Here is a 72,089-nt window from a genome sequence, read left to right on the forward strand (position 1 = left end):
CAGTCTAATGAAATGTCCTGCAAGTTCAACTGAGCCATCAAACCCAAAAATTACAGCATCTTATTTCAGCCAAAAAAAAATAAATTCTTGAAGCTTATCAAATTCATTTGAAAGAGCGAAAAATAACGACTGAGCTACATAATGTTTGGCTTCTAACGCTAAAAGTTATCATTACATGAAAAGGGTGCGTTGGTGCTGAAAATGGATTTTCGTTTTGTTTGCTTGTCTTCTGTTTTCCACAGTGCATTCCTGAGTGGTGAGGATCCCTGGCATCCAGTCCCTTCACCAAGTCATCTGGGATCAAGTATTCATGGCACGCAGGTCACCAATCCAACGTACACCATAACACAAGTGTCAACTAACCGGTCAGGTGATGGTCACATGGCTCAAAGTTAAAATGGCACCAAGGATGCAGAAAGTACAGAAAGAGTACACACAATACACACAAATATCACAGAGAATGCAGATTTAATGAGTTTATTGACACTTTTTCTGTTGTATTCAAATAAGAAAAGCTGCAGATCAAATCACTGAGTGATTTAATTGAATCTAAAAGATAAAAGGCTGTTGTGTTCACCTTTTCACACACTTCACTTTTTAATATTCATCACAGATTCGATATAACTAGCTCGACTTTAGCAGCACACATGCAAGATCAGCACACTAAACCTCATTTGCAGCAGTACCACATTGCATGCTACATTATGCTGAATGCAATTTGAGAGTGAATTTTGAATCTGTGTGTGTAGGTGGTTGCATGCCTGGTAATGTCCCTCTGCACGGCATTTGTCTCCTGTCGTTTGTATACCATCTCTCAGCGTGTGCGTTTTAGTGTGCTTGCAGTCAGTACATGTCTGCAGTTAAGTCACAAACCTCCTGTACATTTGCTGTACATTGCAAATGAAGTTATTCTGTTTGTGGGACTTTATGCAAAACATTCCTTTACTAATCTTCATTTGACGATATTTCCTAATTAAAAGGTCGGTCTGCCATGGTAGTCTACGCAAAGAGACACACTTTCCATTTTCTCAAAATATGTGGAGGAAAGTCCATGCAACAAGATGTAGCATATATCAAATCTTACATCAAATGATGCTCTTTCTATATAATATCAAAGTATGGTTATCATGGACAAAACTTGAATTGTCACGAAGACCGATTCTGTGGGAGGACACATAGGCCTATTGACCACAAAGTGGGGCCTGTATGTTGTATGTGCACTGATAATTTTCAAAATCCCAATTATCAATGACAGGAAAATTCCAATATCTAAATTTGCATGTCCTCTGATGGAATATCAGTACTTTGCATGATGGAAATCCCCATCATCGCTCTCGGATGACGGACATCATTTGAATAGCTGATAACAAGGAGCATTAACTTGGAAGGACGCAGCCAGTAAGGCTGCATGACGACTCCCTGACAGTGGCGGTAAAGCACCAGACATTGTTCTTGCATAGGTTTCATATCACAACAGCCCCATCTGGGCAGGACCACCGCATCTCTGGCATACGCCACTCTCCAGGACAAAACTCCCTACCGCCTCATACAGTCAAAACACTCTCTCCAGACATTCGTAAGTGAAAGATAGAAGAAAATAAATAGACAGACGTGCATTTCCTGCCAGGGAGCCACTCTTGAGCACTGACTGTTTGTTTTGACATTCATTAACTTATCATTTCCAGGCGGTGCACCAGCTAGGAACCACCCTGCCCGAGGTTTACTGCGTCTGGTGGGGCAGTGTTTGTGGACGGACGCCTCAGCTCTCTGAATTCAAATACACAGACAAGTCCATTACAGTCACTGTCTGTAAATAAAGAAAACAACGGTGTAATTCTAAACACCAATGTTTGTACTTCACTCATGACCACAGTCATCTTTAATGCACGATTTGCCAGCAAGAGAAAAATATATCACCAGACCCCGAAAATTTTCAATTTGACTTTTAAACTTTTCTTTTATCCAACATAACAAACACCATGGCGATGGAACGAGCAGGTTATGTTTTCCAAGGGACAAAAAATATAACTTATTTTGTTGTTTTCACACAAGAGAGCCAACAACCAAAAACGAGTAATTAGAATGAAAATCCCATTTTCTTATTGCCTGCCATCATTTTCACATCTGAGGTGTGTTGCTTATTGAAGGCTTTGCTCCACATGAGACAGTGATACCTGAGCACAGTGATCGTACTAAAAAAACATCTGCCGACAGATATTTGGGCAAGGCATCCTACTGCTCTCAATTAACCATGAGAAGAGAGAGCCCGAGGTTAGAACCATCAGAATTTTTAAGAAAAATAAAAAACTCCGAAGGCTTCAGCATGGAAGATAAAATGGTAGCATAAATTTGACAGTAGAAACTCTTTTTGACAGGAGGGAAAAAAAATGGTCACACCACGTTGAAATGTAGGGGAATTTTCTCTTACAAAAGCATGTGTCAGGACAAAGTGTGTTAGCAACAAGACATACTGGCAGGACTGAGTCTGCTGTTATCATGACTAATGTGAGATCTCGGAGGAGACAGTGGGATGGGTTTTGAAAATGACACATGCGTTTTTTGTTTTTTTTGTTTTTTTACAGTGCACATACAGAAGAGTGGTCATAAGAGCAGTCTGGTAAAAACCTGACATTGTTAGGCTGCGCTGGCTGTTTGGGTGGGAACACAGATATCTTGGTTGTGGTGAAGGAAGAGGTTTTACTTTGAAACATTGTCCCTCTTCTTCCCCCCTCCCCAGCCACCACTCATCTGGACTGGGTTGTCCCGAAAGGAGATGCGCTCTTTCTTGGCTGGAGCAGACGCTGCCCTCTGAGGAGCTGGCACCTCCTCCACTGCAAAGAGAGCACAAAAGAAGAAAGGGTTATACAATCCATAGCTTGGATCCCCAGGGCTGATTAGGAAAGACACGTCTGAAACTGTTGCAAAGATGCCCAACAAACACACCAGCACTCCAAAAAACAAAAACAAAAGTTTGGATTTACTTAAAAATGTTATGTCAAGTGGTTCAACGTAACCATGTTGAGTAAAGTCCAATCCCTCGATTACGTATTGATAAACTGAGTAGCTTAGAAGTTACTTACAACAGTTGTGTTGATGTTGATCCCTTAATTGTTTATTTGAATTTTGATTTGCTGACCAAAAATACCCACTTATACCAGTATTTATTGTGTCAGCTAAGCAGCCAGTATGGCTACATACTTCTCAAAAAATGTATTACCGAGTACAAAAAAATAAAATTCCAATCATAAACAGTCTTTAAACAAGAAATTAAATTTTAACATTGCAAAAACAAATAACTATCACTGCGCCGTGCAAAACATCTTTTTGGTCTTCCACAGTTGATGTAAAGCTCCTGTGCCTTTAGTGGAACAGCCAATCTGAGAAGGACCTGCCAGTGTGGAATAATGAGCCTCCATAATACTGGCCATGCTAAGACATGAAGTGTCACATCTTTTCCAAACTTCTGACTGTGTCCAACGCTCTTGACAGTGGTGAATCGTTTTCTTTTTTTGTTGGTATTTTCTGCTTTTGACATTTTCTGCTATGACAGTAGGGAGCGACAGAAAAGATGGTCAGAAGATGGGAGGGGATGCAACATGGTTCCTTGGCCGGAATGAAACCCAGAATGTTGCAATCAGGTCCTAGATCATATGTTATGCCTGCTTCTCGGGTGGAGCCGAGGTTTCTGATACTTAATACAAACAAAGGGCTGTAAAAATATACGCAGACTGTAAAAATATGAGCAAATATATGTAAAGAGTTCCTGGACACTGTTGACCTATACGAGACTTACAGTAACACAAACTTGACAAAGACCTTTGTTAATAGCCCAGAATAAACAGCATACTCGCGTGGAAGTGAGGAGTGTGTGATCTCCTTCTGACAGGAGTGTACTATATCAAAAGCACACTATATAGAAAACCGAAGTGCAAAAGAGGGAAAGAGTGTTAGCATGCTGCGTCCCCCAGGAGTGCCGTCTGCTGCAGGGGAGGCCCTTCCATTTCACCTGGGGATCAGTACAGAGCTCTCCAAACACAGAGAACAAAGGCAGCGCCTCTACCAGGGAATGATGCGTTCCACGTGTAAAGAGGCAGGCTGGCGGTCTCCGCAGCCGCCCCACACAGGGAACTGAACAGCGGGGGAGGACGCTCTGGAAGAGGTGGGTTGGGGTGGGCCCTGAGGACACATCTCAGGTACTGACCCGGCTCCAAATACCTGCACAGCTGGTATTCTGTATGGTGTGTCCACCAGCCCAAATTGGAATGTGAGTCCTAATCACGCACAACCAGTTGTGGCTTTCACTCATGTTTGTGGTAAAACATTGAGCATCTGTAGCGTTGCTCGTTTCACTCCTCATGGTTAGATTTGTGTAATGCACTGTAATGGCAGTCCAGATACACCCCCAAAAGCTTCTGTGTTTACTTTGAGAAGCTATCGGCAGGCTTGGGTGGTTGAATTTAGTTTAAAGGACTTTTGCTCAATTATCTGTTCCAAATCAAAACCAGAGGTCAAGGAACAAACAGATTTACAGACGCACATGTTGCTGATTTCAATGCAAGTTGTGCGGTCATATTATTAAAAGGTACGGAAATAAATACATGGCCACACATTTCACCTAACCGCTGTGACCAAACAAATTGTTTTCAGTCATTTTACTCCTATTAAGGTTGAACAGCGGACAAAATCGAGGGAACGGATCTGCAACTTAAGAGGTTTTCCCTGCACAAGTAATGAAAATATTTTGTGGGCCTGAAAACGCATTTTATGGCATCACCGCTGCAACGTTGCAATCGGTTATAGACTATTTACATAGTCTTTACTGCTATGGCAAGCTAAGTGAACCCTCAAACTTTAAAACGTTACTTCGATATGCACACCTTGTCTAAGGGGCATGGCAAATACAGCTTTTTGATTGGTACATTTTTGCTTCTTTTAAATGAAAAAACCCTAACTGACTAATGTGGGCTACTGACAAAAAAAAGAAAAGAAAGATTTGTGCCTGTGGACTTGCATTCTTTCTCTCCCGGTGAGTGCACTAATCTAGCGCCTTTTCTCAATGACACACAATTCAATGATGTAAAAAAATGACATCGTCACATCTTTCAAAGTTATGAAATATGTAATTTGCTGTATGAGAGAAGTGCCAGCCTTACACATACATTCATATTTCAATTTTCTCTGGACAATTAGATAAGAAGTATTCTTTATCAATGCAGAAAGGGAGGCAGTCTTTCACCCTGCCTTACTCCATGGTTCAGCATGGACCTGCCTGCTCAGCACGCACAGGCTCTCTGCTGCTGCACCTCGTGGAAATCATTTTGAAATCATCATCGGAATCCAATTTGGCTTCGTTAGCGAGGACAGGGATCTCCTTCACTCGAATGCCGAGGCTTGTTTAATGCGGGCATCTGCTGTCAGTCTGTCAGTAGCATCTTTGTCATTCAAACCCCTGATCCTCAGTCCTCCTGACAGAAGGGCCAGTCATTCTTCTCTGAAAGAGCCATGTTTTTTTTTCCTGCCTGTTTCCTGTTAGACAAGAAATTCATGGTGTTCTGTGCTGTCCCCTGTCCAACCTTGTGATTACCCTCCCTCCTACATCTGACCGACTAAAACACACTCAAGGCCAAATAGGCAACACCCAAACACAAGTGTAGATGGAAGTGTGCATACCTATTAACACACGCATGTCTGCATGCTCATGTAAAACTGTGTGTAGATACACAGATGCAAACATCTTTGCATAAACATACAAGCATTAATGTCACTACATATCTAGTCACACAATCATCATTAGGTCACACCATCTCACTGTCACTTCAATAGCAATAAAACACTGTGATATAGCTATTGGGGATGACATATTTGGGGGGGAGGGGCATATAGTATGTGACATGTTCCAGTGGTACATGGGGTCAGTGCTACATTCTATAGTTTAAAACCTAAAATTTTCTCAGTAAACCTTCTGCATAAAGAAGAGACTGTGCATGCAAAGTGGTCCCTGAAACATCTGTCTTACTGCTGCTCTTGCTTGTTATTTTGCATTGCCATTATTTTGCACATAATGAAGTTAAGCATGGGGAAGCTGTGACACAAATGAAAAAAGTTCCTTTGAAAATTCTCCCCTCAGTTCCATACCAATACCAAGCACAAAGTAAATAGCATTCTTAACCAGCAAAAACAGAATATTGTGTTCTCTTTGAAAAATCATTATTATTAATTTACTCAAAGGACTCACCTATGTGCCCCCACGACTTTCTGTAAGGGTGAGTAGGCTTCTTGCAAAGCCGGGAGACTCCACTGCTGTTGGCCCACGATTCAATGGCCTGACCTGGGCCTACTCTATGTCTTGGGTGAACCTGTGTGCCCCCCCCCCACGCACACACCACACACAGACATACACACACACATAGATGAGGCCCAGTATTTTTCACACAAGCGACTACGTTTTGAACATTGAACAACTATCAGCATCAAAGCACTAAAGAAATGTTGAACGATCTCCTCTACCTTGAGCAAGCCTATATGCATGCACACACACACACGCACACACACACGCACGCACGCACGCACGCACGCCCACGCACGCCCACTCAGATGAGGCCACATATGTCTCTGGCAAGTGACCCAGCATTTTGAAAAACAATGGATCCACCGTCAACCTGTGAGAGGGCTGGTTGTATCTCAGTAAAAGGGGGAAGGGGAGGGGCTCCTCTTGCCAGTAATCATACTTCAAACTGTGCAGTAACGGCACAGGGAGGCCTGCGGTCTCCAACTTCAAAGACTTCGTAAGCATCAATATCGTTCTCTGGCCCTGACAAACTGTACCGGGGTGACATTTGGTATTTTAACAAGTGAAATAAAGAAATTGCAGCCAGTTGATCCAATTCAAAGTGTCACTATGCTGGAACTGAGAGTCAGCCCCCCGACTCCACCGCCCTGCCAACCCCTTAACCCTGACCCCATCAAAATGGAGACTGATGAGACGGACTCCAAGAGAGGGAAAATACACCGCAGGACTTGATGGCGACTATGGTAAACGTAAACAAGGCATACTTTCACTGGCCCCTTCCTACTGACAAGAGTGGGATGGAAGTGAATGAGTCAAACAGGAAAAGTGGAGCTAGTAAAGGTAAATTGGTGCACTCACCACGAGCTGCACTCTGCCTCCGTTCAGAATGTCTGGGTCCATCTTGGGCAGGAAACGATCGCTGAGGACAACGGACAGAGAGAGACAGCAAGAGAGAGAGAGGGAAAAAAAAGGTCCAATGTTTGGGGTATTAGTGTCCAGCATGCTTCCATTCAATTCAGCGGTTTCCCTCTCTTCAGTTCGGTGCAGTTACCCCCTACGTGTCGTATCATAAACACGGACGCTGCGTATCTTACAGTAATCCTTATGTCAGTTTGTTATGTGGGCTCAGGGGGGAAAGGGTAGCCTGGGCCTCCATGTCTTCTGCTTGTGTTACAGAGCCCGCCATGGTGTCGGTGTCCATATGAGTATGGGATCACACTGACGGATTAGGTCTACTCTGTCATTCCCTCCGTATCGTTTAAATCAAAACTAGCTCACAATTTCAGCCGAACATTTTACGAAAATTTATATTTTCAAATAGATACTCCAAGATTTTTCATAGTTATCTAAATTAAATCAGGAATATAGTTAGGCCTTAAAAATGGTTAACCACACTTAGTCAGCAAATAAGTATTCACAATTTGACAGCAGATAACTTTTCAACTATGTTGCACATAAATCAGTTCTCTTGATGCTGTATCATTCTCTCCCCAGCACCATGCAAAAACTCAACATGTAATCCAAGAATGGCCTGATTGTACCGTTTAATATGTATAATATATGAAAATAAAATTATATAATAATTAAGACAATATCTTTTAATGTTAGAAAATGAATACTAGGGTAAGCTTTACTTGGGATGATATGGGAGGATGGGTAAATGTGTGGGATGGATGTCTGAATTTATGGGAGCTATTAAAGAATGGAGTATAGTGGGAGGAGTACTGGGGGAGTACTAGGAAGTCAGATTGTAGCCATCAGAATGTATAGTTAGTTCATTTATTTTCTTTCTTGAACTTATATTGTTTATGGATGATGGCATGAGGGACAGGGAAAGAACCTAACTAATGCTGTATGATAATTGAAATGACAATGTATATGACAATGTTTGTTTATCCAGTTAAATAATACAACAAAGAAACTGGCCAAGAAAGATGAATATTTGACATATACGTTGCAGTCCACAGTATATTAAATGTCTCACCATGCCGGGTGTCTGTCAGAGAAGGCAGCCTGGGTGCTGAGCTGCTGGTACATACGGTCCTGCCTCAGCTGCATCTGCTCTGCTCTCCCTGCCGGCTGCAGGCCCGGCTCGGCCTCGCCAACTGCACTTGACAGAAAACATCAAATAAAACGTCACACACGATTATTTTTTCTTCTCCGTTTCCTTGCTTGGTGGTTAAACACATCCTCCCTGATGACAATGGTAGTCCAGAGTGAGCCAGCTACCCAGTCAATGACTGTTGAGGTAAGGGTGATATGCCTCCAAATGACAGGCAGTGTAATCAATACTCCGGAGAGCCAGCTTGTCTTAAAAGATGTTCACCGCTTTACAAATTCAATGAATAAGTAGCTCGTGGCTCTGATCTGTGGCAATATTTGACGTTATATTGCAGCTAGATCTGGCTAAGTGTTCCTTACACTGAGAGACATCAGCAGCATTTACGTCCGGGCATTAAGTAATGTGCGTGTGTTGAGAGCTCACAGAGGATTCATGTTGAGGGATAGCAGAAAAGTTTCAGATTGCTGCAACAAGAAAGACCTGTTGTTTTTTTCTTTTGATGGTGGCAGTCTGTAATTCTTTGAAAGGCTGCTGATTTACAGCAACACTGAAATCCCATAATAAAGCCCGTAATTCAAAGTAAACATTTGCATTGTGTCGACAGTAATACAGCTGGAGATGGGTGTGAGTTGATAATGACTTTTGACAACCTGGCGCTGGAACTAATGGCAAAATTTTCCCAAGTCATTTTCGTGCTTTTGCTGAGCAGTAAAAGGAGGGGAAAGCTTTACAGTTTTCATGGGTTAATTGAGATGCCCTGCTAAAAAAATTTTTAAAAAAAAGTTAGGTGATGGATGCTTCCCCTGGGGCAGCAAAGGCAAGTAAATGGCTACTCACACTTCCTAAAACTAAAAATATAAACTCATGCACAGTCCAGCAATAAAAGAATGGAAAAAAAAACCTCTTTCATATTCAACAGCTTGCACTCCCACTGCACTTATTATGAACACCGACCCCAATAACCCCGAGACAGCCTATACCACGCAGCATCATATCATATTATCTGGTCTGTATGAATTTAACACCTCACTCACTTCTACAAACTAGTGCAGCAGAAATGCAAAAGAGTGAACAGCTGAAGATGTTAAAAATCACCAGAGGAGGAGATTAATCATTAATCTCTCGTAGGGTAGCAGCGACATGTTCAGGGTGGTGTTGTGAGATCTAAGTTTGAGTAAGGTTCACGTTCATTTTACCCTTCAGTAGCATTGAGAGAACCTCCTCCACCCTTTACCCCCTAAACCCTGTGCTAACCCCTGTGACACCCCCTACCCGCCTCCAGCACGACCACTTCCGCCTCCAGAGACCTCCTCCAGGACACTGGGAGGGGGGCAAATAGGAGTCACGCTTGTTAGGACGGACTCTTAAATGCATTAAGCAATCTCCACGTCTCTATGGGAAGGCGGGGGTTTCTCTCAAGGGATATGAGGGAATCTGTGCTCTCCGATATTGGGGGGTTTGGGGCCAACAGCCACCAAATGCTAGTACAGAGATAAAACACTGGCAATTTAGAGCCTCTTAGAGTCTTCCACCTCATTGCTGAAACAAACAGCCCAAGGCCAGATGCCGGGTGGTGACCACTGCAGATCCAAATTCAGCCAAAAAAAAAAGAAGAGCAAAAATTATGTTGTGAATTATCTGTCCGGTGTTGACATGCCCTAGTATCCTGGATAGTGCTAGTGAGTATTTTCAGTAAAGCCTTTGATCAAATTGTTGTGAATAATAGGAGAAACAGAGAAGACAAATAGCAGAGAGCTGGACTCGAGGAATGCCGTTTAATCCAGCAGAACCGAGAGACTGAAGAAATTGTCCACACTGGAGGGTAACACAATCTTCAAGGCCTTGAGAATCAATCCAGAGTCGAATACGGAGTGAGGCAAATCTCTCCCTCCATCTCTGTCTGCCATGGCCTCCTGCCCTGCCCCGAGGGGGAGAGATGGTTTGGCATTGGGACCATGATCACAAAACTTGAAAGGGAGGGGAAAGGAAAGGATGGGGTCAGCTTTTATTGCAGGACCCTGTCTCTTTTTCTTTTTTTTTTCTCTGACTCTCGCCTACAACCAGGGTCAAGTCTTCACATCCCAAGAGTGAGCCGGTCGCAGTCATCCAGCAGTCAGTGCACACAGAGTCACACTAGAAAAACAGCTTGTCAATGCACGGTGACCTGCCTGCTCTCTCCTGGCTCCTCTTCTCCTGCAAGCCCATTGCTGTTATGAGTGTGATAAATAAAAAAATCCTGTGTTATCATTAATACAATTTGCAAAATATTTATATACCTGGATACACGATAGATCTTAGATGTAGCAGGAACGTATTAGAAAGTATATCTTGAACATCACATTGAAACAAAGACATGATCATCTCGTTGTAATCTCCACATATATTCATTGTTATCAGTTCTCTAGTAAACAATCAAACATGCCTAAAAATGCTGGAAACTAACATTATTACATACACTCTGGAATGACAGATATACTGCAAAACTCACCTGCTACTTTCACTTGCCTGCAAGCCAGCAAGATTTGTGGCATGCAATAGCAGCTGAAAATGGTTGGTTATCTGCAGGAGTAGTTGATGGAGTTGACAAATGTATGAGACAACAAAAATGCACTAACTTTTGTCCAATGGGTGGTGGTATTGTAGAATCCACCCTACATACCTCATTCTGAAGGTACATGGGAAAGTTTGTCGCAATCTGAAAGCCCAAAGATTTAACCACACAGCTGAGCTTAAGTGTGACAGCGTTATGATGTTATCATATGTTTATTTTGAACTGCAGGTGAAATGCATCAGGCTTCCAGCACTGTGATAACTGATGACGGAAGAGCCATGGATAAGCCCTCAGCCAACTGGCAGCCAAAAGACGACCCTGATTCCATCCAAATCAGCCTATTGCATTACAAAGATGCTTTCAGTGTCTTTTATCTTTTTCTCCTGTCTAGATAATTCTTCAGAAAGGGACGGCGTTTAGAGGGGTGAGGAGAAGCAGCTCTATCAGCTGATAAAATAATGTGTGTGTGTGTGTGTGTGTGTGTGCATACGCGTGCGGGGGGGGGGGGGCGGGTATGGTCAGGAGTTCCTCCCCTCTCTGTTTCTCTACCCAATGTCCTCAAGACCAGAGGAACCCAGTGGAAAACACAGAACCCAAACCAACATGGAGCAGTTGTAGAGGAAGCATACCCGCCACCAGTTTAGTAGGGTGATGGACTATTTCAGGCACAAGCCTCTGAGAAGTCAGGTCTATGTGAAGCGAGCTCAGGCAGGCCTTCCCTCTTGCTCCACTAGTCCTGGACACACACACACCCCCTTCCAACCCCCACTCCAACCCACACCGCCTCCTCGGATCCATCCCCAGCGCCCGGGGCCTAGTCAGCCCCAGCCCAGCCTAGCGCAGCCAGTGCTCCCCGGCAGGGGCTAACGTTTCAGGCTTGGAGTCGAGTCCCTTCTGGAGGTGATTAGCCCCAAACCCATGACAGATTCTTTCCGAGATATCCGACGCGGCGTGTTTATTTTATCCGGGCTCTTTGTGTGGATGTGCTGGACATGAGTAACCCACTTGAAATGGGTATCAGTTTACATACCCGGAGAGAGGGAGAAAGAGAGAGTGAGAGAGAGGGGCAGATAGAAAGAAAGAGAGAAACAGAGAGCAAGAGAGAGAGAAACAGAGAGTGAGGGAGCGAGAGAGAGAGAAGGGGGGGCTGTGGCACAAAGTGTTTTCTCTTTCTTTTAAATCCCAAAAAATACAAAATTAAAATCCCCCTTTTTAGAGATGAGCTGCATCTCTAAGTGTGTGGTATGTGTTTGAGCAGATGTTGAAGAGAGGATAGAGGTGTGCTTAATACCAATATATCCCACTTTCTCCTACTTTCTACAACCCCCCCCCACACACACACACATACACACACCCCTCTCTCCCCAAACTTCCATTCTTCCATCTCTTCCATCTAAACCGAGATCCAACTTCACCAAACAACCCTTCTTATGTTGGGGGGACAAGAGGGTGTTTCTTTTTTTTCCGCAGTCTGGAACCCCTCCGTGTCCTACCTCCCTGGCACTTAACTCGATTTCACACTTGAGGTCATCTACAAAGCCAGGCTGAAACACAATCATCTTGTTTATCATCCATCGTCCAAAACAACTTAATGTCAGACTATTTACCACCATTCATGTGCGTTTAATTTCACTGCCGTTATCTCAGCTCCTCTACTTACATCAGGCAGCAGTGTTTCGCTCTGCTGTGTATAGTTGGTGTGTTTGAGAGGCACTGGCGTACTTAAGAAAACATGTAAAGCCGCAGTTTTGTGGGCTGTAGTCAAAATTGCTCAGGGAGGATGTACATCCAATTCATCTTGCCCTCTTCACAATCAAGACTTAGGATCGTCAAAATTTCATCCAATTCATCCGTCATCCTGCCAATGCCGCGCCACATCAAAACATGATTCTCTACAGCTTATCCTGATGCTGTGGCACGTTTTCCCACAAAAAGGTAAAGAAAAATAAAACAAATAATATACAAGTACAAGGTAAATAACATACATAGATGATGAAAACAATAGAGGACATTATTCATGCCATGCCAGGAAAGGTACTTGCGTGAATTATGGCAAGTATTTACAATATGTCTGCTGTATGCCCAGATGTTCCAGTGGTGTGTACTTGAGTTATACCTTTTAAGTATTCTCTCCTGTCTGGCACAGGTCTTTTGTATGCCTCCAAATGGTGAGGTGGGGTGGTGCAGTTGCTGAACAGGGCCAGACGAACAGAGGGATCTACAAAAGAGGACAAGGGAGAGGGTCAATGAAGGACAGGCTGAGAGATCTAAAACAGAAGCCAGAAAACCAGATCCCCAACATTCGGAAGATATTACGACAGTATTCTGGTTTCACTGAGGCGGATGCCATTGAGAGTTAAAGCCGACAAAGGCCTGCGTGTCGGCAGTGCAAGATGACGGGAGCGCCGCAATTGGAATCATGTATTTGCAATTCTGATCAAAGAGCAACCTCTTGTCCACATGGCCAGTGCATGATGAGCACTGCAGGACTACCGTCTCCTGGACCAGAACGGAGGTGAGGTCACCTACCGCTGTAGCCGCGGTGAGACGCAACAATGACATGAAAATGAAAGCCGTCTCATGATGACTTGTCGAGGGGTTACTCAGCAGTGGTTATTTCCTTTAAGGGATCTCAGACTGGGTCCAATAGGAGGTGACAGGCAACTGCTTCTGCGATCTGTTATGGCTCATTAACATACACATGCTGGAAAGGTTCACTGCTGTTGTGGCATGATGGTGACAGAGACAAGGACAGGAATGGAAAGAGGCATGGATATTTTCCCCCTTCATCAAAGATTGATTAATGTTCTTAAAAGCCATTTTCCCCTCATTGTGAAGGATATTTTTCAGTTAAAATTATGATGGTGCCTATGCGTTTGGAGAGATTGAGAAGTTAGCTCAAATACAGGATAGATCATCAGATCAAGGTTACTGGCATGATTTAAGAATGAAACTTTGGAAGTCTGCAATCAAACATGTCTTCATTTTACATCAAATTAAGGACTGAACCAATTATGGTAGGGATTAGAGTATGAAATAATTACATTAATGTTGCAGACAAATTAAATACCACATATGTACATGTATGCATGCACGCACACCATTTCAACTATTGGCAGTCTGTCATTTTAGGCTGTCTGTGTGTAAGTGACCAGTGATGTAAAAGGACCTCTGACTAAAACACACATACAACTAAAACATACATACATATGCACACATACTCAATGGATTAGAGATACGCTTCTATCCGTGAACCAACACTGAGGAAAGCCTTGTGTGGTGGATGTATGATTTATTTGTGTTACGCTCACACCCACCCAGCTTCTTCTGTTGTAGTTTCCTGGATTTCATCTTCTGAGCCCTCTTGAGCATCAGCAGAGCTGTGTGACTGTCAGTGAAGCCCCTGGAGATGACAGTATGACATGGTCAATCTTACATCATCCACCAACAGATACACACAGTGAAAATATTCAAACATGAGGACACAGTATACCATATAGAGGATATTTACCAGTTCTCTAGAATCTTCTCTGATCTTTCGGAGAGACTGCTGAGCACCGATGTAGAGGCAGGAGACTTAGATCTGAAACTGGAGTTCAATTTGAGGAGGAAACTTCAATGTATTCAATGAGGCAGCATGAGATCTTGAAGTTTTAAATCCAAAAAAATGATCTTTATCTTCTGTTGCTGGTATATCTAACCCATGAGTGTCAAAATCATGAAAGCTTTTTCAGTTGCTCCTTTGAATTATTTAATTTTAATTGTGATTTCCTCAAGAAAATATATATGGTGTTTTACATCTTCAGGGTGGATATGGTAGAGGTCAAGTGCAGAAGAAGAAGGTAATATTGGCAAGTTTGAAGAGGAAACAAAGTTGTTGTGGTTCGTGAGTAGATATGGTAGAATAAGCCCCTATTACAAACCCCAACTCCAATGAAGTTGGGACGTTGTGTAAAACGTAAATAAAAACAGGATACAATGATTTGCAAATCCTTTTCGATCTATATTCAATTGAATACACTACAAAGACAAGATATTTAATGTTCAAACTGATAAACTTTATTGTTTTTTTGCAAATATTCATTCATTTTGAATTTGATGCCTGCAACACGTTCCAAAAAAGCTGGGACAGGGGCATGTTCACCACTGTGTTACATCACCTTTCCTTTTAACAAAACTCAATAAGCGTTTGGGAACTGAGGACACGAATTGTTGAAGCTTTGTAGGTGGGATTCTTTCCCATTCTTGCTTGATGTACGACTTCGGTTGCTCAACAGTCCGGGGTCGCCGTTGTCATATTTCGTGCTTCATAATGCGCCACACATTTTCAATGGCAGACAGGTCTGGACTGCAGGCAGGCCAGTCTAGTACCCGCACTCTTTTACTACGAAGCCACGCTGTTGTAACACGTGCAGAATGTGGCTTGGCATTGTCTTGCTGAAATAAGCAGGGACGTCCCTGAAAAAGACGTCGCTTGGATGGCAGCACATGTGGCTCCAAAACCTGTATGTACCTTTCAGCATTACTGGTGCCTTCACAGATGTGCAAGTTACCCATGCCCTGGGCATTAACACACCCCCATACCATCACAGATGCTGGCTTTTGAACTTTGCGCTGATAACAATCTGGATGGTCCTTTTCCTCTTTAGCCCAGAGGACATGACGTCCATGATCTCCAAAAACAATTTGAAATGTGGACTCGTCAGACCACAGCACACTTTTCCACTTTGCACCAGTCCATCTAAGATGAGCTCGGGCCCAGAGAAGCCTGCGGCGTTTCTGAGTGTTGTTCATATATGGCTTTCGCTTTGCATGGTAGAGTTTTAACTTGCACTTGTAGATGTAGCGACGAACTGTATTAACTGACAATGGTTTACCCAAGTGTTATATCCTTCCAAGTAATATCCTTTACAGAATGTTGTCGGTTTTTAATGCAGTGCCGCCTGAGGGATCGAAGGTCACGGGCATTCAATGTTGGTTTTCGGCCTTGCCGCTTACGTGCAAAGATTTCTCCGGATTCTCAATCTTTTGATGATATTATGGACTGTAGATGATGAAATCCCTAACTTCCTTGCAATTGTATGTTGAGAAACGTTCTTAAACTGTTGGACTATTTGCTCACGCAGTTGTTCACAAAGCAGTGAACCTCACCCCATCCTTGCTTGTGTACGACTGAGCTTTTCGGGGATGCTCCTTTTATACCCAATCATGACACTCACCTGTTTCCAATTAACCTGTTCACCTGTGGAATGTTCCAAACAAGTGTTTTTTGAGCATTCCTCAACTTTCCCAGTCTTTTGTTGCCCCTGTCCCAGCTTCTTTGGAACGTGTTGCAGGCATCAGATTCAAAATGAGGGAATATTTGCAAAAAAGAATAAAGTTTATCAGTTTGAACATTATATATCTTGTCTTTGTAGTGTATTCAATTGAATATATGTCGAAAATGACTTGCAAATCATTGTATTCTGTTTTTATTCACGTTTTACACAACGTCCCAACTTCATTGGAATTGGGGTTTGTAGATTAATACCAACAGATACTGCAACATGAGTAGTTAAAAGCCTGGTTGAAGTGTTTATTTTGCTTAGCAATATAGGTGCTAACACAACAGTATTAGTGACTTTATTTCATTTGAAGGGATATCAGGGATTTGGAGTGGTCAAACATCGATGTTATAACCAGTATTATAGGTGTCATTATTATACAGGTGTTATCAGTTTTCAAGATTTTTTTTTTTGGCATTTTCCCCATTTATTATTTAGTCATAGTTGAGAGAGACAGGAAAGGCAGGGGAGAGAGAGGGGATGACATGCAGCAAGGCCCCGAGCCGGATTCGAACCCAGGCCGCTGCAGTAAGGACTCAGCCTTATGTGGTATGCGCTCTACCAGGTGTCATTAGTTTAAACAAAAATTATGTTCTTTAGGAGTGTAATTCTAAGGACAGACCCACTTAAAAAAACATAACAGCAGCCTTGACATTAGAAACGTTGTCAATTACTTCAACTAAGTCTCAGGATAAAATGTAGATCAAATGTAGGTCAAAACCATTTCAAAACAACAGAATTTCTTCACTTGTAGCTAGCGCTTCTATATGGAAGAATTTGCGCTGACAGTGACATTGATTCTACGACAACTCACAAGATGGAATAAGTTAATTTTTTTTTAATCTTTATTCACCCAAGTAGGACTGCTGACTACTTGCATTGTTGCATTGTATAGCTGTGCTCTTTTTTTAACACCACCCTGCTTCATAAGCACACAATCACACCTGGGAAATGCCCAGCACAACCCCAGTCGTCATCTGTTAGCCAATGGGAAGCACCACTGCTCAACGGCAGTTGTTGAGTTAGAAGAGAGTAGGAAGAAGACACCACATCACACATTTAATGTGGCTTTCTTGGCTTACAGTCGTAAACAAGCACACTTGTTCTAACTACAGTCATAGAGGCACACATACTTACCAGCATTCTCAGATCTATCCAAATTCCAGTTACACAAATCAAACATTTTTGATGGCAGGCAATTTGAATCTTAAACCCTTGCATTCTACAAGATAATATTTGCTGACTGTCTGTGCTGCCCTATTTTTATCACACTGGTGCAGACACTCCAACATCTTGAAAATTAGTCATCATGGCCAAATTGGGGTTGTAATCAGCCTTTAAATCTTCTAGTGTGTTCCCGGCATTACTCACAGGCCTCAGTGTACAGGGCCAGTGCAAAAGACATTCAGTAAACAGACATCCAATGCTTTGTAAAAATAAGTTCTATAAAGTAATTCTACTTTTGTTTTAGTGCTGTGGGGATCATTTGTCTTACCTGTTGGTGCTCTCAAGGGAAACTCTTTGTCTTGTATCTTCCAATTGTTCCCCAGTCACCCAGGCTTGCTTTGGTTTCAGTGAGACCGGAGGTGGAAGTGTGTATACGGAGGGCTCCGGAAAGACCCCGGGATGCTGAAACACATACACTAGCATCAGATGTGATACTTGACAACAACCATTTGCTTTTGTATTTCAGCAGAAGGCAAAGATACTTTTGTAAACACTTTAAACAGTTATTATAGTTGAGTAGTCCCGTTGAGTATCGGGAACAATTTCTAGAGGAGCACATTATGTATAAGACTGAGCAAGTATGAGTAAGAAGTTAGCACAATGAGATCTCACATATGGTGAACCTGCAGAATCTGAATTTAACCTTCATGTAAAAGAACTTAGTTCTTTAGTCCTTTTTTTTAGTAACTAGGCATGTTTGGGCTTTTGCAAAGTCCAGATTCTACCTAAGAAAATATTGAAAATATGATCTATAAAATAATATCCAGCCACATTAACTCAAATGAATGTTTTCATTTTGAGAATTTGGCTGACACTCTTATCCAAAGCCACTACTCGTGTCCAAGGGATGCCCATAAGTCAAACCAACAGCTTAATGACTGTCCAGATTCCTTTTTCTTTGTGGAGAAGTGCTAAATTCATCCTTGGCTTTTGATGTGTACGTTAGCATCGTGGTTGGCTGGCCAACGACAGCAGCTGCATCACCTCACCTAGCTTCAGCTGACTACAATGATGTACAGCATGGAGCATGCTCCAAAGAAAAGAGACAGGGAGAGGTAAATGAAACAATATAAATAAAAATAGAAAAAACAAGACCAGTTCACCAGCATGAAAAATGACATCTGCTGGTGCAAAAGAAGGTTCAGACCTCTGGGAAATGATTGTGTTTTTCAAAGAGAATAAATTTGAACATTAAACAGGGAGAGCAAGTTGGGTCCTTAGAGGGACTGACAACCAAGACCCATGAGCCAGCGCAGGAACCTCATATCCAGGTTGACAGCCAACAGGGGCTGGAAAATCCTAATATTCGCTGGTCATGCTTGCTATTTTACCATTTGACTCCATTTTGAGAGCAGAGCAGAATTGATGAACGCTGATCACCAGTCATAGTGACTGACAGATTAAACAAACTCATCAGTGACAACCAAGAATTTGTCATGTAAATATTGTGATCTATATATAAAATTGTGTTTTTGCTTTACTTTTTGCTTTTTTTAAATTTTTACTTTTTGCTATTTAGATGTTTTTAAAATCTCATATATATATATATATATATATATATATATATCATCTCATCTCGTCTCATCTCATCTCATCATCAACCGCTTCTCTGGGGTCAGGTCACAGTGGCAGCAAGCTAAGTAGGGCACTCCAGATGTCCCTCTCTCCAGCAACGCCTTTCAGCTCCTCCTGGGGGATCCCAAGGTGTTCCCAGGCCAGACTGGACATGTAGTCCCTCCAGCGAGTTCTGGGTCTCCTCCCAGTTTGACATGCCCGGAAAACCTCTAAAGGAAGGTGCCTAGGAAGCATCCTAATCAAATACATGAACCACCTCAACTGGCTCCTTTCGACGCGAAGGAGAAGCGGCTCTACGCCAAGCTCCCCCCAGATGTCCAAGCTCCTCACCTTATCTTTAAGGCTGAGCTCAGACACCCCTCCAAGAATTGTCACCTTAACGTGGAGGAGGGGTTTGGGTGTCCCGTTGATCCTGGGAGCTGTGTTGTCAGGGGCAATAGCTCCTGGTAGGGTCTCCCAAGGCAAATTGGTCCCAGGGGAGGGGCCAGACTAAGAGCAATTCCCAAGAAACCCGATGAATTTACAACAGCAGAGCCACAGCACCTCGCCTGTAAAAGGAAACCCGGGGCCCCCTCCTGGAGCCAGACCTGGGAAGGTAGTTTGCCAGCGAGCGTCTGGTGGCCGGGCCTTGGCCTATGGGGCCTGGTCAGGCCCGGCCTGAAAAAACAACATGGAGCAACCACCCTGTCGACCCACCACCCGGGGGAATGAGCATTGGGGTAGGGTGCAATTCAGTCTGGGCGACAGGCAAAGGCAGGGACCGGGGCATGCCGACTCCCAGCATCGCAGACTGGCCCTCGGGATGTGGAATGTCACCTCTCTGGCACTGAAGGAGCCTGAGCTGGTACGGGAGGTTGGAGTAGTACCAACTAGACATAGTTGAGCTCACCTTCATACATAGCATGGGCTCCAGTACCAAATTCCTGGAGAGGGGCTAGACTCTTTACTTTTCCGGAGTTGGCCAAGGTGACAGGTGCTAGGCGGGTATGGGGACACTCACAAGTCCTCGGTCAAGCGCTGCCGTGTTGGAGTATATATATATATATATATATATATATATATATATATATATATATATACATACATACATATATAACTTTGTTAAAAGAAACGCTCAGCGGTAGGGTAAGTGCTCAACAAATAAGGAGCAAAATAATCCAGTGAGTCAAGTAAATTCTTTATGAGACAGTACCTGCCTAATATGCTGTTGGTCCCGTGGTATCTGGCACCAAAACATTACCAGCAGATCCTTAAGTCCTGTAAGTTGCAAAGTGGAACTGCCATGGATTGGACCTGTCAGTGGAGCACATCCCACAGATGCTCAATCGCATTGAGAGCTGGAGAATTTGGATGCCAGGGCATCACCTTGAACACTTCATCATGTTCCTCAAACCATTCCCTAAAAGTGTGTGCAGTGTGGCAGGGTGCATTATCCTGCTGAAAGAGGCCACTGCCATCAGGTAATACCATTGCCATGAAGGGGGGTACCTAGTCTGCAACAATTTTAAAGTAGATGGCACATGCCAAAATATATCCACATGTATGGCCAGACCCAGGGTTTCCCAGCAGAACATTGCCCAGAGCATCATACTCCCTCCACCGTGTCATCTTCTCACAGTGCATCCTGGTGTCATCACTTCCTCAGGCAAATGGCACACACGTACATAGCTAGCCACGTGATCTAAAAGAAAACAGGACTCATTGGACCAAGTGATCTTCCTCCACTGCTCCAAGGTCCAATTCTGATAATCGCGTCCCCATTGTAGGTGCTTTCGATGATGGAAAAGGATCATCATGGGCACTCCGATCAGTCTGCAGCTACTCAGCCCCATACGCAGGGTGCAATGCATTGTGTTGTGACACATTCCTTCCGTCGTTAAAATTTTCTGTGACTTGTGCCACAGTAGACCTTGTCAGTTCAGATGAGCCTTGGGCGCCCAACACCTCGTTGCCCGTGTGTGGATTGTCCCTCCTCAGATCAGGTCCGATCAGATCAGGCCATAACAATTTGGCCCTTTTCAAAGTCACTCAGGTCTTTACTCCTACCCATTTCTCTTGCATCCAACACGATGACTATGAGAACTGATTTTTCGCTTACTATCTAATCTACCCAGACCTTGACACGTGCCCTTGTTTGGAGAGGATCATTGTTATTTGGTTCACCTGTGAGTGGTCATAATGTTTTGGCCCATCAGTGTATGTATGTATTGTACACACACACACACACACACACACACACACACATATATATATACACTCACCGGCCACTTTATTAGGCACACCTGTCCAACTGCTCGTTAACGCAAATTTCTAATCAGCCAATCACATGGCAGCAACTCAATGCATTTAGGCACGTAGACATGGTCAAGACGATCTGCTGCAGTTCAAACCGAGCATCAGAATGGGGAAGAAAGGTGATTTAAGTGACTTTGAACGTGGCATGGTTGTTGGTGCCAGACGGGCTGGTCTGAGTATTTCAGAAACTGCTGATCTACTGGGATTTTCACGCACAACCATCTCTAGGGTTTAGAGAGAATGGTCCGAAAAAGAGAAAATATCCAGTGAGCGGCAGTTCTGTGGGCGAAAATGCCTTGTTGATGCCAGAGGTCAGAGGAGAATGGCCAGACTGGTTCGAGCTGATAGAAAGGCAACAGTAACTCAAATAACCACTCATTACAACCGAGGTATGCAGAAGAGCATCTCTGAACGCACAACACGTCGAACCTTGAGGCAGACTGGCTACAGCAGCAGAAGACCACACCAGGTGCCACTCCTGTCAGCTAAGAACAGGAAACTGAAGCTACAATTCGCACAGGCTCACCAAAATTGGACAATAGAAGATTGGAAAAATGTTGCCTGGTCTGATGAGTCTCGATTTCTGCTGCGACATTCGGATGGTAGGGTCAGAATTTGGCGTCAACAACATGAAAGCATGGATCCATCCTGCCTTGTATCAACGGTTCAGGCTGGTGGTGGTGGTGTAATGGTCGGGGATATTTTCTTGGCACACTTTGGGCCCCTTAGTACCAATTGAGCATCGTGTCAACGCCACAGCCTACCTGAGTATTGTTGCTGACCATGTCCATCCCTTTATGACCACAGTGTTCCCATCTTCTGATGGCTACTTCCAGCAGGATAACGCGCCATGTCATAAAGCTCGAATCATCTCAGACTGGTTTCTTGAACATGACAATGAGTTCACTGTACTCAAATGGCCTCCACAGTCACCAGATCTCAATCCAATAGAGCACCTTTGGGATGTGGTGGACCGGGAGATTCGCATCATGGATGTGCAGCCGACAAATCTGCAGCAACTGCGTGATGCTATCATGTCAATATGGACCAAATTCTCTGAGGAATGTTTCCAGTACCTTGTTGAATCTATGCCACGAAGGATTAAGGCAGTTCTGAAGGCAAAAGGGGGTCCAACCCGGTACTAGCAAGGTGTACCTAATAAAGTGGCCAGTGAGTGTATATATATATATATATAAGTATTCATTTATATAACCCGTGAATCAAGTAAATTCTTTATGAGAGAGTACATGCCTGTTTCATGCCGATTATTTTGCTCCTTATTTGTTGAGCACTTTCCCTACTGTTAAGTGTTTCTTTTAACAAAGTATATATATATATATATGGTAACACTTTAGTATGGGGAACGTAGTCACCATTAATTAGGTGCTTATTAGCATGCAAATTAGCAACATATTGGCTTTTAATTGGTCATTATTACGTACTCATTAATGCCTTATTCTGCATGGCCTTATTATACAACCAGTAAGCCATTAACTATGAGTTTTCCCTCTATAACCTCAGAATTATTGCTTATTAGTAGTACCATCTCAATATGCTTTGCTTAGTATGGACTTAATAAGGTGGAAGTACCACAAGAAGGGTTATTCTCCCTTACTAACACTTAATGAATATGGTCTGTTCTTACATAACAAAACACAAAACTACAAGTGTTAATAGTGTGAAATTACTGTAAATTAAGTTTTTGTTACTTAGAATATGTTCCCCATACTAAAGTGACATCCTGATCATTACTAATTCACTAGTATTTAAGTTTTTTTTATGTTCCCCATACTAAAGTGTTACCATATATATATATATATATATATATATATATATATATATATATATATATATATATACACTACCGTTCAAAAGTTTGGGATCACCCAAACAATTTTGTGTTTTCCATGAAAAGTCACACTTATTCACCACCATATGTTGTGAAATGAATAGAAAATAGAGTCAAGACATTGACAAGGTTAGAAATAATGATTTGTATTTGAAATAAGATTTTTTTTACATCAAACTTTGCTTTCGTCAAAGAATCCTCCATTTGCAGCAATTACAGCATTGCAGACCTTTGGCATTCTAGCTGTTAATTTGTTGAGGTAATCTGGAGAAATTGCACCCCACGCTTCCAGAAGCAGCTCCCACAAGTTGGATTGGTTGGATGGGCACTTCTTTGAGCAGATTGAGTTTCTGGAGCATCACATTTGTGGGGTCAATTAAACGCTCAAAATGGCCAGAAAAAGAGAACTTTCATCTGAAACTCGACAGTCTATTCTTGTTCTTAGAAATGAAGGCTATTCCATGCGAGAAGTTGCTAAGAAATTGAAGATTTCCTACACCGGTGTGTACTACTCCCTTCAGAGGACAGCACAAACAGGCTCTAACCAGAGTAGAAAAAGAAGTGGGAGGCCGCGTTGCACAACTGAGCAAGAAGATAAGTACATTAGAGTCTCTAGTTTGAGAAACAGACGCCTCACAGGTCCCCAACTGGCATCTTCATTAAATAGTACCTGTTAGAGCCTGTTTGTGCTGTCCTCTGAAGGGAGTAGTACACACCGGTGTAGGAAATCTTCAATTTCTTAGCAATTTCTCGCATGGAATAGCCTTCATTTCTAAGAACAAGAATAGACTGTCGAGTTTCAGATGAAAGTTCTCTTTTTCTGGCCATTTTGAGCGTTTAATTGACCCCACAAATGTGATGCTCCAGAAACTCAATCTGCTCAAAGAAGTGCCCATCCAACCAATCCAACTTATGGGAGCTGCTTCTGGAAGCGTGGGGTGCAATTTCTCCAGATTACCTCAACAAATTAACAGCTAGAATGCCAAAGGTCTGCAATGCTGTAATTGCTGCAAATGGAGGATTCTTTGACGAAAGCAAAGTTTGATGTAAAAAAAATCTTATTTCAAATACAAATCATTATTTCTAACCTTGTCAATGTCTTGACTCTATTTTCTATTCATTTCACAACATATGGTGGTGAATAAGTGTGACTTTTCATGGAAAACACGAAATTGTTTGGGTGATCCCAAACTTTTGAACGGTAGTGTATATATATATATATATGTATGTATCACATACTTGTTTTATTTCATCTTATTTAGACTATTTTTCTTGCATTCTTAATTGTACCAACAAGGCAAGTAAAATTCCTAGTGCATGTAATACACATGGCAATAAAATTCTTTCTGATTCTGATTCTGATTAGTATTTGGCTGGTGGCTGGTGGACATTTTTTCACTGTGATTAGTGGCTACTGCGTCTTTTTTTCCTCTTGTCAGATGCCTAGGGCAGATACCTTCAAATATAACAGCTGGTCTGAGATGAGGCTGGTTCTTGGAGGGGAGTCTGACAGAAGCCATGTCCAATCTTCCTCCAGTGTGCTCTGTTAGAATGAAATGAGAGGTGTCATGAGATCTTGACAACAGAAGCAAGGAGAAAAATCCTCAAAGCAAAGTGTCTCTTGATTTCCCCATATAAATTTAAAGATGATGGAATTTCTTTAATGTTTACAGCAGGTCATAATGATAGCTACTGTGGTTTCATGGGATTACGTGTGTGTGTGTGTGTGTGTGTGTGTGTGTGTGTGTGTGTGTTAGGAGATGACGGAGTCCCACAAGTCTGGAACGTGCCCACGTGCACAAACCTCATCGAAGACAAATTCATCCAAGTCTACTTCCTCAAAGCAATCCTCCTCTTCCTCCTCAACGTCGGGGTGCAAAGCAGCACCTGAAGCCAGAGCAGAAGCCAGCCTCTTCCTCAGAATGTAGCCCCTCCAGTGCGCCTGGAGGTACCCAAGGAAGGGAAAAGGTAGAGTGGTCCTCATGAATCACAGGACAAATGTAAATATTGTGTGTTATCCCGTTAGGGAAATAAAGCATGTTAACCTTTCTTTTAATTGCTAAGCTTTCTGATGTCTGAACTCTGCATGACTCCGGGGCTGCTCAGAGACAAATAGAACTGCAGCATGCCTCTAAATTCACCAATTCCCAACGGGGGTTGGGATGGGGAGGGGGGGCACTGCTTCATGTCCAGCCGGACAGGAATCCTTGAGCTCCCACCACCTCTTTGGAATCTGATTAATCATTCTGTGCCCCACAAACCCCTCCAACCACACACACACACACACGCACGCACACACGCACGTGCGCGCACACGCTGCAGCTAGCTCCACATCCCCACCACAAACCACTCCTCAGTACCTTGGAGGGGCCCTACAGGACTCATCAAACACTTTGAAGGGGGAAAGGGGGAGGGGGTTTTCGGGGTGATGACTAGCATGCTTTTCGCTGCGCTAGGTTCTGATTCCCTGCAACCAGATTAACTAAGTAAGGCAAAGTAGCGCATAAGAAGCCTGAGGATGGACAGTCAAGCATATAAAATGACTGTTTTCACATGTTCATGCTAGTAACAATGCTGAGGAATTTTGTTTGTAGTTGGGGGATCTATCAGACAATTTGGCAAGTAACAGTCAGTCTTTTTTCTACTCTAAAAACACAACCAGGCTGGTGAAATAATGATTTTGAAACACTGGAGTTTGTTCCCCACATTGCAAACATCTTTTAACAGAGGAATTTCACTGTTGGGACTTGTGCACATAATTCTAATGGGTGTACTGGAAAAAGTTAAAGCATAAATCATTTTAAGTAATTAAAAAAGTAGGTTGACTGTTTGAATTCATGTCAAAGGTCACAAATGAATAACTGTTCCAGATTTCAGCCAAGTTACAAGTCTTATACCTGGATGACAGTCGCAGCAAAGTGTTGTCCAAGGATGCGCCGTTCGGTGTAGGAGGGTCCTGAAGTCACTCTGCTTCCCTTAGCTGATCGTCCTCCTTCACTTTCTGCTGTGGGGGGGCTGCAGATGCCCCTGCATTGCTGTCTGTATCCCCTCCAGTGCTGCTGAATCACTGCCGCTGCTGTACTGCTTGCACACACACACGCACACACACACACACACACACACACACGTGCATGCACACACACAAACAAATGAGGGGTACACATGACGTCATAGCCACTCTCTCTTTCAGAACATGGATTTATTTCTGAACAAACATCTGGAGAGCAGGACTCTGGAGGGTTTGGGCCAATCCAGGGCCATTCATATTGGGAGATGTATTGTCCTCCCAGAGATAGCACCGTGTTAATGATGAAGCTTCGTGTTAAAGTGAATAAGATGTTCAACATCATGTGTTATAAATCAAATGTAAGGGAGGTGGGTGTGTGGGTGTATGGGGGGGGGGCAATGATTACAAATGCTCTGCAGCAGCAGAAACTAATAAAAAGCAAAGATGGAATAAAAAATCGTCTTGAGGTTATAATTACTTTTGGAGCTCCTGCTTTTGACAGAGAGTTAGGGGTGCCTTTTCAAGATGGGAGGGGGTTGGATTCTCCTGTGAGCTGGAGCTATTGGCGTTGGTGCTGCTAAGAGTTAACGCCATCTTCGTGACGCTCTTTGACTCATCGGGCAGCTGCTCCAGTGTTAAATTCTCCTGAAAAGACCAGCCTCGGCCGTCATCCCCAGTCAGACGAAGCGGCACAATCTTGTGCGACTCACTGCTCCTGAGGGATGCTATCTCAGGGCATTCCCCAAGCCTCTCAGCGTCACTGTCGTCCCAGTCATGTGTTAGGTCAGCTGCAGTGTGGACTGTGTCCTCGTGTTTCTCTGATACAGCTGAGTCGCCATATTCATGGGCGTACCTCTGCTCCTCAGCCAGCTGCAGAGCCTCCTTGCAGTGTCGGCACAAGATTTTTGGGCCTTCAAGGGCCGACGGGGCAACCCTGTGAACAGACACACAGACAGACATGCCGGTTTAAGTCTTGCTGGCCTTTTTTTAAGGTGTTAATGCGTGCAGAGGTAAGTGACCCTGATTGATTTGTGACATACAAAGACGCACACACACAGTAAAAACTCCAGCCTAGAGGGCGCATCTGGGTAGCGTAGCGGTCTATTCCGTTGCCTACAAACATGGGGATCTCCGGTTTGAATCCCCGTGTTACCTCCAGCTTCGTCGAGGGTCCCTACAGACCCAAGTGGCCGTGTCTGCGAGTGGGAAGCTGGATGTGGGTATGTGTCCTGGTCGTTGGACTAGTGCCTCCTCTGGTCAGTTGGAGAGCCTGTTCAGGGGGGAGGGGGAACTGGGGGGAATAGCTTGATCCTCCCACGCGCTACGCCCTCCTGGCGAAACTCCTCACGGTCAGGTGAAAAGAAGCGGCTGGCGACTCCACATGTATCAGAGGAGGCATGTGGTAGTCTGCAGCCCTCCCCAGATCAGCAGAGGGGGTGGAGCAGAGATCAGGATGGCTCAGAAGAGTGGGGTAATTGGCCGGATACAATTGGGAAGAAAGGGGGGGGGGATCCGAAAGAAAGAAAAAAATTCCAGCCTAGATAAGATGGAGATGGTGCAATACAGAATCAAACACCCTACATGTTTGATGGGTTCAATTTTGTTCCAAAATTACATAACCGCTACTAAAATTACTAGACTCATCACTTTTAAACCATGTTTGCTGACATTTAAGAAAAACATATTTTGGAAGTAACAGCTAATTTCTAGGTTTCTGACCATCAGAAATGGAAAAAAAATTCATCACAGAATAACATAAATTTGAGTTATAAGGGATGACTCTCAGGTAACACTCATCCCTAAAAATGAACAAAAAAAGTAAAACTGATCGTAGAATTAATAAAATGCTGTAATGTATGTTCAGTATTTTGGTTTTAGCTAAACTAAATTCACCATAGTGGATCCGTTCCATTTATTCCGTTTAATCATAAAAATAAAGTTTTACGTAAAATCTCAAATAATGAACAGATTTAGCTCATGCTGACCTTTGACTGTCAAAAGTGAGGTTTTACTCAAAAGAATGCACATTGTGTGCATCTGTCTGCCTGTTTCTGTGCATGCTCATGCTCTAATACCATATAATGTCTCTTTCATAAAGGGGGATTAAGCCGCTACAAAGCCATCTCAATAGAAAGTTAATTAATCTATTAACAATGCTTGGCTCTGCTTCCCCCGCCACCTCCCAACCATCAACCCTGAGGGCCCAGAGACACTTCAGTACCCACCCAGTCTGGGAGGCTGGTAGCCTTAGGTAGTGCAGCCCTCTCTTCATAATGAACCAGCTATCTATTCTCAGTGTGACAGGGGGCAAGAGAGGAGAGGAGAGGTCCAAAGGGACCCTGACCTCTCTGAACACCCCTCCCCGTACCTGCTGGTTCACTCCAGGGTCACCCAGAAAGTGTTGTCAGAAAAAGACAGGGGTTAGGAAAGTAAAAGATTTAAAATATTCAAAGATGGCACATCAAGCATGGCTACTGAAACAATTTAAAATTGTTGAACATGGAAAAACCCCACATTTCGCAGTAGAACAACGAATTGTATGAACATCAGGGAAGTATAGGGGATTGTGTGCAGTAAAATGACAATTTTAAATAAAATCAATCAGTGTCTGTACCTGAAGATGTGAATTTTGTGAGTTTAAGACTAAGCTGCTCCCTTTTTAATGATTTTTCTATCTTCTAACTTTTTCCTTTGGCTGCTAGACCATAGCAACTAGCAGTTGTCAAAGCTCTATATTTTCCTACCTTGCGCCATATTAAAAATATTTATTGTACAGTTAGGTAGCAGGGGAGGATTATTGAGAAAATAGGGTAGCCTGAGGTACTAGAAAACCATAAAAAGGGCTACCTTTCTTGAAATTTACAGTAACTTGTAAAGATAAAATCACAGACAATACAAGGGGCCAAAGGTAGCAATATTTTTTCCTCAGCTGTTACCTGGCACTTCTTTATCTTAGACAATCACGGATACAGCAGTATTGTGTCATCAGCCATCTGTGGATCAAACAGTCCTTCTTACTATCGATTGCATGTAGTGTTTATATTGGGGAATCTTGCCTTATTCTACTCCACTTACCATTTCGTTTCACTCTGGATAAAACTGGCAGGTTAATGGCTAAAAACTAAAATGTATTGCGAGGTGGAGGCTTTTTGGATTGAAACAGAGTCTACAGTCCATCATCCTACACCCTGATCAAAAATGTTGTGAAACCTTACCACTAATAGTTCTTTCTACCTTACAGAAACAAGGAGATGAACTGCAACTTTCCTCACTTCCCCTAAACCTTTCTCTGACTCCAGGTCAGGCCAGGGGTTAAATGACTGCACTGGTCCCTGCTAAGCCCTCAGAATGGTCCATTGTCCGTCAGCCAAGGGGAGCAGAGGGCACACGGTAAGGGGTGAAGCAAAGGGGAGCATCCCCCTGAGCCCCAAGCCATAGGAGTCCTTGGGCTGACCCGTGCGGGCAGCCGTCTCCATGTTTCATCTTTTGTGCTGTGCAATTCAGAGGGGTCATGATGATAAGCAGTGAGCAGACCACCGTTTCAAGTGTTGGTGGTCTATGCTCTGTCGATATGTGTGTGTGTGTGTGTGCGTGCGTGTCTGTGCGCCTATACGTGTGTATTTGAAGGCCAGTGACATCGAAGAACTTGTGAAAATAGTTGGACGTTGTTTTAAGGCTCATTGCACCCTGTGTATCAGACATAACATGAGGATATCTGAAATTCCTGAGTGGTTCATCTCTGCATGTCTGAGTCAATAATTGCGAGGGCAAAAAGGGAAAGGTGATCTCGCTAAAGTGAGCTTTGTTGTTTAGTTTCTGCTATTGACAGAAATTCATTTCTGTCCTAGTTTGTTTATTTTTCAGTGTTTTTGTTCTTTCAAGAAGTGTGTCCTAGTTTCTTTGTCTCACCTGCATCATTTTTTTTTTGCTCTCTCGTCTTTCTTTTTTAGTGTTTATGTGAATAAACAAGCTAATTGAACTGCCCTGAAAGAGTTCTATTCAAGTGATTTAATTTTGGATGATTTAAAGAAATGCTTTTTTCCCCTCATTCCTATGCTTCCCTTACAACATATTATGGTATTTCCCTTGAATAAATACCTGGCTTGGATGTAAGGGGACTGGAGTAGTGGGTGAGAGTAGGCATGTTATTTGGTGTGTCGAGTGGTCACCTCCCATTGCAGGTATTTTATTGCGTTAGGGGCCTCCGCAGCTAATGCTGATTTCCCAGAACCAATGACAAAACCTACACTCACCTACAATAGACATCCATATGCTGCACTGACAGAGCATCACCTCAATAGACAAGTGTTTTCCACTCACCTGAGTTCTGTGCTGTGCTGTTGCTGTAAAGCACAAGTCTGCTGAAGCTGTGCCTGACAGAAGGCAAGGAAGCTGCCTGAGAGCAGCATGCCATCATGGACAGCAGGGGGCAATGGAACAGGATTTGCCACCTGTGCATCAATGGTCTTCAAGAAAGGCAGTGCCCTCTGCAGAGTCGACCTGTGAAGTAGAACAAGTTGTGTAAAATGCCAGTTGTTAACAAGTAAAGTTAATTTATCCAAATGCAAGTTTTATTTAATTGATTGATCACTAAATCCCAGAGATCGATTCAAAATGAAACAGTCTTTAGTGTTGTTGTGTCAGCACTTTCCTCACTGCAGAGTTTGAAAAAAAACCCATGTTTGAACCTGAATTTTAATTATCGATGTTGTATCTGCTGTTTAAGGTCTTCTACAAGCTTGTTCTGCAATAGTTAATTGTTAGCCCCACAGGAACTTTGCTTCTAATTCAAACCCATCACTATCTGCTTCATTCCTTTGCATTCAGCTGCTATGGAGAAGAAGTAAATTACTATGCACCATTTTTTCCCCCACGAAAGTCCAAGCAAACAGTAACTATTAAAATGAGCAACCACAAAAGTGTTCAACATATGGATATTCCTGGATGAGCTAGCCCCGGTCTTAAGTCTTGAAAAACGCCAGTGACAAAAGTATGAAAAAGGGCATTATGTTTGCATTTAAATCTTCAGGATCATAGCTTTAATTCAAAGGGGTTTATTTTCGAATAGTACTTAAACAAAATTCAATCATTGCAAATTATTGGTTGTGGTACTATATCTGGCATCAAACCGTAATACGGCAATGAATTTGAAAAGAAAGAAATTGAGGAAGGAAGAGCTCTTAAACTATCAATTGTTTGATCATGTTCTTTTCAAGTAATTCAAGAACCATCAAATTATTTTTACAGACAAAGCAATCTTGAACATACTGCCCACCGTTGCAATAATGCAAGCGTCTTGCTGAATCCAATAGTGTAAACAACAGTGCATTCAGAGAAGATTAATGGCCACAAGAGGAATACGGAGTCCAAACCAAGGTTGACATTATAGACCCCGCAGAGACAGGAAAGTTTGCCTCCATGCTCCAAGGGAGGAAGGGGGTTCTGGTTAAACAGTGGGATTCCCTCAGGGTCAAGGAATGTAACTACATGTTGTTCAAAACCTTGGGAGGAATGCTCCAGGCCTTGGCTCAGGAGTATCAGCAGGGCAAGGTACATTTCCCACAATGGCTTGTAAATCCTCAAATACATCAGCCAATTTTATTTTACCAGCCAATATGATTATTAGAACATAATAGTATGGGGGCATCCAGGTGGCGTGGGTGTCTATTCTGTTGCCTACCAACACAGCGTTCGCTGGCTCGAATCCCCATGTTACCGCCGGCTTGGTCAGGCGTCCCTACAGACAAAATTGCCTGTGTCTGCGGGTGGGAAGCCGGATGTGGGTGTGTGTCCTGGTCGCTGCACTGGTGCCTCCTCTGGTCGGTCAGGGTACCTGTTCGGGGGGAGGGGGAACTGGGGGGAATAACGTGATCCTGCCACACACAACGTTCCCCCTGGCAAAACTCCTCACTGTCAGGTGAAAAGCGGCTGGCGACTCCACATGTATCGGAGGAGGCATGTAGTAGTCTGCAGCCGGGATTGGCAGAGAGGGTGGAGCAGCGACCGGGACAGCTCGGAAGATTGGGGTAATTGGCCGGGTATGACTGGGGAGAAAAAAGGGGGACAAAATCGCCCCCCCAAAAAAAACAAAAAAATTACATATATATATATATATATATATATATATATATATAGAAACAGTATTTGTTAATAATGGCTTCTTACTAAAACTTGTGTCTAAGGAAGATAAACTTAACAAGCCACTACAAAATGTTCTGTGTCTGACAGATGGCTAGTGTGAATTTCCCATCCTTACTGTGAGACAGCTAGCCAGTTAGTTAACAAACTCGGTACAAGTCATATATTTTGTTGTTACTTCTGCTGACCGTTTTTTTTTTATCTTAAAAGGCATATGGGTACTCCAATCACCTTAGAATATTTTATTTATCAAGAAAAAAGAGATGAGGGAAGATCCAGAGCAGAACTATCTTTGAGCACAAGTCTTTTTTTAACAAGTTTCTACAACTTGAACCTTGAGGCGAGGCTTTTAGAAGCTGATGTTCTGTCGTTCACAGAGTAGAGCATGTAACTACATTCCAAACCTTATTTCATGAGACTAACAAGACCTAACATAATAAGTGCAGTAGACAGTGAATATGTCTTATGCTGTCCCTTCATGCAGTGTTATTTGAACTGTGTTCTGTTTCTGTGCTGGCCTTGCAAACTGACAAATACCAGGACTGCATATTTTGTATTGTGTACTAAAAATGTACGTAATCGCATGGTACATTAAGCCGCTAAGGATGAAAGGTCTCCAGCAAATGGCACGTTAGATAGTAGAAGCTTTTAAAAGGAGAATGGATCCCTGTTTTAGTGAAGGTCTGGTGTAGAGGTAACCGGGGCCTGAGGCTAAGGATGTACAAGTTGAGGAATCCCAACTATCTGCCAGAGAAACAGACTCAGAGCAGAGCATCGAGCCAAATGCGGTCCATGTTCAGTGGGAAAATGTGGAACTGGAAAGTCATGGGACACTAGAGAAAGGCAGTAATAAAGTCAGAAAAAAATACAAATCTTCAGAGCACATAGTCCAACAACTGCATTTTTAAGATAATTGATTCCTGGAGCACTTTCTGATCCTAAATTAAAGAAAGCCGATACTATAGTGTCACCACACAAGGATCTGGCTAGAGCAAAAAAAATTATTTTGCATGGAATCAAAATGCTTGACTTTTTTGTATACGGTACGTTGCAGTGTTTCTCACTGTATAGCTTATTCAATTACATGACCAGCTCAAAGTTTTCCCCTTGTTAATGAATGAATGAATGGATGGATGGATGGAGTTTTTTAAAGGGTAATGTGATACACAGCTTCAGTTTGTCTCTGCCCTGTCCATACGGGGCAGAGACAAAATACTGATTTCTGTATTGGAAAGCAAGGTGGAAGAGTGCATGTCTCTGAAATATGAGCTTGCCATTTTTCTTTAGTTACTGCTCACTGACATCAGACTACCTAGAAATCTTTGGTACTATATTACTAATCGGAGTGAGACTAGCAGCACAGCAAGGATAAAGAATTCAACTGAAAGAGGATGGCCCAACTGTGTGTTTTTCATTAAAAACACCTGTAACTCACCCAAGCAGGTGGAGAGAAAAAAAAGTCTCCAAACCAGTCCAATGACCATTAGCAAAGCCGATGGTAGCATGAACTTGGTACCACTGGTGGTATCGTAATCTTACAAAAAACCTTTATTCTTCTCTGTTCACATACTTGTAACAAATTGGCAGCAAATAAATGTTTCCATCTTTACGCCAGTATAAGGCAAGGAATTTCTGCAACCCTGCCACTACCCTAATACAGAAACAGAACCACGAAGGACCAGATCTGTGTACTATCAAGGGTAACGGGGTTTTGTTGTGGCCCACTTGGTTTGTCTGACACAGATCAGGATTAGATTCCAGCCCTACAGGCATGTCGTCTGGCTGGCCTTCTTTAAATGAAGCTGTAAACCCAAATAGGACCTTTTGATTGTTACATGAGCTCACCGAGGTGGGGAATGTAATTAGATTCAGAAAGGGACGCCAATCAGATAGTACCTGAGAGAGCAGAATATGGACGTTTGTATGTAATGATTGAATGCCTTGAGTTGTTGATGTTTACAATAGATGATGCACATTAAATAACTGGGGAAATTGAGTTTCCCTGGTTCCAGAAAACAAAAGGAGCCATGTTTAGCATGTCTAGCAGAAATGTTTTTCATGTTAATTTCTTAATCAAATGCACTTCTTTTGCTCTGATGTTATTCGTTTGTGTATTTGTCAAGGTTGTTGAAAACCACAATTTGTTTAGGGCACACATTTTAACAGTGAAATTCTTCAGGCTGTAAAATGCTCTTTTAAGGAGATATTACATGTTACGCACCTCATACAAGAAGAAAAAAATACTTTTTAGGGATGCTTTGATTTTCCCTTTTTTTTTTTTTTTTTTTTGGACTTTCCTTCAAGCTAAAGCTACATTGCCAACAGTTAGCTGTTATTCTGAACTCTTCCTAAATAGAAATAAATTTCAGTGCAATCCTCCTCTCTGCTAGTGGGAAACACTGTTCTTGGCTCCTGCTCCTCCAGCTGCGTCGTCCCCCTCTGGTCTGCAGGAACGCAGGCCCGTATTTCATTTAGTGAAGACTTCCTCCAAAACAACAGCCTCTCAAAGCAGCCCGATTAATCAGGCCCAGTGCTTTCTTCTTCCCCTTCTCCTAGATCAGGGGCCACTCGCAGCGAGTGTAATTCTTAGCATTGGCCTTTTGGTACTTTAATTTAGCTGGTGTTATCGCTGGCGGGGGATGAAAGGCCCAGGGCATGAGCAGGGAAATACAGGGGGTTATTTTCACTGTTGGCATTAGAGGTTAGGTAAAGTTCAACCAAACTCTTTTGCTGAGCTTCAGTTAAGACTTCAGGCAGGAAAATATCCACTGGCACAGCAGTGTAACCCTGTTACCTAGTTTTGGTCTCTTGACAGTGAAATGTCACATTAGCAAAACGTTGGTCTGTAAGATATAGTATAAGTATGTATCAAACTATAAAGTAACTCGCACACAATTAAAGTGCTTGCTGAGTGTTGCCAGTCTTGACCTTGACAGGCCACAAGTAAAATAAGAATTTATTTAAATATGTTCAGTTAAGGGCATCCGGGTTAAGGGCATCGGGGTAGCGTGGCGGTCTATTCCATTGCCTACCAACACGGCGACTGTCGGTTCGAATCCCCGTGTTACCTCTGGCTTGATCAGGCATTCCTACAGACACAATTGGCCGTGTCTGCGGGTGGGAAGCCGAAAGTGGGTATGTGTCCTGGTCGCTGCACTAGCACCTCCTCTGGTCAGTTGGGGTGCCTGTTCAGGGGGAGGGGGAAATGGGGGGAATAGCGTGATCCTCCCACGCTCTATGCCCCCCTGGGTAAATGCCTCACTGTCAGGTGAAAAGAAGCAGCTAGCGACTCCACATGTATCAGAGGAAGCATGTGGCAATTTTATTTTACCCGCCAATATGATTATTAGAAGATAATAGTATGGGGGCGTCCAGGTGGCGTGGCTGTCTATTCTGTTGCCTACCAACACGGGGTTCGCTGGTTTGAATCCCCGTGTTACCTCCGGCTTGGTCGGGCATCCCTACAGACACAATTGGCTGTGTCTGCTGGGGGGATGCCGGATGTGGGTGTGTGTCCTGCACTAGCGCCTCCTCTGGTCGGTCGGAGCACCTGTTCTGGGGGGAGGGGGAACTGTGGGGAATAACGTGATCCTGCCACACGTTACGTCCCCCTGGCAAAATTCCTCAATGTCAGGTGAAAAGCAGCAACTGGCGACTCCACATGTATCGGAGGAGGCATGTGGTAGTCTCTAGCCCTCCCCCGGATCGGCAGAGGGAGTGGAGCAGCAACTGGGATGGCTCGGAAGAGTGGGGTAATTGGCCAGGTATAATTGGGGAGAAAAAAGAGGGAACCCCCCCCCCCAAAAAAATGATGTATATATATATATATATATATATAAAACGTTTTTTTTCCGAAACCGTCAATGGTGTTGTAAGTGCTCAACTAATGAGGAGCACAATATCAACACAGATACAGGGGAAAAAAAAGTTTAATGCATCTCAGTACAGACCTGTTTCATACCAAGTCCAGTTGCACTTGATTCAACTCCTTTGGATAACCATGACCTGGATGAATGAGAACATTCACAGACATGCATCTCGCACTCATCAGCTGGTAATCTATTAGATTAATAATATATCAATAATTATTAGATTTATAATAGATTAATAATAATCTATAGTATTAATATATTCTATTATTCAAGGTTGACATATCAGGTTTGCAAATAATAAAATACTTTTCTGGAGACCTGATTCTTTGCAGACCTGATATGTCAACCTTGAATAATAGAAATGAATTGGCCACCAGCTGTAGACACCGAAAAAAATATCTCCTTTGTAACTATAAGTAAAACGTCTTTATTATCCCCCCCCCATTAGATGATACACATATGACATTTATTAGTTTTTTTTTAAATATTTTAACTGCCTGTCCTTCCAACTGTGCCCCAACACCACCCTTCTATATAATTCACATAAATTACCTTGTTATAGTTTTAATGTATGCCATTTCAACAGTGCCCTGGCCCCAAAATGCTTTTCAAAACAAGCTTCAGTCCCATTGGTTGTAATGTTTTCAACCCATCCATTGGTTGCTGTGCATCATAAATACCTACCCCATTGGCTGTTATAGTTTGAATGTTTCCTCATCTGATTGGTTGCTGTCCAACCGAAATTAAGGGCGTGACGCTGGGCACCATAAATTTTATGATTCTTTGTTGAACCACATTAGCAGCTGATGAGTGCGTGACACACGAAACAGGCCTGTACTGCAATGTATTAAAACGTTTTTCCTGTATCTGTGTTGATATTCCGCTCCTCATTAGTTGAGCACTTATAACACCATTGACGGTTTCAGAAAAAAACGCTATATATATACACACACACACACAAAAAACAACAACAAAATCATCAAATAAATAATAAATAAGTTCAATTAAAAAGTAGCCCATTCACAGATGACAAACTTAGTAGAGACCTAACTTTTACAGCCTCAATGCAGCCGGCTAAGCGCATCGTAAAATTGTTTTCTAAAATTATGAAATGTTCAGAGACTCATGTTACGGATATGAGCTTTTTAGTTGGGAAAATGAGACAGTAATTTTTCAAACTACAAATATAGTCCAACATTATGGATATTTCACAGTGTCAAGACACAAACTGGTGAGTTACTCTGGAGAGAGAAAAGAAAGCCAAAAAACTCTCAGAACCTGTAAGAGCTGACATCATTATTCTTGATGGCCTGCTAAACTATGCAGAAGATAAATGACTGCAGCATACATTTCAAATCAACTCATTGCCGGTGACTAAACAAGAGCACAGGCATAGCATTTTGGCACTATAAGCGAATGAGCAAATTGACAGGGAAAATATAATCCATTCTTCCTGCTGAATCAATATTTTGGGAATCATGGCCACTTAGTGGGGCGTAGGTGTGCAGAGAAGTCAGTGGCACATCAGTGTAATCCAATAGCGGACGCGGATCATGGTGCTAATCCAAGGAAGTGGACAGGAAGGCCCATGTTCAGGCTGGAATGTTTAGACTTCCTCAGCCAATGGACCGCCGACGCACCAATCTCACCTTTCTGTCAGAGGAGCGGTGGCTTTTCACTGGTATGTTCTACTGAACTTCCATCACAGGTCATGATATTCCAGGGCAAGCAAGCTGAAATGAATGCTATCCTTAAAATATTTCCAATAATTACAAAAGAGAACTCTAGAAACCTGCAGTACCTTGGATTGAAATGGTGTGGTATTGCAGTGGCATTGCAGAGGACCACATTTTACACATTTTCGACTTGCAGACGAGAACTTTCCCACCACAAAATGACAGAGTAATGGTGTTTTCAAATCCGCTTTTCTAACCGCACTGGCTGACAGGATGCAAAAATAGTCAAAATACAGCAAATTATGATCCTGGAAAACATTATGACCCGTAAAGTGTGCCTGCAATAATTATTATACTGTCAGAGCACACATCCTCAACTCTGTACCAGTTACACTGTATTTATATGACTCGTGTGCTGATTTTGTGAAGTGATCACAGCATTCAGAACTCACTGCAGTCTTGTCAAGATTTGTCTGTGTTTCTATTAGAATTTTTCTATTACTAGCATACTAGCAATTTTATTTCCAATCTTACATGTTTACTAATGCCTTTTTTTCATTTGCTAATTTTAGGATTTTATTGTTGTGTCAGGTTTACTGTAATCTGGTGAATGTGAACAACCATCCAAGTCATTTTGCTTGTATGTGCAAACTCACTTGGCCAATATAATTAACTGTAACTATGATTGTGAGTCTGATGATGACTAAGACTAAGATGCTCCCATTTGTGTGCATGGCCTCACCTCCAGCCACTTTCCTTCAGGAGAGGATTCCCTATGAGGTGGATCTCTCGCAAGAATGGACATCCTTCCAGGCTGTCACAAACATTCCTCAAGTCTGCAACAGAAGTATAAAAATGAGCTTCACTTGTCAATGCCTATTTTCTAACCAATCCCTCACTTTCATGAGTCACTAATCCCATTTCAGGTGGTTATGTCAATTAGGTGAAATGAGTGGAATGAAATGTGTCCCAGAGACATGTGACCCACTAGATATTATTTCCACTGAGTCATACACCTTCAGAGCCAAAATAAAAGTGGCGCCCGTCAATAAGATAGATGGAGTCAAATGCATTCACGCCTAAAACAAGGTTATGCACATGTAAATTTATGGCTATTGTAATAACTTCGTGAGAAATGGTTAAGTAAAAACAATCTGTTGCTGAGTAGGAGTGAGGGGAGCAGGGAGGGAACGGGCCTGTGTGAATGCAGATGGAATGCACCGCAAACTGAAAATGGCTGAGCTGAATTTTATATATCTGAATGTGTTTAACAAAAACAGAGGTCTGCGGTGGTCACATACTGGTGGGAGAGTCACCAACATCGAAAAGATTGGCTATGGGAGCTCATAACACTGCCAAACAACACAAGTTTTGCATTTGTTCATGACGAGGTCAATGATACAGGCTTAATGACAAGACTACATTCCTCTTGTTAGGATTTTTTGAGAAAAAAAAAAGTTAATTCATGATTTCTTTAGTCAATAACAGACTCTTACCTGAGAGGCAGTTGTGTCTGAGATTCAAATTCACTAGCGAAATAAAGTCAGACATGGGGGGCAGCTGGGTAACACTGAGAAATACAGAAACAACAGTGTAATCTTGCCAAAGAGAGTTACTCTCTGAACGTTCCTTTGAGAGAATGACCACATTATAGTCTTAGCTAACGTGCATTTGCTGTAGTAGTCAAACACAAAGGAGTGAAAGTTTGAAATACAGAAATCTTGTTTTCCCACTGATAACCACCTATCATTCCAATTAAACACTTAAAACAAGAAAAACACCTAAAATACTCTTTTTTGTTAGTCAACATTACTGATATTTACCTCTTCACATTTCTGCAAAAAAAAAAAAACAGCCTGTAGGCAGAGAAAAAAAAATGAAACCTTAAGTGGGAGTTGGGAAATATACGTACCTATTCTGGGCCAAAGAGAGAACCTGGATGAGGGGAAGCCAGCAGTCAGCGAGGCCCTGCAGGGAGGAGATGCTGTTGTCATCGAGACACAGCTCTCTGAGGAGGACATGATTGTTCAGAGTGGGGGGCTGACAGACAAACAAGGTTAGGAAGTCGTTAGTTTAAACTGGTCATGCTGGGCCACTACACTCTCTTTACTGACAGCAAGCACTGCCACTGCTGGTCCCAACAGTGCCAAATATGCTCCATCCATCAATGTCGGTTGTTTTAGCCCCACAGTGTATAAAGTCATCAATGTCGACCACAAGCAAAGCTCCACTGGGACCCAGTTATACCTGTGGGACAGTCAGCCAGCACTGGCACCTGGAATAATTCTCTACTTTTACTAGCTATTGCATTTATTTGTACTTATTTTTCCTCTTTTCTGAAAAATGCGAGCAGGCGATCCACTCGCCTGTACAATTTATATTTTATTTAGATATTTTCAAAGCTTGAGAGACACAAAAGACATATCTCTGAAATCAGGGACATACTGTGCACATAATATCATAGACAGGGGGTTTTACTACTTGGTTATCTTACAACATGTATTTTGTTTATTTGTTGATATATATGTCACATTAATCAGGTCAGGTAAAATATGGAGAAAATATGTTTTATCTTTAAAATACACTAATATATTTTGTACATTGTAAATATTCTACATATAAGTTACAACTTTACTCAGTTTCCACTAAGTTTGTGTTCAAAAACATATGAGGACAGGTTTCAAAAATGACAGAGCCTGCTCGAAACTATTCCCTACTGAGCTTACGCTTGCATAACTGCGGAGCCCTCTGGAAGTGTTATGGCCCCAGTTCAGTGAAACATCTGCAATGGGAGGTACCCACTTGATAACCCCAATGACATTACCCCTCACACCCAACCCCTTTTTCCTTTCACCTCTGAGCTAAGTGTACACATAACACAAGGGATAGTTAACATAAGATCCTGTGTATCGGTAAATAAATTCATTGAATCAGCTACTGTGGGTTTGTCTACCTTGGCAAGGTTGTTGGCACTCAAGTCCAGGGTGTTGAGCAGAGCGCAGTTCTCCAGGCCCTCCACGCCAGTTAAGTGGTTGTGGGAGCAGTCAAGGTGAAGAAGAGTGTACACATCTTTCAGCCCTTTGGTACTGATGAGGTGGTTGTGGTCCACCAACAGTCTCTGCAGTCTCTTCACAGCCTCCAGGCCGGCTAGCAATATGAAGGGGATAACAAACTATTATTCAGACTTGGAAAAATAGTTCAGCATAACTATGCAAAAAGTGGTATGATGACAAAGTTTAAGTATCCTCAAGGGCTGTAGCTGAAATGAAATGCTCTAAACGAGCCCCTAATACATATATGAGTAGATGATTCAATTTGAGGGGCTCAAATTAAGACAAAATGTTTAAGCAAAAGCTGAATATCCAATCAAATGCATTTATCCTCCTCTCTGGGTAATATCTATTCATGACTTTAGCCTGGGGCTCAGTGTTAGTATTCACAGTTACTATGTCACATTTCAATACATATTGCAGCTCTGGAATACAGGTAGAGGAAAAGATAAATGCTGCCCTCTTGTGGATTGTTGGTGATTTGCTAACAGGTAAGTATAAAGCTGGGTGTCTATAGGGCTACACTGAAGTGTGACCCCCTCACTAACTTATGTACTCCAAACACACTGCAAATCAAGTATTCATTCAGCACCATGCTCCAAAGTGCAAAACATGACTGGAGTGAATAAGAAAAACAATAACAGTACAATGATGTTAACTAGCACAGTAAGATAGTGCTTCATCTGAGCTTTCAAGGACAATAGTTAAAGTTGGACTGAAACTGAAACACATAAATAGGTTAACAGAAGCCATACAAAATTGTGCTTGGATACTTCTGATGTATTTTTTGTTTGCTTGTTTGTTTGTTTGTTTGTTTGGTAAGTGTAACATAACTGACTGTAATTTTAGCAAGTGGCTCTTAAAATCTTTTTTGAGTCAACAGGTCAATACACTTTCATATTTCATGTCATATCTTGTAATATAATCTTTCCGATTAAAATGGGGAAAAAAGTTTCAACTCAGATACAGTGAATTTTGGCAGGGCTCACCAATGCGTCGGATTGAGTTGTACGAGAGTTCCAGAATGTCCAAATTGAGAGCACCACCCAGGCCATGGATGGATGTCAACTGGTTGTGGCCAAGTCGAAGTACTCGTAAATTGGCCAGATTTTCACAATCCACAAATGAGATGTCATTCTCCTGCAACAAAAGGAATACAAAACGTCACTACTGAAACCAGGGCTGTCTTCTGGTCCAAGTTAATACATTCATTGTCTTTCTTGTCTTCCTTTAAGTGAGCCCCCTGCTGGTAAAATTTGCAACTTATAACAGCAAGTAGACTTGTCCCCCCCCCCCTTTTTTTTCTCCTCCCGGTCGCTGCTCCACCCCCTCTGCGGATCCAGGGAGGGCTGCAGAATACCACGTGCCTCCTCCGATACCTGTGGAGTCGCCAGCCGCTTCTATTCATCTGACAATGAGGAGTTTCGCCAGGGGCAGGGGAACGTAGCATGTGGAAGAATCATACTATTCCCCCCAGTTCCCCTTCCCCCTTGAACAGGTGCCCCGTCAGACCAGAGGAGGCGCTAGTGCAGCGATTGCCGCACTAGAGTCTGGACATCCTCTGATCTTTGCAACGCGCGCTGTGATTGGCTGAGAGCCTGTCACGTGCTTGATGGGCGCCATGTTGCCTACCAACGTCTGGCTCTGTCATCATGACGTTTCAATGAGTTTTCCTGTGTTTTCGGCCCATTTCTCGCCGATTTGTAGCAGTTGACGGAGAAATAGTGTGTTGTGCGGCTTGGGGCTGCTCTGTTCGACCGGCCGGGACAAGGCCGTATGATGCATAAATTTCCACAGGATGCACAAAGGAGGGCAGTTTGGACCGTGAAGATTCGCAGGCTGGGCTGGACCCCTCAGTTTATTCCTACTTGTGCTAGGTGAGTTCATTTCAGTGTTTACGATTTTCGATAAACTAACTTCCCCAGAGCAATCCGAGAGTCTGTAAGGTATTTTTGTGTGGAAATCAGTTGTATAGCACATCCAAGCCATGTGTAACTGTTGACAGAAATCAGGCAAATGTAAAGAGTGTCAGATTGTCATATGGGATGGATTGAGTGACAGGCCTGAGCCTGAGCCCAGACAGTGTGTGGGTAGTGTTGATATAAACTAGACAAGAGCCCCGATACAGAACTGACGCTGCACTGGCTAAAACTCGAAACAGGTAGGCCTAATATTTCTCAAGTGTCCCTGATATTATTGCGTATTATCATTCACTAGTAGCCTACTGAACGTTGCAAAATATGTAATACTGATACTGATCACCAATTTACCCACCACACCAGTAGTGTAGTGGATAAAAACTAAAGTCTCTGGAATAAATTCTTTAGGTTGAAATCTATGTGTATGCAGCAGAGGCCGCTGCTCAGTGCCTGCCACTGTGTTATGACCGCTGGTGGGTTTCTTCCTGATCTCATCACCTTCATCATGGACTGAAAAAGTGAAACACGTTATTACCACAGCTTCAGCTCCTGATCTGGTGTTAAACCACCTACTCTGACTAACTGTGGACGACTCACGCCCTACCCATAAGACGTTTCAAAAATTCAATTCAATTTATTGTCATTAAAAACAATGTGCAGGCACATGTTAAAAACGAAATGAGGGCTGTGGCTTCACCAAACAGTGCAAGACAGACACAGCAAACACAGTATAAGATATACACACGAAGACCAGAAGCTAAAAATAAGTTAAAAAAGAGCAAGAGTACAAAATATTTAAAAATATCTAATATCTACAGACATTCAGTGGGTAGCCAGGTTCAGGTGGCAACAGCTTGTGGAAAGAAGCTGTTTTTGAGTCTGGTAGTGCGGGCTCTGAGGCTTCTGTAGTGCCTCCCTGAGCACAGGGGGAAGAACAGCCCATGGTTGGGGTGGATGGGATCTCTGCTGATGCTGAGACCCTTTCGAGGACAGGTTTGTGATAAATGTCTTTCATGGCTGGGAGCTGGGTACCGGTGATAAGCTGGGCCGCCTTGACGACCCGCTGCAGAGCTTTCTGGTCTACTGAGATGCAGTTGCCGTACCACACTGAGATGCAGCTGGTCAGGATGCTCTCTATGGTGCAGTGGTAGAAGTTGGTGAGAATTTTGGGGGATAGACGGGCACTCCTCAGCCTCCTCAGGAAATGCTGTCGTTGTTGGGCCTTTTTCACAAGGGCCTGGGTGTTTAATGTCCAGGAAAGTTCCTCGCTGATGTGGACTCCAAGGAATTTAAAGCTGGAAACACGCTCCACTTCCACCCCATTGATGCGTATGGGGGAGTGGCTGCAGCTTCTAGACCTCCTGAAGTCCACAATCAGCTCCTTCGTCTTCTGCACATTAAGGACAAGATTGTTGGTAGTACACCATGATGTGAGGGGCTGAATCTCGTCCCTGTAGGCCATCTCATCATTGTTGGTGATACAGCCAATGACTGTGGTGTCATCTGCAAACTTAACTATAACATTTGAAGGGTGAGTTGGCGGGCAGTCGTGAGTAAAGAGGGAGAAAAGGAGAGGGCTCAGAATACAGCCTTGAGGGGCACCTGTGCTGAGGGTCAGGGTGGAGGACCTAACCTAACAGACTGAGGTCTGTTGGTCAAGAAGTCCAGGGTCCAGTTACAGAGGGAGTGGTTGAGGCCAAGGGAGAGCAGTTTTGTGGTTAGTTTGGCGGGGATGATAGTATTGAAGGCAGAGCTATAATCTATAAACAGCATCCAGATGTATGTGTTGTTAAGTTCAAGGTGGGTCAGAGCAAAGTGCAGGGCAGTGGCAATGGCATCCTCAGTAGACCTTTTGTGGCAGTAGGAGAACTGATGTGGGTCGAATGTGGGGGGGATAATGTTTTTGATGTGAGCCAGAACTAGTCTCTCAAAGCACTTCATGGCAATGGGGGTGAAAGCTATGGGTCGGTAGTCATTCAGACATGTGGATGTTGGTTTCTTGGGGACAGGAATGATACAGGTGGTCTTAAAGCATGCCGGGACTATGGATTGGGACAGTGAGAGGTTAAATATAGTTGTGAAGACCTCAGCCAGCTGGTCGGCACTTTCCTGGAGTACCCGACCCAGTATGCCATCTGGTGTGGCAGCCTTCCGTGTGTTCACTCTGCGCGGTGATTCTCTGACCTCTGCGATCGATAGCGTGAGCACCTGGTTTTCTGGGTGGCTGGGGATTTTTGTGGCTGGGTCAGTATTGCCCTTGTCGAAGTGGGCATAGAAATGATTTAGCTTGTCTGGAAGGGAGGCATCATGGACAGTGGGACCGCTATTGGAGCTTTTGTAGTCTGTGATAGACTGAATGCCTTGCCACATTCACCGGGGATCGGAGTTATTGTGAAAGTGGTCCACTATTCGTAGGGAATATTTATGTTTGGCTGTTCTAACGCCCTTTTTGAGGTTGGATCTGGCTACGCTGTAGGCCTCACAGTTACCTGACTTGAACGCTGCATCCCGGACTCTCAGCAGCTGCCGGACCTCACTGGTCATCCAGGGTTTCTGGTTTGGAAAGGCGCAGATTGATTTTTTTTGTTGTGACACTCACTGCAAAAGTTATGTAGGTTAGTATGGCAGATGTCTGTTCATTAATGTCTATATGGAAGCCATGGGTAGCTGAATGTGCAAAAATACTCCAGTCTGTGTTGTCAAAACAGTCCTGGAATTCAGAGACTGCTCCTTCTGGCCAGACAATGATTGTCTTTACTACTGGCTTGACCCGTTTTATTAGGGGTTTGTAGGCTGGGACCAGGAACAGGCAGAGGCGATCAGAATGCCCCAGATGGGGGCGGGGAGTAGCTTTGTATGAGTCCTTAGTGTTTGTATAGAGATGGTCCAGGGTGTTTTGTCCCCTAGTGAGGCAGGAGACATGCTGATGGAATTTGGGCAATACAGCGCTGAGGTTAGCCTGATTAAAGTCACCACCTATGATAAAGGCATTGTCCGGGTGTTTGGTCTGTTGTCTGCTGATGGCACATTGTAGCTGCTCAAGTGCTACCTTAGCATTAGCATGTGGGGGGATGTATACAGCGGCGATGGTAATGGCCAATCTCTGGGCAGGTAAAAAGGCCTGAACTGAATCATAAGGAGCTCGAGATCAGCAGAGCAGTGCCTTTGAACGATCTTTATATTGTTGCACCAAGAGTTATTGACATAAATACTCAAACCTCCTCCGCGGATCTCGCCGGAGTCCGCTGTCCCGAGACGGATATGTTGCTGTTGAGCCAAATCTCCGTAAACATCGCAGACAGCAGTTCTGCAGCCTTTTCTGAGAGGACAGCCTGAGGCTTATCTCGTCCATTTTGTTAGCTAACGATCGGACATTAGCCATGAAGATGCTGGGGAGGGAAACGCTGAAGGGAGCGCTACTTAGCTTAGCATGTAGCCCGCCTCGTTTCCCCATCTTTTGTTTACGTTGTCGACGGAGGCAGCGTTTCCACTGCGAGACCGGCGAGCAGATAATATGGCTGGGGAAATTGTCCGTGATGGTGGAGAGAAGTGAGTAATCCGTTCTGAGGTTTAAAAGTTCTTAACGGTTGTAGACGAGCGCATGACCTACACTCTAAGTCAACTTAAAACTAACGTATAAATAACAAAGAAAACAGCACTGAACAGGGAGCCGCAGTAGCCGCTGCGTCCGGCGCGCTGCCATCTTGGATCATGAACTTTGCCTTAACTTTAGAGACCTTTTATTGTAATAAAGAAATACACGACCTTAGGAAGATCACAAAACAAGCCTAAACCCAAACTTTCGGAGTACCGATCTCTATACTGTATCAACAGTAGTCGGGCGAAAGCAAAGTGTAAACAAATACACGTGGGCGAATGTAATGTATTTTTCCCCCTTTTTCTCCTCAATTGCACTTTGGCCAAATACCCCACTCTTACCCACATCGGACTTCCCACCCGCAGACACGGCCATTTGTGTGCGACCAAGCCGGAGGTAACACGGGGATTCGAACTGACGATCCCCGACAGACGATCCCCGTGTCGGTAGGTAACGGAATAGACCCCTATCGTTGTTCTCCTGCTGATGACGTATACATCCTACATCCTGGTCAGAACCAATCAGAAGCCTCTAAGGGCTATTCCCACAGGTATAATTGAATTAATGAAATGTCACTTAGGATATCAAAATGTTAATCTTCAAATACCTTGTTTAAACGTTAACGGAATAAAATTAACAGAAATTAAATGTACCAACAAACATAAAAAAGTGCTTTATGACTATAATGAGATTTCACCCAGAGGGAAACCTTTCTGGAATTCACAATTGGATGACATAAAATGGCGTAAGGCTTGGTTGTGCCCATTTCAATTCTGTATCTCAAATAAAATTAGAGAAATCCATTTTAAAATTTTACAAAACATCTATCCAAAGTTGCTGACATAGAACTTAATTGCATCTTTTGTAGCGCTGAGCCAGAAACAGTTATGCATTTGTTTTGTCACTGCCCCTCCTCATCTGTGTTTTGGAGTGACAGAGAATTTTATACTTAACAAGACTGGATAGTCTGTAGTAATTATGCCTAAAGACATTATTACTAAATTTGAATGTGAAAATAAATCTTTAAATTACATGACGAATCTTATAATTGCACTTGCTAAATTTCACATACATAAAGCAAGGTTCTCTAGGTCCCTCCCAAACCTTGGTGCTTTTCTGGCTGAGTTCAATATGTATATAGACACACTGGCCCTTATGACGAATAAAAAAAGTGAATGCACACTGTCATATTATAAGGAACTATTTTCTGTAGCCTCTGATTAAGTTTCATTGACTTTATTTAGGTTATTGTTTATCATGTTTAGATACTTTATACTAATTGTTAATTGTTTACTTTGCATATTTAATTGATTATGTCTTTTTCCATTTTCACTTGTAGAAATTTTATTATATAAGAATGTATGTTTCACTTTACTAAAAAAAAAGTTTGTTGTGACCTTCAAACTTTTGGTTTATGTATGTATGTATGTGTGTGTGTGTGTGTGTGTGTGTGTGTGTGTGTGTGTGTGTGTATACACACACACACACACGCACACACTCATCACTCTGTCTGAAACTCTCTTCACTTCCAGCACACTCTTGACATATTCTTCCTTCAGAATTACCCCTACCCCATTTTTAGTAAAAGAGAGATTGTAGCAGTATTTATATCGGGTCAACATGGGGTGCTGAAATTCAGTGAAAACCAGGCTTCTGTGGGAAAATCCAGACATCTATGTAGTAGGATGCCCTTGTCATATCATTTATAATGCAGCCAAGAAAGGGGGTAGTGGGTTTTCTAAGTGCATATCATTTGCTGTTGCAGATTTAGCTATTGATCTATTACTTTGACAAGTCAAGTAAGAGGAAGAATGAGTTAGCTAGCTACTGCGAATTTTGTGATGTTGAATACAGAGCCGTTCTCAAACACATCTCAACTCGCTGGCTGAGTTTGCAAACTGCGATTGAAAGAGTCCTGAAGCAGTTTCCTGCCCTGAAAAGTTACTTTGCCTCTATGAATGGCCCAGTGCAAAACCCACGATTCCAATAACAATTTCCAAAATCATATGTCTGAAGTGTATCTACTCTTTTACCAGGCTGTATTGCCGTCATTCACTGAATTGAACTTATTTTTTTTCAATACATTCATATCATGAATAGTCAGATGGAAAATATGCTCAAAAAATTGATGCAGAAATTTATTGATCCTGTAGCATTACAGAAACATAGCAATGTAATGCACATAGACTGCAGTAAGGTCAAGCCAAACAAGCAGATATTCATTGGCTTTACAACTCAGTGCCAGCTAGCGAAATCTGACTGAAAATGGTGACGTCGGTGACACAGATGTCACTAAGTTCTACAGTGCCGTGATTTCTTTCTACGTGGCAACTGTGGAATATCTCAAGACAAACTTTCCACTAGGCGATGAGCTGTTGTCACATGCTCAATTCATTGAGTTTGATCACCGGGCTTTACATGGTTTTGAGAGTGTGCAGTTCATCGCACACAAATTCAAGTTGCATCTACAGTGGGGTGACAGCACCATTGACAAGCTGTTGGAGGAATTTATGGACTATCAAAGTTTGCGAAAAGAGGAAATTCCACAGCATGTGTGGAACGAAGCAGAGATCAAACTGGAGACTAAAGATGGTAGCACCACCGCTGTATACCATCATATGGGCATTTCTATCACAAGTAAAGGTGCCAGGATCCACTATTAATCGATCTGGTCACCTATCACAACTAGCATGCTTGTTGCTTGGGATTCCTCACAGCAATATGGATGAGGAGAGACTTTTCAGTCTAGTCCATAAAAACAAAACTGACTTCAGAGCCAGCCTTGACAAGGACAGAACACTCAGCTCAGTGATTACAGTCAAAGTCAACAACAAGGACCCCTGTTTTAAATTTGCACCCGACTAGAACTTCTAAAAAACGCTAAGAATGTGACCTGGGAATATAATAACACAAAAAGCTTGACCACAGCGACAGCATCCACTTCAGCATCCACGCAGCCCTCCTTATTATAGATCATGTAAGTAACTCAGCTTTATTACTCTGCTGCTACAGCTTATTTACTTGGCCATTGTATGTTGTGCAGCACAAAGGACACCTTGCGGTCACACGCTTGTACTGTGCGTTGTGGTTGTACTGTGCGTGCTCTGTCCATGATGCAGTTTTCTCTGAATGTATGGACTATTTATATTGTCTAAATTTTTTTGTAGTATATGTTATCCATCCATCTATTACCTGAACCGCTTATCCTGCTCTCAGGGTAGCAGGGATGCTGGAGCCTATTCCAGCAGTCATTGGGCGGCAGGCGAGCAGACACCCAGGCTAGGCCATCACACACACACACACACACACACGCACACACACACACACACACACACACACACACACATGCACACACACAGGGACAATTTGGTAAGGCCGATTCACCTGACTTACATGTCTTTGGACTGTGGGAGGAAACCGGAGCCCCCAGAGGAAACCCACGCAGACATAGGGGGAACATGGAAACTCCACACAGAGGACGACCCGGGATGACCCACCAAGGTTGGACTACCCCGGGGCTCGAACCCAGGACCTTCTTGCTGTGAGGTGACCGCGCTAACCACTGCGCCACCGTGCCACCTAGTATATGTTAATAAAAATAAATACATAATAATAATTGTATTCTTCTTTTTTGTTAATAAAACAAACAAATAAATAATTGTATTCTTTATTTTTGACCACCCTATCTGTCCATCTATCCATCAATAAATCTCACGCATTGGAATTCTGCAAACTTGAGTGCTATGAGGTAAAATGACAGTGGTAACTACTAAAGACCCCTGGCAAAACAAAGATGGAGCATAGCCATAGTAGATCTTGTCCTTTTGAACTACATGAGGCCTGGACAATAGTAATGGACTGACAGAGTCAATAAATATACCAGTTCCTTCAAAGAGCAAAACATGACTGGAATGATTAAGAAAAACAATAATAGCAGTACAATGCTGTCAATCAGCACAGTAAGATAGCGCTTCATCTGAACTTTCAAGGACAATCGTTAAAGTTGGACTGAAACTGAAACGATGATATTTTCTTATCATTATACATTTTTACTGCCCCTTTCTGCAGAAAATAAGTAAATTTAAAGGTAAAAATCAGTTTTTTTATTTTTCTCATTTCAAAAGAGCTACATAGTCCATCTTCTCTCAGCAAATCTTTTTTCTGATACTCATGATGTCATCAAACATTCATTTACATACAGCCAATAAGATCATCCATCCATCCATTATCCAAACCACTTATCCTGCTCTCAGGGTCGTAGGGATGCTGGAGCCCATCCCAGCTGTCACTGGGCGGCAGGCAGGGAGACACCCTGGATAGGCCGCCAGGCCATCACAGGGCCGACACACACACACTCACACCTAAGGACAATTTAGTATGGCTGATTCACCTGACCTAAATGTCTCTGGATTGTGGGAGGAAACCGGAGCACCCAGAGGAAACCCATGCAGACACGTGGAGAACATACAAACTCCACACAGAGGATGACCCGGAACGACCCCCAAGGTTTGACTACCCCGGGGCTCGAACCCAGGACCTTCTTGCTGTGAGGCGACCGCGCCAACCACTGCACCACAATGCCGCCCCCAATCAGATCGAATTGCATAGTATGAAACCCCACTCAGTCTTGCTTTAACTTGTCACTGAATGGTCAGCTCATGAATATTAATAATAAGACGAGACCACTCCATGGTTTTTGAGACAATTGAGAACAGTCAATAACGGTATAAAAATACAATATTGATCATTTACAAATTTTAAAAAATTGCTGCTGAGTGTTTTATTATGTCATGTTCTAGGTTTTTAGACCTGAGAAGTTAAATTTGGTTACCGATTTCAGGCCAACCTGAAATGGAATTGAAATGAATAGACTTTACACTACCACCTGCCAACTTTTACATGTTTGCTGCCCCACCTGTACATCAATGTAGTAGAGTTTTGGACAGTGACTGAGGCCATCCAAGGCTTTCAGACCACAGCGTCTGACGATGAGGGACTGGAGTTGGCCACATTGGGCCAAAGTGGACAGACTACAGCCAGGCAAGTCCTCCAGGGTCACTGTGGTCACCTGAGATAAAGGTGGATAGGATGCATTCAGTATTTTTTCTGGCTTTTACAACGGCTTCAGCAGCCAAACTGTCTTCAGGTAGTTTTCACAAAGGGTGGGGGACTGACATTCTAGGAGCACATTAAACAAAGTTAATGGAGGCCATGCTGAAATTGTGAAACTCAATTAGTACAACTGGGACACATTCAGAAGACATTAAAAAAAGAACTGTTCAAAAATTGTTAAGTGAAATTATTGGGAAGTCAGAAGAAAGTCTTAATGGAATTACAGTGGGAAATGCTTATAGCAATCATGGTTATACTGATCAACAGCTTATACTGATCAAACGGTGCCAGACAATCATTCCTATACTAACACAATCCAGTTATTATGATCAAAAAGTCTCTTAAAAGTGATCATTTTGACTCGTTCAGACATTGGAAATTTACAAAAATATGTATTTTCAAGCAAATTAAGGAAATCCAATGTTTATTTGTTTTATTATTTTGTTCACATACACCCATGACACTGAGTGTCCCGGCATCTGCTCCGAAAATCCAAAAATCTGCCTGCAAAATCACCACCACATAGCCTAAGGGGCATATGTTACCATAACCTGTACTTTATCTTTAAATTCCTGTTTGAGGCATCTGGGTGGTGTGGCGGTCTATTCCGTTGCCTACCAACATGGGGATCGTTAGTTCGAATCCCCGTGTTACTTCCAGCTTGGTCGTGTCCTGGTCGCTGCACTAAAGCCTCCTCTGGTCAGAGGGGGCATCTGTTCAGAGGGGAGGGGGAATTGGGGGGAATAGCGTGATCTTCCCACGCACTATGTCCCCCTGGCAAAACTCCTCAATGTCAGGTGAAAAGAAGCAGCTGGCGACTCCACATGTATCGGAGGAGGCATGTGGTAGTCTGCAGCCCTCCCCGGATCGGTAGAGGGGGTGGAGCAGCGGCCAGGATGGCTTGGAAGAGTGGGGTAATTGGCAAAAGTACAACTGAGGAGAAAAAGGTGGGGAAGGGTTTTTTTTTTAAATTCTTGTTTGAGGGTTTGAAGCAGCTGATATTTTGTTTCAGTATAATAGCTGACATTAGGCTACTGTCCTTTGGTAAATTAAATCTAGTACAGTAGAGAAGCTGTCTGTTTTATTACATTATATTTATCTAATGAGTGTACACATGCCAATTAGATGGTCACACCCCCCCCCAAAAAAAGAAAGAAAAAAAAACGTCTTCGCCTAACGCATTCAATCACTTAGAGTGCTTATAATGGCCGTGGACAGATGTGATCACTATCAGCAGTTTCCACTGTATCACCTCCAGGAAAATTGATATATACTCATCGTCATTTTCTAATGGATGATTGAGATGAAAGTACCAAAGTACATTCACTGAATATGTATCGCTGTTAACAGATCCATCTACAGCAAAAATGTTTGAACTGCAAATAAAACTGTTAGATTTTGAAAGATTTGGGATTTTGGAATGAGTGTAGTGTCATACTTTGTCTTACGTTTGTCAGTGTCTGAAATGTTTTGTTTTCTGCCCAGACTTTCAATACTGTGCATACAGTATTTCAAACCTGTCATTTTTCCTCTGAAAAACTGCATTGCCTGGGTTTTATGTTTGGGTTATTCCATTGAGCAACAGTATCACACCCACTCAACACAAAGGTTACCTCTTGTAGAGACCTCCAGCCCCCAGACTGAAGCAGTGAGTCTGGGCAGAGGGGTGGCAGGCTGTCAGCATCAGAGGCCCTCTTCGGCCTTCTCCTACCTCGCACAGAAACACTCCTCTTCCTCCTGTTCAGGAGTGCTAGTTTGGACCAGGGGATGCAGTCCCTCATCCATGACAGCCTCTTCTGCTCCGTACACTGCTGTAGACACATGGGTTGTGTTGCAGCAGTAGACGTGCTTCCTGTTGGATGTCGCCCATCCACTGTTTTACCATCAGAGGTTTGTCCAACGTCTGCTTTATTCTGGCCATTCTGTTCAATGTTGCCTCCACCGGCTTTGATGCCGGGGAGATTGGTAGCAGAGAAATGGAGAAAAAGAGTCGGACTATGGGCCGCCTGGGTGAACTGATCAATTAGCTGTGAGGTGTGAGGAGGAATGGAGGTATCAATGGGGACTGTTCCCCACTCCTCTGTTTGACATTCACTCACTCCCCTCGTCCCCTCTCCTTGCCCTTCTTGTTCCCTGTCCTCCTCTACTCCCACTCGCCCCTCCTTTTCCTCCTCCACTCCATCCCTCCTCACCTCTTCCTCTGTCTCCTTCCTCTCTACCATATTTTCCCCATCCTCCTCCCTCCCCCTCTCTTTCTCCACCATCCATATCCTCCTCTCCCCCTCCTCATGTCTTTTCTTTTCTTCCTCCCTTTTCTCCTTCTCTTCTTTCTCCTTTCTTTTCTTCTTCTTTTCTTCCTCCTGCCTTTGCTTTTTTGCTTCCTCTTCCCTTTTCTTGTCCTTCTCTTCCTCCTCCTTTTTCTTCTTCTCTTCCTCCTTGCTTTGCTTCATCTCTTCCACCTCCCTTTTCTTCCTCTTCTCTTCCTCCTGCCTTTCCATTTTGTCTTCCTCTTCCCTTTTCTTCTTCTCTTCCTCCTGCCTTTTCTTCTTCTCTTCCACCTGCCTTTCCTTCTTCTTCTGTTCCTCCTCCTTTTTCTTCTTCTCGTCTTCATCCTGTCTTTTATTCCTTTCTTCCTCCTCCCTTTTCTTTTTCTCTTCCTCCTCCCTTTTCTTCTTCTCTTCCTTCTGGCTTTTCTTTTTCTCTTCTTTCTCCTTGCTTTTCTTCCTCTTTTCCTCTTCCCTTTGCTTTTCCCCCTCTACTTCCACCCTTGTCCTCTCCTCCCTCATTTTTCTCTCCTCTTCCTTCCTCCTTTCCTCTGCCTCCCTCAGTGCCTGTTCTCTGGCCAGGCAGGAGCACTCCTCCTCCTTGGCTTTCTCACATTCCGCTCTCCTCTCCCGCTTCTGTTCTATCTCTTTCCTCCTCATCTCTTCATCCCGCTCTGTCTTGTGCCTCTCTTCCAACCCCCTCATCCTCCTCAGCTGCTCCTCACGTCTCTCTTCCCTTCTGTGGCAGAGTTCCATCCGAGACCAACGGTGTACCAGCAGGCCCCTGACAGCAGCCTGGATGGTGGTGGCAGCTCCGCAATGTAACATCTCCTCTCTCCTACTCTCCTGTTCCTGGGCCTCCTCAAAGGTTTTTCTCTCCTCCTCCACCTGTCTTTGCAATTTTCTGATCTGCTCCTGGACAGTGCAGGTGGAAAGTATTGAAGGTAAAATAAGGAAAATCATTTATTTCAGTTGAGATACAGACACTGCTTAATTTGTGCCACATACAGCTTAAAAGGAACCATTCCGTTTTGAACGTCCCTGCATTCTGACATCTGTTTTCAAGGTTCCCACACCTCCTGACCAAGTCAATTTTTCTATGCCATGTTATGTTCCAGAAAAACAAAATGATAGGTATTCTTTTTATATATGTATCTGCCTCCCTTCAGTATACATAATAGGCTTGTCTCTCTATGGGGACAGGTGATAAACTTCTTGACAGTGACCATGGCGCTCATAGTAAAAACATAAAACACACGTCTGTGAACTAAATGCTTCTGTCAAAGTGAATGTGTGGCAGCTAAAAGTAATTGCAGATGTTGTCATGGCCATAAGGCAATTGTAGTCGCTGAGTCTTTTTTCTTTTTCTTTGTGTTTGAATGTGTATGAATTTGGTCATAAATGGTGTGATATTCTATCCTGGTTAATGGGTCATTGCCGTTCCATTGTGAGGTTTGCAGTAAAAGTTTTATAATTGTAGTGATACGTTCCAGGACCTCTCCCTATACATATGGCCGCTGGATCACCATCCCCTTGGTGTTCTGGGACCTCATGATTAACAAATTAAATCACTGGATACATTTCATCCTGTAAGACTAAATCAGGAAAAAGTGCTGGGGAATGGGCACCAGTGGCCAGTATAAACAACAAAAAGGCGATTCTGAAAAACTGAACAAGGGAAGGATCACCATCCACTGCATATTGTCTTAATTTCTATTCATTTGATGCCTTGGGTTGAGGTTCTTCAACTTTTGTTATTGCAGGAATTTTGCTACTCATAGTTTGAATAAAGAAATCAGGGCCAAAATATGTATTATTATTCATCCCAACAGTTTGAAATTTCAATGAGTAGAATCATGTGGTATTCACTGCTTGAACTACTTCTCAAAGACCCCATAGGATCCCTGAGCCACACTTACTGTCTTAGGGGATACACCCAGTAGAAAATGGAACAACAGAATTCTGACACACCTGTTGTTGGAGCAACTCCTGTTGAAGTTTTCCCTTAACCTGCTTCTCTTTCATCTCAACATCTTTCAGATAGAGCTGGATACAGAAAAATATAAGATAATTATAAGAAATTATAAGATAACGCAGTTTGATACAAACTCGTGATTTTCATCAGGGTTAGTGATTTTCATCAGGGTTTCGCCACATGTTCACTCTTCAAGCATCTTAGATACAAGATTGCGTCAACTTAAGCTACAAGGAAAAACATGATTTAAAAGTTAAAAATTGGTGTTGTTCAAATTGTAGTCTCATTCCCCTTCTCATTCCTCACTTTAAGATAAAAATACTTTATTGAAATCTCCTTGGGTGAAATTTGTATTTTTGCTTTGTCTTCTGTATGAGGTGATCAAAACTTAACTAGAATGGCACCCCTGGAGCTGGTAAGATATGAATACCTTGCTCAAGGACACTTCAGCAGTGTGAATAATGCCCAGTGGGGACTTGAACACAAAACTACTGGGATGAAGGATAGCCTCCTTGCTAACCAAGCTGCCTTTTAAATCTGGCATAAAGTTTTGCCCTGGTCAAAGCTTCATTCCTGAAGATTCATATGCAAATAAACAAACATCCTTGTTGGCACTTTCTATCATGGCATATTCAAAACAATATCTAACCCACAAATATCATAACATTAAAGCTTTCCTAGTTACTAGAAGACTTTAAGTCTTTGGCATAGCAGCCAAATGAGGAAGAATAAGGCAGGTAGCAGGAATATTGAATAAGTCGCAAAGTTGTTGCAGTTACCAAGCAGTTATATCATCCTAACCTCATAAAGACCTTTACCAACATATACTAGGGCATTGATGGTTAGAACTGAGGTTCAACCCTGTTTTTGGTCAGCAATAGGGAAAGTGCTGACACAATAACCCTGGCCACTGTTTCATTCAAATGGATGTATGGGACCTGGAGTGGTCACAATTAACAGTGTCCATGGCTGTTAATAAATTAAGCAAAAATGACAAATTTCAGGATTGTAATTTTAAGGTATCATATCCTTCAGTGAGGCAAGTGTCTGGTACAAAGGTGGGTAACAATGTAAATTTGAGCGCAATGTGTATGCAGGCACTAATTCCAACCAAACACGACACCATGCGAGTTCACAAATTAGTCCCAACCCTGTCAGGTTGAAGATGTGACAGTAAATTAAATTAGCTAGTGCAATGTTTGGTGAAGATTTCCTCTTGAGGTTCATTACAGTTTCTTAGAAAAATATTTTGCACACAGTTCAAGTGTTGTTATCTGTTTAAGGGGTGTGTAGAACAGTCTCACCTTCTCTGCTTCCTCCATGCTCCTCAACTTGTCATTGAGTATTCTCTCACTGAGTCTTCTTCTCTCCTCTTTCTCCTTCTGCACATGCTGCCACTTCTCTCTCACAACCTGGCATTCCATCCCTCTCCTCTCCTCCTCTTCTTTTTGGGAGCACTCAAGCTCCCTCAGTTCCAGGGCTAGATGTTGTTCAAACTTCAAATATTCATCACTTTCAACTTCTTCTGAAATGGGGACAAAAGAGTCAAAGTCTTACAGTGGCTCAGAGGGTTAATGGGAATACCATGTACCTGTAGCATTGCAAGTATCACTCCTGCTTCCCGACAACCCCTCCAACCACCTTTACTGCCTGCCTCAATTGAAAACATCTGCCAAGTTATAACTGAGTAGTTAAATTCCTCCATCTCCAGTGTCACATGTGTGCCTGAAAGACCCGATCCCTTCTGTTCTCTCTCTTTTTCAGTTTGCCTACTTTATCAATATAACAATAAAAACACCAGAACTTTCAGTATACAAACCACACTGCTGAAAAAATAATAATAAAGAGTCAAAAAAATCTAAAATTAAGTGCTCTCATTGCATGGCTTTATTAGCCTCCTTGTTTGCAAACATAAAAAGGGCAAGGTTGACCTCTGCTGGGCATTACCTTGTAACAGCAAAGAGTTATTTTGTTAGCAATTAGATCGTCAGACAGAACTCAAGATTGACATCAATGGTGAAGTGACGCAGGAGTATATTGGTATGAACAGCATACACTACTCTATACATACAAAAGTATTGTCATATAGTATAGTAAGTATATACTTGGAGCTCCTACACACGCGTGCGCGTGCGCACGCACACACACACACACACACACACACACACACACACACACACACACACACACTTTTTCCTATATGGCAATATTTTGCTCTTCTGTCTTAACAGTGAAGATGTTATGAAAAGACTGAACTGCATTTCAAGTTACATGAAAGTAGACGATACATTGGACCACAAAGCAACATCCACTTCCTTTTTATCGTTTTCACACTGCCTGCCCAAAAAAACCTTGCATATCTACCATAAAGATCTCGTACTTTGCAATGTTAGAGGATTCCAAGTGTGTACTACATACTGCTTACGTGTGAACTACAACAATGAAAAACTAACACCATGCAACAAGGACTCTTGAGCTTTCTAGTTAGCAATGAAGATTGTTTCAATCAGTGGAGTTTGTAAAGTAATACACAAAGTGCTGACAGTTCACTTTTATGAATAATGTATTGTACCTTCATTGTCAAGGCACTCTGACACATTGTGTGTAAAAAGTGCCTCTGTTTCTGTGGGTGCAGGAAGAAGGCTGACGTCAGTGAAGGTGATGCTGCTCTCCTGATTTTCTACACCACCGACCTGCATTGAGCAGACCAAAATATTAGACTGCGCTGCGATGACTTGCAGACCTGTTGTGCTTTGGTAAACCCAGTGAGGTGGGGGGCTGGGTCTGAAGAGAGAACAAATTACCTGTTCGCTACCGTCAAAGTCAGAAGGCAAATCCTTTAAAATGTTCTCTGAGGGACGTGATGCAGGGAGGCCTGCTGCCCAAGACAAGAGAGCCATTCACATTCCTCAACAAGGTAGAGGAGTAACAGCAGAAACACAAACAAACAAAATTTGGCATTGAAATTTAACATCATTGACAGGTTATTGACCATCATTCGGAGATTTTACTCTGTTCTATACACGATCTGCAGTGTCCTTTGAACTGTACACAAACGCATACACAAAGACTTGTTTCCTACCCTTTTCACTACGTATAACAATAAATCTAGCCCCTCTGAGAAGGTGAAAAATATGTTTTATAAGGTTAGGGTAAGACAATTGATGGTACAAACTGAACACCTGAAAGAGGGGCGTGTGCTGCTGATTCGGAGGGTGATGCTCCTCCCTCAAGGATGAGCTTCTCACGGACCAGTGCCCTGCTCTCCACGTCCGCAAGATAGCGGAGCATCGACTGCGGAATTTCTGTAGCCTATTTTACAAAAGCAAATTTTAAATTATGTCAGTCTTGTCACGCACACACACACACACACACACACACACACACACACACACACACACACACAAAGAATCCCAGAACGCAAACCTCAAACTGCATGAGTACTGCTGCTGCATTTAACGTTTGGTCCAGCTTCCGCAGCGACAGCAACTACATTTCTCATATAAAGGACACGTAAATAAGAAACCTCGTCTTGGTAGTAATGTGAACAGTTATCCACATCCTCTTCGTTTTCAAACTCGGAATCGGAGATGCCCATGTCTGAGAGTTCCTGTTTGACAGCCTCAAACATGTCGTCATCCGTCATGGTTAAACCTGTAGCTTATGTGGTGGAGGTAGGTAGAACGGCTCACCGGTAGGTTAGCTTAAAAAGAGAGAGAGAGAGAGGGAGAGAGAGAGATATTACCGCTGCTCATCACACGTTAAGGTCAATCATCGTGTCTCTTTATCTGCACAATAAGCTAACTTATAAGTATGAATCAACCCAACGTTAGCATGCTGCAAATCGGAAAAAAATGCGTCTGAAGGAGACCTCGGTCTCCATGGAAACATTCTGTAAACTACGTGTCGTCATTCGGGACAAAAAGAGCAGAAGTCACGTCAATACGGCATGAATTTGCTACCGCTTGTTTTTGAGAGTAATGACTTACTTGTAGAAACCAACTGATTGATCGGTACAGTAATTTAAATTCCAGAGACACACAAGTCATTTCAATCCGATTGTATTGCCCAAGTAGGATCACATATAAAGATTCTGATTTGGTACGTTGCTCTTTAAATGACGTACTGAAAGAAGTGTAAATTAAGGAAGAGCCAAGGTTAAAACCGAAATAAAGCGAGTTTAAAAAGTAAAAATGCGAAAATATGTTGAGTTACACGAGTATGAAACAAAAAGGTCAATTTTGCAACTTTGCCGACTTCACGTCACACTTTTCAAATTCAAAAAGTATCTGGATTACAGAGTGAATTCATAACATGTGGACCTGCAGGCTGCATATGTAACATTGCTTTGGGACAATAAATTTGGTGTCATGGACATGTGTGGGATTTTGGGCAGCCAGCTAGAGCGAGGTCAATGGGCGCATGACCTTGTAGGTGATTCATAGCACCCGAAAAAATGCGTTGGACCTTGAACAATGCACACTCTCTCTATGGCATTTCTAATCACAAAGACCAGTTCCTCTCTCCCGTGGTGAAAGCACTGCACTTGTACACTGTCTCTTTGAGGAGATTCCAGTGTGGCCCACACAGGCTTTCCCATACACATTCCCAGGGGCTTTCTAAAAAGAACTCAGTCTCCTTCCTCAGTGTTTCACAGAAGAACAGCGTGTCCTCCATCTCCAACTGTTTGCTCCGGAGACACACTGGAACCTGTTCTCAGTTCTCGTGACTTCCAGTGAGCAAAACAAAACAACAGAATGGCGCCAGATCAGACTCATTTTTCCTTCAAAGACCAACACTGAATTCCATGGGGACAAAGAAAAGCACAACACCTACAGTATCACACTTTTGCAGCCCACGAGGTCAACTCCATTACACTCTTCACAGGTCTGGGTGCAGACCCTCTCTCACACAGGTCATTGCGGGTCGTAGCACAACTTCAGTGCTGGGGCTGACAGTCAAAAAGGGGACAGTTTGGTGTGGCCCCATTGCTGGAATCAAACTGCCTGTTCCCTATGTTTCATTAGGTCCTCTAAGAAGCATTGACCAAGTTCAATTGCTCAAAAAGGCCCCATCAGCAAGCCTTGTCCACTCCGATTAGGGCCAGACCCTTTGTTGGTGAGCAAGGTGTCCGTTGCTTTTGTCCGGATGCACGGAACCCAGACAGCAGCCAGACAGGCCCAAGCTGCAGATTTACACAGCAGATTACACCACTCAATGGCGGCTCCGGCCCAACGGAGTGGCGGTTTGGATAGTGGCCGCGTGTTTACACTGTCAAGGGTTTTCTGTAACTCGTCTGTAGCCATTATCTTGGCAGCCAATGGGCCTATCAAGCCTATCGTTTCCATCTGAGAGCTTTGAGGAAAAAGATGGTGGGGGGGGGGGGCAAACACTCAGAGCCCCAAGACAACCCCCCCACCCACAGACACACAAAGACACAAATACACACACCCTCATCTCCTGTGTCCCAAGTCCTTCTCGTACTGTAAATATTATTTGTACATAGTGCAGGTTTAATCAATTATTGGAAGCTATTGTTTAATTAAAATGTCACCAAGAAACCACATTTTCCATCTATAAACTCAGCTTGACACTTCAAACCCCTCGGGTGGAAAATGGATGACTCTTCTCAATGCACTGAGCCAGATTATCAGCTTCTAAGATTCATAAGACTTAGGCTGCTTGCTGTTTGGTCTAATGGTAGTTTAAAGATATTAGGCGCACGTGAGGGGGCAAAAGTTTAACCACACTAATCTTCAACGAATGGCATCGGACAGGAATTGGAATTATAATCACTCTTAAGTTGCATTCTTGCAATAATCAGCTATCAAATCAGGTTCTGACTAACATGAGGCATATCTGTCGCCTTTTCTTGCCATACCTACCTACACAAAATTAGTTCAAATTGGTGGACTAATTCAAGAGGGGCATCCCACTTGACCTTCCAAAGTGAGAATTTCTCTCTCTCAATGGGATGATGATGGCAATAGCAGTGGAGGGGGGGGGGGACTTGGATTGCCTTTTAAATATATCATTAGGTTGTCAGTGTGACCTTAGTACATCTAAAGCTGCCTCAAATGACTGTGGGATTACTGTAATCAGAAATTCCCCCCTAATGAGCTGAAGGTGGAGTTGTCTGCACATGACGTTCTGGTTTCACTTTAGTAAAATGAGAGGTCTTCGCAGTGTTTACAGTAATGATGTGAAAATTTGCATGCATTCTTGAATAAATTTGAATGGCATTTTTTTCTGGTTTGATTTCTTTCATTTTAATTCTGTAGCGGATTAATATTGTGTAATAAAGTCTGTAAAATATGTTGTAACAGACCCAATATCTTGAGCAAACTTGTCGTTCTACCTTTTTTATGCATATGTTATATTGACAATGTAATATTTTCACCATTTTTTTAAAATACAAGTCCATGCGTCATATTGAAATACTCAAAATTCTACAATACGGATAGGAAATTAGTAAAATTAGTATATATATATATATATATATATATACGTATATTCATTGTCCAAACCGCTTATCCTGCTCTCAGGGTCGCAGGGATACTGGAGCCTATCCCAGCAGTCATTGGGCAGCAGGTGGGGAGACACCCTGGACAGGCCGCCAGGCCATATATATATATATATATATATATATATATATATATATATATATATATATATATATATATATATATATATAACAGCTGATGATTGTTTATAGCATGAAACAGGCTTGTACTGTCTCATAGAAAATTTACTTGACTAACTGGATTATTTTGCTTCTTATTTGTTCAGCACAATCCCTACTGCTGAGTGTGTCTTTTAACAAAGTTTTATATATATATATATATATATATATATATATATATATATATATATATATAACAGCTGATGATTGTTTATAGCATGAAACAGGCTTGTACTGTCTCATAGAAAATTTACTTGACTAACTGGATTATTTTGCTTCTTATTTGTTCAGCACAATCCCTACTGCTGAGTGTGTCTTTTAACAAAGTTTTATATATATATATATATATATATATATATATATATATATATATATATATATATATATATATATATATATATATATATATATATATATATATATGTGAGTCAAGTAAATTCTTTGACACAATACAAGCCTGTTGCCACTCTGGTGGCCGAGCGGAATAAACCGCCGTTCTTGCGATCCGCTCGTCAAGGGAGGTGCGTATCCCAGATTCGCCGTAACAGGTCACGGCCAGAGCGTAAGGTATTCATTAGACCACCCTTACCCGAGGGATAGTGGGTGTAGATCGGTGTGGTGTTCGGGGACTCGTCGTTCTCCAGCGACCCCTCTGGCCTACCCGGGCGCCTGCAGCCAAGCAACTGAAAACGTTCTCCCTATTAGTCCATGGGCCAGACGATATTTCGATACACTCAAGGTGGCAAAACTTACTTATAATTTTTGAAAGGATCCATGTCTGTAGATGATATTTTGGTATGATAACCATTCCTGAGTGGCAGCTGTATCACAGTTATCAGCTCATGAAGTTAAGCACCCGCTAAACTAAATTGCATTTTAGACGCTGGTGCATATCCTGGTTTAGCCTCATGGTCAGGACATTTTTCAATGTTCTATAATATTGTCTTTGGTATCATTTTAAAGGGGACCTTCTTAGCTTTCATTCAAGCCCTGTTGTGGATATTTCTCACAAATATAGAGGTCACTTGAGCTCTTCAACCCGTCAATAACACACATCTTTCTGCAATTTTCGCCTAAACTATATACTTTCTTTTAGCCCTGTGGCATCTAGGAATATCAGGGACACAAAACACAAAAACTGGAATACTCACAGGACTGTAAAGATTCAGAAAATGTATAATATACCCATACTATTTCATTGTGTGAGGTGATTGTGAGCCTTAAATGAGAACTAGACCAAAGCCAGTTAGGTCACAAACTGGTCTCTATATATTTGTTTAAATACACAATCAAAATACATGATAGAAAGGAATACCATAGTGAGGTAATGAACTATTTTAATATTTTAAACAACATTGACATTTACATATACTTAGTCAATGATACATGTAATCCCATATCATTAGTGGGTATATGTAATGGTAATGGGTAGGGTAATGGGTATATGTGAATATGGTTACATTATTTTTATCAAGCTCTGGGTAACCAAGTCCAGAATCAACATCCTGTGCATCAATAGACTACTACCACAGTAATACCATCAGAATCATCACACTGTCATTCATCAAACTGCTCGTTTCTCTCATCATCTGACTCCCCAAGTTCAAAGTCCAGTTCTGGACCATCCTGCTGTTTTTTGGTTACTGCAGGTCTGTAACCTGCACATATCTGTGCATGGAAGTCCATTTGACAGGCACATGCAGCTTGGCATTTTGCATGAATGCACACACTTGCATGTTAGCATTTCCAAGACCACATCTGGTGCAGGTGGGGAGCGCATCCAGTAAATGGCCAGCTTGCCTTCATCGTCTGTCCATCCATACTCAGTAGGGCTTGGCACCACAGGGTTAGCCTGCAGACAGCACTTCCATATTGCTGCCTGATAGTTGGCTCGTTGAACATGCATAAAGAGACAGTCTCTACATGGTGGCAGCTAGCTGGACTCAACCTCTCCCCTTTTGGTGCAGAAGAGCTGGTAATGCAGTTTGTTCACCTCAGCAGTGCTGCTATTAGCAACATACATCCGACAGGTGAACTGCTCAGTTTTCTGGGACAGCTCATCACTCACATTCCATGTCTGTCCCAGTTGACTAAAAGTCTCTTGGCAGGAAGTGTGCTTTCTCACTATCTTCAGGGCATTCAGCTTCCCTCGACCAGCGAATGCACTGACAGTGTCGCAGCCTGTGAAGGCGTGTAAGCCAATTAGGCTGTCACAGATGCTGTCTCCAAGTGAACTTGCCAGTTTGGTGATGTCGACAAACCGTGTGCGGTTCTGAGTCCCACACTTCTGGTAGATGGGACAGGTGATGTCCTTCTGGAAGCCAAGACAAAGCACCATGACATCAGTGTCCTCAGCTGTGATGATAACTGACTTTGAGCCCGCATTTGCTGCATGCAATGCATGCAGGAGCAGACGGGTGTCAGCTTCTTCATGTGTGGAGTGCAGTTCTGCTGCTTCCTCACACCCATCTTCTGTCCACTTGTAGCAGGTTTCCTCACAGGTCATGTACAACACCTTGCCATGCAGCATAGCTCTGTATCGTGGGAGTTTCCACTCTTCCACCAGAAACTTGATGAGACTGGTCTTGTTGGAGGAACTGCACAGAAATTTTCTCCACTGCTGGACGTGGTTTCCCCCTGCAAGATTCTTGTACCGGAGAGTGATGTCTCCACCCCGGTTCAGTCGTTCAGCATCTTTGATCGAAGTCTGGTGATAGACATCAAAAACAACATCAATCCTCCCACTCTGTGCTCCCTCATGGAGGACCTGGGTCAAGGCTGACTCTGCCACCTGTGCAAAGGTTTTGTTGTTGCCATTCATTTTTTGGACCAGGCTCATCCCATCAATGATGGAAGTAGATGGGATTGGGATGTCTTCTGCAGGAGATACATTCTTTTCAAGCTCTCTGGCAAGTGCAGCCTTGTTTGTTTTTCGTAAGGACCCATCAGCATTTGCCAGTGCCCATGGTAGTAGGCCCAATGGGTAGGCAAGGACATCCTTCAGATTCACCTTCCTGCTTTCAGCCACCAGGATCATGTGACTGAAAAGGTTTCTATCTGCCTTCAGAACCACATCCTGTGCTTTCTTTCCATGAGCTTGTTTTGTGCTGACGTTGGAGAATGTTTTCAGACTTTGCTTGGTCATCTTGTCGTGGAATTTCACAGGTGGTGGGTCTGCATCTAACCTTGTTTGCTGGAATGCTTGGTAGGCCCCTTCTCCTTTCTCAAGAGCTCTCAAGAGATCTATGGTCACATCAGGTGGAGCCATGTTGCCAGTGGAGAGGCTAACCAAATCAATCTCATCAGGGGACATAGGATTGAGCCAGTTATTCTCCATAAGGTCCATGAGAGACTGGACATCTGCTTCATCTCTCTTGATCCTTGGACTCTGTAGATCTGGATGAGACCATTTGCACCTGCCTTGACCTGTCAGGTCTCTCAGCTGTCTGAGGTACATGCTTCTATACTCAGCTGTGAGATAATATTTGGTCGCAGCTCCTGGCTTCAAGCTGAATCCCTTTGTCCCTCCAGCTGTTTGGGTGTCTTTGTTCACCGTTTCTTCTATAGCTTGGTCAACAGGGATTCGGCCAAAGGGATTGGTGGAGCCCAGTTGGACTGAGAAGCCTCCTTCCATGAATTCTGTGTACACATCTGGGTGTGTGATGGGCAGCTCAGACATCTGGGCGTAGTAGTAGGGGAGGTAGCGTGCATAATTCATCCTGTCATAAGCAAAGCACCATGGGATCATTGCTCGAATGCTAGCCAAGTGTAGCATCCAGTCTCCCTCTCTGGATGCTCGGATGAGCCCCAACAAGATTTCAACCATGTCCAAATAGGACATCCAGAAGTTCGAGAGGCTGCCGTTTCCACCTCTAAGGAACTCACGGTAGACTTCAAATAGATCCATGATGCGTGTACAAGAGCTGTTCTCGAGGACCTCCTTCAAAGCATGTTGTGAGACTTCTTTCCCAAGGCTGTCAATGGTCTTCAGTGTCTCATTCAGGTGAACCATGACATTCCTGTGAGTTTCTTCCAACCAGGACAGGAAACCATTCAAGGTCAGTCGCATGAGAGCCTCATACAGGAGCTTGTGTAGTCGCACTGCCCTGTTGTACTTGCGGCCATCCATAACACCAGCAATTGAGCCTTCTGCAATCATGCCAGACTCAATGCAGAGGTCTTTGAGTCCAGCATCTTGGAAACGCTTTCCTATTATTGCCAGCAGTGTGCAGATGGTGTGGAATACCCCAAGCCTAACGATGATATCATGGAACTTGTCATGGTGTTTCCATGTGATCTCGACAGCCTTCGCATACAGGGCTTGGTCAAAGACACAGACAATCTTCCTCAGGCCTAAGCACTGCATGATGCTCAGCGACTGGTTAAGCACCTCGTTGACAGTAGACATTTGTGTCGCTGGAGCATTGATGGTAGGCAGATAGCCTATATTGTCGGGGATGACCGTCATCTCTCCTCGAGTCAGGATGTTGAAGCCTGTCCAGCTGCTGACTGACTGTTCTTCTTGTTGTGACATGCGTGCTAGGACCCAAAGAAGGTTTTTCTCTCTGGCAAGCTTAGTATTGGCTGCAGTATCGGCATCTGACTTTTTGCTTTGTGGTGGCCCTACCCGTTGTCCAGCATTGTAAGTTGGTAACATTGGTGGGGGTCCATCAATGCTTCTCTTCTTTGTTTTGGGAACAGTGGGCATGGGTTGGACAGGAAGTGGGTTGACTGGCTTTGCTTGCACAGCAATCCCATTGACTCTGTGAGATGTTCCCTCACCACTGACAGTTTCTTCAAGACGGTCGATATTGTCCCAGGCTAAAGTTGTGAATATGCCAGGATGGATGTTAGCTGGAAGGGCAATGCCACTCCCTGATGATGAGAGTTTCTGGAGACACAGGGCAGTGTTGATCTCTTCCATCTGTGAATAGGACACACTGTGACCAAGTCGGTTGAGGATGTTTATCAACGCTACATTTCCTGTCAACGATTTGACACTGAATGGCAGAACAATGTGCTTGGAAGGCTTGGTATTTCCACATGTCACTGCATATACTATGTCATGGCCAAATGACTGCAGAAGGCACTGCACTCTCTGGGATGCATGATCAGGATCATTTGAGCCTGTGAGTAGAGAGTACAGGAAGATAATGAGCGACTCTGGAATGGTAAGACATTCTGCTTCTGGTTTGACTTCAGGCGGCCAGGTTTGAGGAACATCTTGACTTTTAATGTCTGCTCTCAATTTGATGGCTGCTTTGGCTATAACATATTGTGCACTGACACTTTTCAGGGTCTGCAGCTCCCTTTTGAGAGACTGATTTTCTTTGGCAAGTTCCCTCATGGACAAGTTATCGGGATAGAGGAGGGATTTTCCTTTCTCATCAGGGAATATCTGCAAGGCTCCAGCAAACTCACTCTCCAGGTTTCGCCTTATGTGCTTCTTGGTTGATTCCTTGACTTGGGCAATGCCTTGGGAGTTCATTGAAGCTACCAGTCTAGAAGAGAGATCAGTCATTGTCATCACTTGAGGATTGCCAAAAAGCTCCATCCTGATGAAGAGGAACAGCTCATTGTATGCGTTATTCACAGCAGCTTCATACTGGGCTGCAGCATCATCATCTTCATTGCTGGCAACCTCTCCTTTGGAAACCTCTTCTTTGGTGTAAAGTCTATAGCATGACCTGTGGTAGTGCCCTTCAGCTGCTACAAGGTCTCTACTCACAATGGCAAGGATTCTGCTGTCCCTTTTCTTTGTGGCTGCACTCCTGATCTTTGCATCAGCTCGCAGTTCTCGACACTGCACCAGTACTTCCCTCGTATTCTGTCTCTTGGAATATTTGCTGTTTTTCTGACAAAATATGCACTCTGCATCATAAGTCCTAGATGTACTTGGAGCATGTTGAGCTACTCTCTTAGATTGTTTCTCTTCAGCAGAGACACAACTTTTCTTTTCTTTTGCAAGGAGGCCATCAAGAATTTGCTTCATAGTGAAGATACTGCGACACTTTCTGTGGTAGTAGATTGCTGGAATCTGTCCCTCAGGAATGTCTTTTGCCAGTTTCAAAACTGGTGCATGATTTCATATCTGAGCTGCCCTGAGCAGAGTTCTCCATGAGTCGACACTTTGTAGGGAAACCAGCTTATCTGTATCATCAGAACAGTGGATAATGCACTCCACCCGTGGGCGCTTTGGTATTGGGTAAAAACTTGCTTGTTCACCAGTGGCCATATTCAGTCAGTTTTCACCTGCCACATACAAACAAATACATGTAACTTAGGTGTATGAACACTACTAAAACAAAGTTTACTTTGCTTCACCAGCGTCATATTACCATTATTTATCTTACATAGCCACAAATAGATACATTACCTAGTTGCTATGCAACAGCTGTATTTTGTCCACATGAGGCCGCTAAAATCAACACAAGATGAAAGTTCCTCGTAGCCACTTTAACTAATCATATTAACATATACATTAAAAGAACATGCTAACATTATGGGAAATTAGCTTACAATCTTCGCCAGAGTGAGACAAGAAGATAGATACCAGTTTGCTCTATATGTGTTTAGTAGAAAGCTATCTGGCTGCACGTTAGCCTAGCTTAGCACAATGAATGGAAGTACACAGTACTGGTTATCTTTGGTTGTTGGCCAACTAAGAACTGTCCCAGAGTTTAAGCTAGGCTAATCAGTACCAGGGGTGTTGAAATGCTATATTTGTAAAAATCTGGGCAAATACACAATCGTGAGAGGCACAGAAACAGGTTTCCTGAAAGAAAAATGAAATGGCTGCTCATTTGGAAAGGTTATCATGTATTATTTTACTTCTGTTAGTGTACCAAATAAAATGGCACCAGTGAAGTTGTGTCACCTTGGGTGATATCGATATCTGGGCTGACCCATGGACTAACTGGCTTTGGTCTAGTTAGTTTCTTAGTAATAATGCCCTTCTAATTTATGGTTCACAATCACCTCACACAATGAAATAGTAAGGGTATATTATACATTTCCTGAATCTTTACAGTCCTGTGAGTATTCCAGTTTTTGTGTTTTGTATCCCTGATATTCCTAGATGCCACAGGGCTGAAAGAAAGTATATAGTTTAGGCGAACATTGCAGAAAGATGTGTGTTATTGACGGGTTGAAGAGCTCAAGTGACCTCTATATTTGTGAGAAATATCCACAACAGGGCTTGAATGAAAGCTAAGAAGGTCCCCTTTAAAATGATACCAAAGACAATATTATAGAACATTGAAAGATGTCCTGACCATGAGGCTAAACCAGGATATGCACCAGCGTCTAAAATGCAATTTACTTTAGGGGGTGGTTAACTTCATGAGCTGATAACTGTGATACAGCTGCCACTCAGGAATGGTTATCATACCAAAATATCATCTACAGACATGGATCCTTTCAAAAATTATAAGTAAGTTTTGCCACCTTGAGTGTACCGAAATAGGAAATTTTGGGCTCTGGCCCATGGACTATATGCCTCCTTTGCGGCTTTAAGGTAATGCAATCCATGCGAGGCTTCAGTGTGTAAAATAGCGAGAGCAGCCGATACGAGTTTGAAGGAAGCTGGTGTTACGCCTATCTCCTTCCTGTGGAAACGTGAGCCAGGGGAATTATTTGACAAGGGTTCCGGCCATATGCCATTGGGTTAATCGGGTGGGATAAGGGGAAAAACTAGAAATAAATTTATGAAATAAAACAATACAAGCCTGTTTCATGCCATAAGCAATCATCAGCAGTATATATATATATATATATATATATATATATATATATATATATATATATATATGCGTGTGTGTGTGTGTGTGTGTGTGTGTGTGTGTGTGTGTGTGTGTGTGTGTGTGTGTGTGAATACAGATGCAGGAAAAAAGTGTATTAATACATAGCAGTACAAGCCTGTTTCGTGCGTCGCGCACTCATCAGCTGCTAATGTTATATATGTAGCCGGGTGGTAAATCTGTTAAATATGTTAAATGATTTTCCACTTAAATTTAGTATAGTTTAACTGTTAATATATGTAATTGTTACACTGTCAAGCCATGTAAACTGTCATTTGATGTATTTAAATTGTGAAGCAGATTGTGAGTGTATTTTTATAGTTTTGGTTGTTATTGCCTGTTTTGACCAGTAAGTGGCAGTGTTGCGGACTTTTATTGTAACTCCGTGCAAGTCATCCAAGTGCATCTTGGGTACTCTTTCTGCAAGTTATCCAAGTGCATCTTGGGTAGTCTTTCTTTTTTTCTTGTGTGAAGCACCTGAAGATTGCGGTGTGACAGTGCTCTGACTCCGTAGTAAGTAGGGGTAAATATATTGTGAAATATACCTGTAACATTATTCCAAACAATATTGTATGTGGGTAATTTGACAAGATGGTTTGATTTAGACGCTACTGGAGTTGATGTTCGGTGATTTTGGGCGCGAGCCGTCGACCACTGTTCGCCATTGCAGGCATGACAAGGTCATGTTGGCGTGCATAAAGCCACACCATGCCATTGTCTTTGGGTAGTAAGGGAAATGTAAAGGTTTTATATGCATTTTAATTCTGTTTAAAGGTAACTGACAGAGTGAGAAGTTGCGCGATCTTCAGGAAGTTCCACATGTCTTTGTTAAACCCTGTTTAACATACATAGTCCACTGCCGTATTTTGCACCGTATTTTGTATTTATTATTTTCCTTTTAAAATCTTTTCTGTTAAACTTGCCACATCTGTGAACATTTATGAGCTGTTTGCTCGAAAGACACAGGAATTTATGCACTCAGTAAAACGATCTGCATTCGAAGGTTCAAACGATAAAATTAAAGCTACAAGAGCCCCGGAAGTAATTGTGTCCTGTGTGGTATCTAATTCCACGGGCTACATAATTTTGGTACCAGGAGTGGGGTGGAGCGACCGTAAGGCCATCGGAAGCGTAGGCGCCCTGAGGCGTGAAGGAGCTGATATGCTTAAGCGCGGGGACGCGCTTCCCGAAGGAGGGGGGTAGTGTAACGTGCATGGATAAGTAGACACGTTGGTCCTTGACTAACGGGTCGGACCCTTTAGTCGACTGGTTAACGTTGTCGCTTGCGGAGCAGGAGACACAGGTTCGAGTCCCGGCCGTGGCGACGGTATCTCGGACTGCCCCCCGAATTCGCTACACATATATATATATATACACACACACACATACACGATATATTATCACATGTATCACATGTGAGCAAGCCCTGGTTGTGAAAACTCAAATTAGTGTGTGGCACTTTGTGGAGTTATGCTGTTTATTGAGTCACACATGCACCTGATTCTTGCCTATTCCTTCTTTGCAAATACTTGCCTGCTGCATACTGAGAACTTTTCTCTGGTTTTCAATGCTGACATTGAAAACTGGGAGTGAACTGATATAAGGCTGGCTGATGGAGTGAATAAATGCACACAGAATAGACCAAGAAAAACTGGCCACTGTGCTGAGCCATGCTCTGTGTCAACAGGTCCACTGTGATGACACAGAATGGCCCCTAGTGTATGTAGGGACTGTGAGAGGGCTTCTGTGAGAGGCCCTTCTGTCTTCGCAAAAGACTATAAGACGTGTAGCAATCACAACATGGCACAATGTTTACAGATGAAAA

General features: G+C 43.0%; 1 protein-coding gene across 1 annotated transcript; it reads right to left on the minus strand.

Moving 5' to 3' along the window:
• Positions 1–2,697: 2,697 nt before the first annotated feature.
• Positions 2,698–59,429, minus strand: lrriq1 (leucine-rich repeats and IQ motif containing 1). The gene is made up of 26 exons (XM_056282387.1): positions 59,310–59,429; positions 58,356–58,476; positions 57,088–57,308; positions 55,780–55,854; positions 53,869–54,723; positions 53,158–53,571; positions 51,348–51,500; positions 41,905–42,055; positions 40,819–41,012; positions 39,778–39,905; positions 39,362–39,435; positions 38,608–38,701; positions 30,500–30,679; positions 26,658–27,113; positions 26,070–26,253; positions 24,977–25,114; positions 24,629–24,715; positions 17,722–17,855; positions 14,414–14,491; positions 14,220–14,305; positions 13,019–13,120; positions 9,624–9,671; positions 8,274–8,394; positions 7,148–7,208; positions 4,061–4,271; positions 2,698–2,831 (listed from the first exon to the last, which is right to left on the minus strand). The coding sequence occupies exons 1-26, from the start codon at positions 59,427–59,429 to the stop codon at positions 2,698–2,700; spliced, it is 4,620 nt and encodes a 1,539-aa protein (XP_056138362.1).
• Between the last annotated feature and the right edge of the window lie 12,660 nt (positions 59,430–72,089).

This window comes from Lampris incognitus, chromosome 6, assembly GCF_029633865.1.
Source record: "Lampris incognitus isolate fLamInc1 chromosome 6, fLamInc1.hap2, whole genome shotgun sequence".
Lineage (NCBI taxonomy): Eukaryota > Metazoa > Chordata > Actinopteri > Lampriformes > Lampridae > Lampris > Lampris incognitus.

What these genes read in the sequence shown, in the direction of transcription:
- lrriq1 (XM_056282387.1), bottom strand. Translation starts at nt 59,429, where the DNA reads ATGACGGATGACGACATGTTTGAGGCTGTCAAACAGGAACTCTCAGAC. An exon ending in CACATTACTACCAAGACGAG is followed by an intron (nt 58,477 to 59,309) that starts GTTTCTTATTTA and finishes TGCTCAATGCAG; the next exon opens with GTCGGTGGTGTAGAAAATCA. An exon ending in GAGAAGATTCTAGAGAACTG is followed by an intron (nt 14,306 to 14,413) that starts GTAAATATCCTC and finishes TGTCATCTCCAG; the next exon opens with GGGCTTCACTGACAGTCACA.